Raw genomic sequence first — 66990 nt, 5'->3', positions numbered from 1 at the left:
GGAGCGTATCCTGTCCAAAAAGTTGCGACCGACACAAACACACGCAAAGGCTAGTCAATTTTATCAGACACCAATTTTGTCACTGATGGGTCAAATTTGGAAATGTCTTCCCCGTGTTACTATATATAAGTCCAGAGAACCACATGATCAATGTCCAGTTTCCGAACGAATATTTGACCAGAGCCACGGTCACATACGGTTTTTCGTGGAAGGCGATTTGAGTTAGATGTACTGTGATACTCATTGTAAATATTGATATCGGTCTAGACGCACAAATGGCTTTTCCTCGGAGTCAGGAGTTTTACTCCATCTTTCAGTGAAATGATAATTTATTTTGAAGCGTCCGGAAAACAAAATAAATATCACGTGAAGAGGAAATCACTTTGATCGTATGGCTTTATCTTTGACTGAGGAAATGGAACCTGTTCTAGTCATTCGTTGTGTCTGAACACTTAAATATAAAATATGGCTGAAATATTGCCGATGCGATGTAAAATTTAACTCACTCACTCACTCACTCACTCACTCACGTCAAATATAAAACGTCAACGTCAATAACCTGACTCGGTGATATGCGAAACAGGTGAGCTGAGGTGAAATGGGGTTTAACGTCGCGTCCAAGATTATTGCACTTATGTTGCGATGTGCATGTACGTGTGTGTATTTGTGTGGCTGCGTGTACTAGTCCGGACTGATGCCGATTTATATTGCTAGCTCACAGAGATACCATGCCGCAGTTTAACATAAATACCCCACTCAGACACAGTATACTGACTCCGAGCCGACCAGTCCTTGTTTTAGCCCCTTAATGCAGAGCGCCAGACAGGGTAACAACAAGTACCATCTTTCAACGTATTTTGGTGTGACGCGGCCGGGGATCAAGCCCCGGACCTTCCGCTCTCCGGGCGGACGCTCTACCACTAGACCACGGAGGCGGTCGATCTGCGAAACAGATTCCATGGGCGTAAAAGAGCATAACAATTATATAACAATTTAACGCGAGATTGCGCGGGGAGAAGGCTGAAAGTGGGCTCGCCGCACCGTCTCCTCGTTACGCTGTAAAGTTCATTCAAGTGCCATGCCACGACGGCCATTGACATGCATTCCACACTCCTTGACATGGGCCATGTCGTGGTGCATGCTGGGTAATGAGGTTATCGCGCGAGCGTGTTCGGATGGAAAACAGACTCTATATATAGGGAACAAACATTGCATTTAGCGAGCCTGGGCGATCTGAACACATATTGTTTATCCTAAAACAGGATATATCACTTTCTGTGTCGCCCGAAGGGGCACGGGTGGCCCAGTCGTCTAAGGCGCCGCGATTCGCTGTGCAGAGATGCGTCCCTTGGGCACGCCAGAAACCTATGATTGTTGGTTCGAATCCCGGTTCGCCCCGATTATGTTTCTAGATTTGTCAGCACCATACCCGTGCTCGTGGGTTTCACTGAAGTGGTAAACGTCTGAGACCTGCATCACTTCGGGCTTTCCTCCCACATTAAGCTGACACGCCGTGATATGACTGGAATACTGTTAAAAGCGGCGTTAAACCCAACTCACTCACTCACACTGTGTCGCCTGATGGTCTCAAGAAGGAGGATATCATGAACCTAGGAGTACGTTTAACTATAGATTCCTTGAAAATAACCAAACAGAAGCAGTTTATAGAGAGAATTACACTACCCCTACTAATATTGTTATCATTCAAATGTTAAAGTATTTATTGAAAATAATAAAATTTAGTAGAAAGAAACACAAGAAACTCTTTAATAATTTCGCCAAATCATTCAATAAAGTATGCAGTGACACACATAGAACATTCTTTACACCAGTGGGGCGGTCGAGTAGCCGAGTGGTTAAAGCGTTCGCTCGTTATGATTCCCGGGTTCGATTCCCGACATGGGTACAATGTGTGAAGCCCATTTCTGGTGTCCCCGCCCTGATATTGCTGGAATATTGCTCAAAGCGGCGTAAAACCATACTCACTCACTCACTCTTTGCACCAGTGAAATATGTGTATAAAGGTATTATATCTATGGTACAATCCAATAACTCGTTTTCAGACGTTTTTTCCCATGCAACCGCGATGTGAGATAAGGCGAAAACGTTTCTCACGTACTTTTCTCGTGCTTCGGAATCAATCACCATCATTTGATATGTACATCTTTGGGGACCCGTGAAGATCCGGGGTCGAATAGGTCTCCAGCAACCCATGCTTGACGCATTTTCCCGAGGCAAGAGAGTTAACTGACTATAAAAGTCCAGTTTACAGTCAGTTGCCTCGGGAAGATGTGCTTGTCGTAAAAGGCGACTATGCTTATTGTAAGAGGCGACTAACAGGATTGGGTGGTCTGACTCGCTGACTTGGTTGATGCATGTCATCGATCCCAATTTCGTGGGTCGGTGCTCATGATATCAATCACTATATTGTCTGGTCCAAACTCGATTGTTTACAGACCGCTGTCATATAACTGGAATATTGCTAAGTGCCGCGTTAAACAACAAACCAACCAACCAACATCTTTTGGTGTTTTACAACGTGGTCGGTATTCTGTTCTGTAACATATGAACTGTCAGGCTACCCGTTGTTATCACCAGATCTTAGTTCCCGGCGTAATGGTCGCCTCGTTTGACTCGGATTCGCCTCAGTGGCAATACAATAAACAATCACTCACAGAATTATATCAATCTCATCAAAATCAGATCTTAGTTCTCGCTACCGCTAAACAAAGATCTGAGGAGATCCCATTACGGGACTCTTCAACTAACTCAGAAATTTACCTATAAACGCGTATCTTCACCGGTTCTGCAAAGAAAACGTTGAAACCTGGTGTTATTTATCAACATTGTATGTTGCACATGTTTTGTTCTTGGGTGCATGTGAAAACTAAAGCCGCTTGGCTTTCAGTTACATCTAAAACATTTCCAATCTCATTAAAATCAGATCTTAGTTCTCGCTACCGCTTAACAAAGCCACTGTGTTGAAACTAAAATCTTGAATTCTGTCAGCGGTTGTTCATAATATCAACCACTGTCTTCTTGTGGCCCAGATTCGAGTATTTTAGGCTGCGTTAAACAGCATTCACTGACAAACACACTCTCGGATAACGTTCGCCACTGTGCACCCCAACCGTGCCTTTGATTTTTTAAATAGGCAATTATCCAAATTTTAATAGCTGACACATGCCATGATGATTCTACAGGTTCAGATCAAGGAGGGCGAGCATAGGTTAACATATGGTGTACGCTCAGTGCACAGCCGGCGGCAAAGATAGAACTTGTTCAAATAAATATGTCACGTGACTGCAAACTATGTAACCGTGGACCACGTGGCATCACCATTTGTTTTATTTTATTTGAAGGATTTTACCTTGCTTCGTTGTAACAGTTTCAAACATACTAAAACGTATGATGAAAAGTGAGTGGGTATGGTTTTACGCCGCTTTTAGCAATATTTCAGGAATATCACGGCGGTGAACACCAGAAATGGGCTTCAGACACTGTACCCATGTGGAGAATCGAACCCGGGTCTTCGGCGTGACGATCGAACGCTTTAACCACAAGGCTACCCCACCGACCCTATAATGAAAAGAAAACACAGATTACATAATACACACTGTTGCAGGAATGAGTGATGATTACATAGACGTAATCACATTAAACATTGCCTCCCACCACGGTACATCAGCTTCCTGTCTCACAGTTTTTGACTTCTCCACAGGTAGTCAACACATTTTGTGTGGTATGTTTTGTTTTTGAATGAGTTTATACAAATCATCTCCCAGAAGGAAAGTTAAACGACACATTCTGTTGCTCCCAGCTTCCAACTTGATTGAGTCCAAGTATTTGGTTTCCGTGGCTTTCCTGTGAGGTCCCATTTTAACATGTTACGCTAAAGCCAGAATACATTGGCTTAAGTTCTCACCGCCCTCGACGCATGTGGTTCGTCTCGTCTGTTGGTGCCAAATTCCTTTCTTCGTCTCTTCAGGTTGGCTGACGACTGCACAGGTTTGTGAATGTCAGGGGTATGGACCACATGGCTCGTGGTTGCTTCTGGTAGAGAGGCATAGCGTAGCACTGGGGCACACCACTCAGGCGGCGAGTAGCGACCAGGTTCGGCAGGAGAACATTTTCCTTTTCAGGACACCAGGTGAGTAAAATAGAACTCCATAATTCCAGCCTAGTTTGGCAACTGGACTTTTATAGTCCGTTAACTCCCTAGCCGCAGGACGATGGGGGTAAGGTGCCCCATGTGCTACGTTTGCTTCTGGTAGAGAACCATAGGGACGCACCCCATCTCTTCAGGTAGGCCAGACGTCTCAGACGGTAGGCATCTACCAGTTACACCTTTTTCTTTTTTAGCGGTCAGATTATTTTGAATTTTTCATTGAAAATTGATGACGCTCATTTGAAAATTCAAATTTCAAGGTACGAGGGTGAAATTTCAAGCCCATACGGTGAACATTAAACGAATTACGTCAAATGTTTTAACATTGCTATTGCACGGCATCAGATCTTCGTATGAGCCTCTTGAAAATAAACTTGTATCTTGAATTTTCAAGAATAAAGGAATTAAATAGGTCTGATGGGCTTCCATAGGTTTTTGTTACAGGTATATTTCCACAACTAAGGCACCTACACAAGCCACCATTAATGGTAAGACTTCCGCCCTATTTAAATGATTTTGAAACTCTCAAATATAACAATACAAGGGTAGATAGTCATGCTTTTATTTTCCAATCATGTTTATCCCACATGTCAACAAGTAAATCAACTAAAAATAGCATCTACAATAATAAAACCAACAAACAAAAGATGAAGGAAAATGGTGCAAAATCTGTTGGGCGATGACCCTGTGGACAGTGACCACTGAAGGGTCAAGCCCCTCACCAATACAGAGCAAGGTATTACTGTGTAAGGACTCACATGAAGCCCCAACCCAAAACTTTCACGTAGCTGGGACTCCAAAAGGTCTGTATGGAACTTAACCTTGGTTGACAAGAACTGTACATGCCATTCTTTGCATTTTCATGCACAAGCTCAGATACAGTTTTTAGTAAAAAGTATTCATAATTCGGAAAAATTTGAATTTCTTTTGCCCCAAATTAGTCAGTTAATAGTTATATTTGACCAAATGACTTAGTAGTTTTATTGTAAGTGACCAACCATGAGATAAGGGACCTTATGGGTGAATATCCACATTTAGACTTTTCATATTTTAAAACAGTATCTTAGGAAGACAGGAAGTGCACACCTCCTGGGTCTGCATGTGGACTGGTGTAGAGCTCCAAGGGTACACACCAAGTCCACTTACAGATGATCACTTTACCACATATAGTATGTAATCAACAAAATCCAACTTCACAACTAAACACTGCAGAAGCAACACATGGCTTTAAGGCACTGTTTAATTGATGGTCTGTGATTGCAAAGCTCTTGAAATGTACTGTTTTTGTTCCACTGATGGCCCAACTACTTTCCCAAAGAAATGAAAGGTACAAGGACCTTCTTCAGAGATCTAACTGTAAAATTACTCATTATGCCAAAATATCAAAAAAGGATCCTATAACCATGGTAACAGTTGTATTAAGAGTACATCTGCTCTTTGCTGGCTTTTCAAAAGCGCCAGTTCTTATTCAAGACAACATAAAATATTCCTTGCATTATCACTCCAACCTTATTTCTACAAAAGCTTATTTGTGGTTTTACTCAATTGCTAAAGTAAATGTGTTCAATGTACCATGGATGAAGGTATTTCTTTGGAAGAAATCAAAAGTAAACTTCCTCCCACCTTTTAAGGAAAAGATGATTGAAAATCTAATGATTAACTTACACCTACCTCATACTCATACTCAGAATGAGTGAGTGAGTTGGGTTTAACAACGCTCTTAACCCATCCTGCATTGAGAATTGCAGCCCACTAGACAAATGGGTCCTGTCACATGAGGTATTTCGTTTACTCTTCATGACAACATTAAAAAGGAATCCTCACTAATTGCATATATAGCGATAAATATAAAATCCAAAGATATATTTTAGTTTGGGGCATTTATTACCAAAACGCAACTATTGGACAGGCACCTTTTGATTTGAAAACAGTAAAATTATTCCATGACCCTCAAGTCATGTTTGTTGGTATGGTTATTGGAGCAAAATAACTCTGGATTCATTTCAAACAAACAGAGGATGGCAAAAACATACCCAAATACTGTTGTTGTCATTGCCTATATATTAAAAGATATATTGAAGACTTACATAGTAAAATATTGCAGCTGGTGTAGTCATATCAGAAATGTTCAACAAAAAATAAGTTTCCACAATCAGGCTGTATGTTAATATTTGCAAATAAATATACATTCTATAGTTTCCTTCGGCCAGATTTTATTACTGAAACATTTGGTTTGAAGGTCGAAATAAAAAATAGTGTTTCAACAGGACATTTTTGGGGGGGGCGAGGGGAGGGTGGTTGAGAATTAAGTCACCCCTGTTCTGGTCTTTTTAATAATAACTTGGATTATCATGTGTTTTGAACTGTTTTGTTTTTCTTTTCAAGTATTAAACAAAAGATGTCTGCATTCAGGCAATTCCAAATGTTTGTCAATATCATCATTATTATTATTAGAACAATCTTCCTGTTATTATTAGGTGTAAGGCCTAAGGTTTTATTGTATCAATGCTACCTATATCAGGAGCAGTAGATTACAGTGCTATGGTGAGAGGTGATAATTGCACCTGCAAAATATGTGGGCTATAAACAATGCTTACACTGTAAAATGGAAATCCATGAAGTTGTTTTCACAAATTAAAGGAACAAAAGCTTACAAAGTACACATTGCTTCATCTGACTAGATCTGCTTTCTGCTACATAATGCTGTACTTTACTTATAGCTGTTATATAAATAGAATTAGTTGAAAATGGTTTTGTTATATGTTCTAATATTGTCAGCAAACCCAGTAAGTAGAGTGTATTATATGATCGATTGCAACTAAAACATAAACATGTATATAGATGTTTTCCCACAAAACAAATAGTAGATATTGGTACCCCTCTGTTGAAGAGAATATTTGACAAGTGTCACCATTCATTCCAACAGTCATACAAGAAAAATCCTTTTCTTTAGCATCATTTAAACTAGTAACCCATGGTCTACCTTTTCTCTCCTTTATTAATGGACAAATTACCTCATCTAGGTACAGAGTTTACGTCATCTATCAATGTTTTATGAAGAAATTAATAAACACAATACACATTTGTTCTTTGTAATAATTTCTTATTTAAGAATACTTTTCTGGAATGTGTAAGCAATCATTTCTTAAAAGCTGTCTTAAAGCAAGATTTATTTTACTATCAGGTATAATACAAATGAAAAATAGAAATTTGGGAAAGACATTTAAGAATATATTGTCTTGTTTTAACTCCCTAGAAAAAATGAATTAATTACATATCTAAAAAAAATATAAATACATTTGTCAGTAGAGTATATAAATAATTGGTTTCAGCTACACATCCCAATGAGCTTACGATTTTTAACACCCACCTATAAAATGGTCGGAAGGAAATAAATGAGTGGTTAAGACAAACCAGTGATTGATATTATGAACAACATCCCATGCAATCACCGTGGACCTGCGGCTGCCTCCTACAACAAGCACAGGCCTTGTTTGCCCACTATGTCAGTGACAACACAGTCACAAGGTCATTGATGTATCAGTGGTGAAACACATGAGAATGGTGCAAACCAAAGATTTTGTTTGTTTGTTGTTGTTTTATGCCGCACTCAGCAATATTCCAGCTACATGACAGCGGTAAAAAATAATCGAGTCTGGACCAGACAATCCAGTGACTGACATGAGCATCGATCCACGCATTTGGGAAACGATGGCATTCAACAACCACGTCAGCAAGTCTAACCACCTGTTAGTCGCCTCTTATGACAGCGACCCAAAGACCACAGTCAGGGAAATTTGGGATTGGAACCTCAATCACCACATCCTGGCATGGCTAAGGGATGCAACTCTACACAATTCATTGCAGTGACAAGTAGGATAATGGTGCCCAGCTACTTTATGAAAAACAACCCTTGCCAACATGAAGGATCCATGTAAATAGGAACAGGAAATATTTGAAATGGATATTTGATCCTGAAATAACTGAATTTCAAGACATCTTGGTTAGATGTAGCCTGGTTAATTACTTTGCCCTATGATGAAATGGATGGAAAATAACCTGGAACACAACATAAGCGAAGTAACTGACATTTTTGTAACACAAGCAGTGAAAATTACAAGATGAAATGTAGAGGCATGAAGTGAATACAATGAAAGTTTCAACAGTACAGCTCGACTGATGATGAATGCAACTTCCCCTCAGATAACAGATAATGTTTTGATATTTACAGATATATATGAATACACAAACCGCAGTCCCTGTGATATGTCAAAGAACCAGTGCGAGGTAAATTTTGATCACTGCCGACCGTGGTATAACCGATTGTGACCATATCTCCACGGCCTATGAACGTGACGGGCTAGGTCACATGAATAAACTATTTGACTGAAGTATTGACAATGAGAGGAACTTAATACATAAAGGCCATGAAGTATTGGTGAAGACCAAGAATCGGCTTCTATCTTTGTACCATGTACCATGTACCTCAAAACATGTACCCTTTCCAGTGAAATTTTTCCAAGTCCATGAAACCTCTTCTCCCGACAGACATGAACAAAAGTATGTACTAGGGTAGTATATGAGTACCTTATTTCAAAATAACCATGTCACCAGGTATTCTCTGCTTTTTTTCCTCAGAAAGCAAAAAAACAAATTCATTGGCAACCATGGCAGCATAGCTCTGGCACGGACAGATAACTCTTTAGTTAAAATCCAGACAATTAAGAAATTCATAGAACTACCATAAAAACCAATTTCTTACCAGTCAAAATAGAAATTCATTGATGAACCTCAACGGATTTGTTCGCACTGCATGTTTCAAATGACAAATACAATGATGAAAAACATTTGCAGTAATTGTCATTGCCTTTCCCAAAACGTAATCACAAGTGTCCCGACAGACAAGAGAAAATCTGCCTGTGTCCTTACCATCCTGTGTCCTTACAAAGCCACCAGGAACACTCACAGCATAATCTGACTACTATTTTGATGTATATGTTGACATGAATTAGTTATTTGTGACAATCTTCAGGAAATCCTTCTTGGGAACACAAAAAATATATTAGTGATATATACAACTTTGATATTGATATTGATATTGCTGTTATTCCATGATAAACCCATGTCAGTATGTACAGTGAATCCAAACAGTGTCTTTTGATATCAAACATATCAATTAAAGTAGAAAACTGACGATGCTTTCTCTCTTATTATCAAAATATCCTTTTATGTTGCACTTAACATTCTATTCTAAGGGGCGTGGTCGGCTAGCCTCGTGGTTAAAGCATTCGCTCGTCACACTAAAGACACGGGTTTGAATCCCGACATGGGTACAATGTGTGAAGCCCATTTCTGGTGTCTCCTGACGTGATATTCCTGGAATATTGCTAAAAGCGGCATAAAATCATACTCACTCACTCTATTCTAAGGTGAGTGAGATGGGTTTAGCTAAATGTGGAACAGTATTTTAGTTCAATCAGGGTGAGTTAGCTTGATGTGGGAGGAAAGCCCAAATTGATGCAGGTCTCAGATGTTTAGCTCTTAGATGAAACCCACCGGGCACTGGAAATATAGTCAGGTTGAATGTGAGATTCGAACCCACGATTAATATAGGTTTCTGGCATGCCTAAGGGACACCACTCTTCACAGCAAACTGTAGCGCTTTAGATGACTGGGCCACCAAGGCCCAACATTCTCAAAGACTAAGTTCATAAATTACATGACACATAAATTCAGTCAAATACTCACTGGCGACCAATGTGAATTAGTGAGTGAGATGGGTCAGATGCCAGTTTAACAGTATCACAGTAACATCACAGAGTGTCTGGTTAATGTGGTCGGAAGCCTAGCTTGATGAAGGTCATGGAGACAAACATACTGATAGCGTCACCCTCGTTCGGATTACCATGGAACTGTACCCTGGGTACAAAACTATACCCAGACTGTACCCAGATTTCTGCTGCCGTATAGCACCCAGGCCATATCTAAGTGTACCCCGATTCTTGTTCTCTTTCAGCAGCATGGGCAACATCAACCCACTTTATAGTATAAAGGCAGATAACTCTTTGCAGAGGGTAATGTTGACAGAAAGTGAAAGAGTATCACATATAATTTCTTATTTTTTAATTATCTATGTAAATAAATCTCATGGTCATATTTCCTGATAAAAAAACAAACTTAGAGCTAACTGAGTTATTTAATTTAATTTCATTGTTTTTGTCTCCAGATCCAAGTTCTTGAGAAATTCTGGTTGGAGCAGCGGCCATGTTGTTGAATGCCATAAACCGATCAGGAATTCATTTACGATATAGACGATCATAAGATTTCCAAAATCAGGGTACACTTAGGTATGGTCGTGGTACAAAACGATACGGCAAAAGAAATCAAGGTACAACTTGACAATATCGTTTTGTACCCAGGGTACATTTTGATGGCAAACCGATCGAGACTGACCCTATCAGGCATTCTGGTCCCACTACCCACCAAGCCAGTATATCATAAGGGAGAAGGATGAGGGCTATAAATAAGAAAGTAAACTCATTATGCTGAACAAAAACAACTAAAACCAAAAAATACTCAAGGTACATCTCTTACAAAGTCATGTCTGAAGGCCATATGAAAGCATTACGGAATAATTACAGAATAATCCATGATGACAAAACTCCAGCTGCAGCTCTGTTTAAGAAATAACCATCCTCTTTGTGCTGGAGATACCCACAGTGCATAGTTGTCATACATGTACATGGTTTTGATAAGGTTTATGTACAGTGTATCAAAATATTTATCAACAAAACTCAACAAGAATTTCCGTCATGATCAGCAGACGTATATTACACAACACGGACAAATTAACAACTACACGTTAATTAATCACTCCACCATCACAGAGCAATAATCACAGACATACAGATCAAGCAGATAGCTTATATGCACAATAGTCAAGTCACAAAGCAAGCAATGTTAAAGGATACTTCCAACATGGACTGGTTCTCGCTTTACACATCGTCAATACTTCACGGGTTTGTAAACACTACATTCCTCCATACTTGTGAAGTATTGGTGATTGTGCTTACATAGTAGTTGAAAGAAAATAGTATCATTTCTTCTTCAACCTGATTGGTCAGTTCAATATGATTTGCTCACCTGCATTGAGAAGCAAGCAAGAAGGAATTTATCATTAATATTCAGTCAGGGTGGCCTCTTGAAAATGTGGATTTGTAATTGTCCAAGAACCTTGTTTTTCACATACTTGGTCACGGAAAAGCACATTAAATAACTTTGTATGCCCTGTGTACTGAAGTCGCCGACCTGTGAGTGTTTTACGGATTCCTGGCTTCTGGAGTTTGTGTGTTACCAAAATTCAATAAATACAATTGCCATGAATATACACAAGTCGTTAAGTCTTTCTTAGGGTTGGCTTGCACTTCTGTGATAACACAAGTCATTGAAAACAGGTCTGAAATGCTGTAATTGAATTCACACGCAGAGTAGTGGAAACTGACTGAAAAGCCGCTTAAACAAGAGGTTCCCCGAAAGATCACAAATTTATAAATAATGCAGATTTCATTGTCAAGTTGTTTCTGTCTGAATTTTATATGCTTTAGTAAACATAGGATTTGGACCCAGTTCTTAATATTGTTATGTCCAAGTTGGTTCTAACCATGTTCTTCTGTAGCAAGAAAAAAAATATGCCCTGAAGTGAGCACTCAAGGGTTTTGTAGCAAGAGCAACATATTCATAAGTAGCCGAGCTACAAATTTAATGCTGAGTAAAGAAAGGTAAAGTTCATACTTCAGAGTAATACACAAAAATATCACAATAGCATTCAATTGGTTGTAACCATGGTAACAGAAACATACTAAAACAATCCATGACCACGTGCATTTTAAACAAAATCTTAATTTCACAGCACTGAAATTATTACACACAGAAAGTTGGATATAAATGGATTTCAATTTCACTTTTTGGGATATCACACTTGGAATATGTTTGGCCTTGGTGAATATTCATCTTCTAGCAATTGCAGGGATTTATAAAAGCTAGAGCTACGAATGAATCAGAACAAGGAACCAATGCTTGACTGACTACACAATGGCACCAGGTGTCTTTGATTGTTCGTGTTCTTGTACTCCCAGGACAATATTTATACATTCATGTCAACAGCGTGATAGTGACACACAGACAGGAAGCTGAAACCACAGCCATCATTGTCAGCACTTCACAAGTTAGTACACGCCATGTTCCTCCCGTCATCCGTCCATTTGCAGAGCAGTCGCTATTTTTAACCAACAAGTCAAGCATATCCTGGCTCCAGGGGAAAATGTGCTCAACCAATGAGTACTCAGCTTACATCCCACTGACTGTAATGTTCCTCGCATGACAACGTGTATACCATGTATCTGGAATTCCAACTCATGCTCACAGAATTCTGGCTTTCTCTGCACACCAACATTTTCAATGGCTTTGATGTCTTGGTCACCTTGTGCCCCACATGTTTTGAATTTGGAATGTAAATCTACATCGTTTGCTCAAATTCAACGATCACAAAGATGGGGTGGTACAATGAAAGAGTACCGTTTACCTGGTATCGCCCCAAGAAACAAGTTTTTAAATAAAAGAATCATTGCTATCGCTATGTCCTTCATACACATAGACATTTTTCTAACAGTTAAAATACAAGGGTCTGTTCCACAAAGCGATCTCAGTGCTAAGATGATCGTATCTCCTATAGTTTAGCATAGGCTTACGATAGTCCAAGCACTAAGATCACTTTGTGGAACGAGACCCAGATGAACAATGCTTCACTGTAGTCAGATTCACAAAATATTTCATCCCTGGTCTTCACTCAAGAAGACAGAAATAACGTTTGACAGGAAAAACACAATTGTCTGCTATGACATATGAAGATGCTGATGATGATGTTGATGCTGATGATGATGCTGTTGATTACTTTACAATTCAAGGTTTTTTTTCACCTTTTGTCCAGACCATGGCCAGCTGAATACATTAAGAAGTCAGGGTCGTTTCTGTACACGTCACTAGCTGTTCAGCTACAATGATGACAAAGGGACCAGGGTCAGTAATTGTTGTAATAGTTGCCTAGTTTGAAATTGTGTATCTAGGATAATCATCTAAGATTGATTTGAATAATAGAACTTGAATTATCAGACATGGAAAGTATCATTTGAATGACTTGTCTGGGGCTACCACGTGACCAAGCCACCACTGGGTTCATGAATTATTAAATAACTGTTAAAATCCAAGTCTCAGTTTCAAGCATGGCACAAATTAGAACATCAAAATTTGAATTTGCACAGAATGCATCCATTGCATCCTTCCCAGAAGTAAGCTTGCTACTAGCGTTACCCATCCTTTCACAGTAGCGTTACCCATCCTTTCATAGTAGCGTTACCCATCCTTTCACAGTAGCGTTACCCATCCTTTCACAGTAGCGGTACCCATCCTTTCACAGTAGCGGTACCCATCCTTTCACAGTAGCTGCAACACTTAAGCGCCACAACTGACAACAACAGATGTTACAAGACAAAACCAACATGCTTTCTGAACGTCATTAAATAAATAAATATATACACATATCTGTCACCTTGTTAAAAGCGTGGTTTGAACTCACCCCGTGATGACTCCAACACACTGCTACTCCCCATACATAACTGCTATGTACAAGCTTGTAACCCATATAAACGGACATCAAAAGATGATTTCAGGGCACAATGAAAGTAGCTAGGGATAATCTGTCACTCCTTACATTCACTCTCACACAATGTCACCCAAATTCAGAGCCGTTAAAATCTGCATCACTCCCATTTTGTGAATTTCAACAAATTTTAACAATGATGGTGTGATGATCACTGAAGTATATAGCTACATCACGCTATGAGATTCTGGGGTGCATCTGCGTCACCTACACGGAAACCCTGGCAACAGAAGCGGTGTCAGTTGGCACTGTGTGTGGTGATCTAAATGTCCACAACATCTGACTGTGTCTGGACAACGTCCGCGGCGTTGGATGTTGTCGCTGTTGTTGCTGCTAGGGTTGTGTTGGCTACGGTCTTCACGACCTCTCGTAGCTCATTGACTTCGGACTCGATGCTCCTGTAATGGAAATGAAAATCATACTAGTCAGAAACAAAGGTGAGGTGAAATGGGTTTTAATGCATTTAGGATTATTCGACTCATACTGCCTCGTACATGCAGCTGCTTGTACTAGTCTGGACCAAAGTTTTAAAGTGCTAGCTCACTGTGATACCTTGGGCCTGTTGAACATGAATTTTCCACACAGACCCATTATACTGACTGTGCCAACCAGTCCTTGTTTCAGCCCCTTGATGCTGAGCACCAGGCAAGGTAAAAACAAGTACCATCTCTCTCTCCAAGAAGATGTTCTCTCAACAAGATGGATACAACGATTTTCTAAACTTGTTGGTCCGTACATCTGATGGGAGTGTAACAACACATGGCATGTTTAGTGCGTCGCAACACTGTGACACAATATGAGTATCTTGTCATCATGTCATGTATCAATGCTGATAGACATGTTTCATTAACATCGTAAGTGTCAAGTTTTCATGTACGCAAGTCTGTGGCAAATACTTTTGAGTCTACTAGCCCACTCTTCGCTCTTAACATCATTTTCAGACTGGTGTATTTTATAGATAAAATCATGAAAATGTCTGAGGTTTTGAGATGATGGCGGTGAAATAGAGTTTAACGTTGCATCCAAGATTATTGCACTTACATAGTAACCTGCATGCACGTGTGTGTGTGTGTGTGTGTGTGTGTGTGTGTGTGTGGCTCATTGTACTTGTCCGGACTTCACAGTGCTATCCCACTGAGATACCATGCCGCATTTAAACATGAATACCCCACTCAGACACAGTATACTGACTCTGTGCCGGCCAGTCCTTGTTGAAGCCCCTTAATGCTGAGCACCAGAGAGGGTAATAAAAAGAATCATCTTTAAATGTTTTATGGCATGACACGGCCGGGGATAAAATCTCCGACCTTCCGCTTTGAACTAGTGACAGAAGTCCCAGACTGGTATGTTCTTGTGAATCATCAAGGTGTGCATCACATTTAGAACATTTAGAACAACGGACACCCTGCCCAGATCGATCCCCCACATACCTCCAGCTCTTGTTTGAGGTGTGGACCGTGGTGGTGTGGACGTCCATCTGCCTCTGCAGTCCGGAGATCTCTGACCTCAGCGAGCTCAGACAGGTCTGAAGGTTGTCCAGGGGTCTGTACAAGGGAGACAACTGGATACAGTCACATCATCACAGCAACTATAACTTATACCCAGTACTATTGTAACCATCAATACACAATATCTGCTATTAAAATGATAACTGAGCGAATATTTTAGCTACTGTTGGGTATCTTCTGGCTATATTATGACATACTACTACTAGAGTATATATATAGTCTTGGTCAAATGGTGGTCAGACTGTGAAGATTCTGGGTTAGAATAGGTCTTCAGCAATCGTAGGAGGCGACTAACGAGATTGGGTGGTCAGGCTCACTGACTTGGTTTATACATGTCATCGTATCCCAATTGTGTGGATTGATACTCATGGTACCAATTACTGGATTGTCTGGTCCAAACTTGATTATTTACAATGCAGCAGGCATGTCAACTATTACCACCACATCTCATTGTTCACCATGCTTATAGTTATAGGTGGCGCTGTACTACTTCTGTCATTATGAGAGGCTGACCTGCATCACTTCTTGTTCTCTATATAGTGTATCACACCTTAAGCTGACTATTCAAGCATCGCTGTTAACTTATTATCGATAACCGTGAAGACCCGGGGTAGAATAGGTCTTCAGCAACCCATGCTTGCTATATGAGGTGACTATGCTTGTCGTAAGAGGTGACTAATGGGATCGGGTGGTCAGGCTTGCTGACTTGGTTGATGCATGTCATCGTATCCCAATTGCCTGGATCGATATCATTACATCAATCACTAGATTGTCTGGTCCAGACTCCATTATTTACGGACCGCCATCATATAGCTGTAATATTGCTAAGTGCGGCGTTAAACAACAAACAAACAAACAAACCTTAGTATTGACAAAATTGTAGGTATCGATGCAATGTTACAGCCCTAGTATTGGAGTAAATTCTCTGATTGTAATGAGATTGTGCTGGAGTGGGCGTGACTCACTTGCTTTCCAGGGCCTTCACTGCCGTATCCTGCAGGAGTCTCTCCACAGCCTCCAGGTCAAAGGACGGCGCCGGGAGGGGGAGGGGGGTGTCAAAGTTTACCTGCGTCCCTTTGTCCTCGCCGCTGGATGTAACTAGCCCATCACCTGCCCCCATCTGCAGCTCTTTTTTCTTCGAAATGATCTTCTTTGCAAGCTGCAGATATGTAGTGATCACAAGCATGAGTATCTAGGCTAGAAGTCTAACCTCTGTATATCAGAATATCAGCACAACTGACAACTTCAACTGATGAACGATAAAACATACATTTGATAAACAGAAACAGAAACTTGGAGTAGAATTATAAAACTAGAAACATATTATGAATAGTAAGAATTTATCAGAATTGCTGTCAGAAATTGATGGTGAAAAAGAATAATCTGAAGCTCCATCACAGCACTAGGTTTAGAACCATTGTTAACATGGCTGAGTTGGATTTACTTTTCACATTTTCAAAGCGCGGTCTTAATTTGAACTCTCCCTAACCTTATGGTGCTGCACAGATGACTTGAGGGCACTCCGGAGTTCCGTGACTCGGGTCTTCTGACTCAGCTTGTCCTTCCTAATGGCTGCCATCTCTGCCTTCAGGGTGTCGATCTCCTCCTGCTTTTCCTGCACAAGAGGACACACATGAGGCAGTGACATTTAACACCATCAGCAGCAATGCCACAGCTCCATTTTAACAAATCCAGTGTGTGCAACAATAAACGTCTCGGTAACACGGTGCATGATCACTAAGTTCCTTCTGAGCAGCCATTGTGACCATTTGATCCAAATTTTTGTTTCCTCTTACAAGGGTGTGTGAGTGAGTTGGGTTTAATGCCGCTTTTAACATTATTCCAGTTATATCACGGCGTGTCAGCTTAATGTGGAAGGAAAGCCTGAAGTGATGCAGGTCTAAGACGTTTATCACTTCGGTGAAACCCACGAGCACAGGTATGGTGCTGACAAACCTAGAAACATAATTGGGGCGATCCGGGATACGAACCCGCAATCATAGGTTTCTGGCGTGCCCAAGGGACGCAACTCTGCACAGCGAATCGCGGCGCCTTAGACAATTAGGCCACCTGTACCACCTCTTACAAGGGTATTGGGGGGTCGATTCTGATCCGAGTCTGACACCCGATCCATTACGTTACCTTGTACAACAAGCATAGGCTGCTGGGGACCAATTCTAACCTGGAATCACACTTGTACATGATTGAACATATGTCTAACCGATCCTGAATCAGAAATACTGGGATACAGGCAAGAAAGGGAGCAGGCCTCAAAGTTTAAATTTTTACCAAGTAGTCATATGGCTACAAGTATTTTTTTCCAGGTAGCCAGTGGTAAAATTAAAAAGTCAAGCCACTAGTGTAGGTAGCCAAAAGCATTTGAAATGATCTTTTATCAAATAACTATTATATGTACAAGTCACAGAATTAATGTTGGAATTGTATATTAGTGGAATCTGTACTTGAGTATTGTTATTTGTGACTCAAATGATGACGCAATTTATGCTTCTAGATTATATAGGTATATTATCTAATGAACTATCAACTAAAATAAACTACTAAATACATTAATATTTATGCAGTTTGGTTCATTGACTTTAGGAAGAATTATTTGCGAGTAAACTTAGTAGCAGACACGTTTATTTTTTTGTCTACAAAGGAGTAGCAATAAAAAATTTCAAGATAGTCATTTGGCTACCTCTGAAATTTTAGACAGTAGACAAACTGAAATTTAGGTCGCTTTGGCAACTGTTTTAGTCGCAACTTTAGTCAAAGTAGAGTGATGCTGCTGCCTGTACCCACCTGCAGGGTCTTCCGCATGCTGTCCAGCTCCGTGTGCTGCCGGAGCTCCGCCAGTCGCAGCTGTTCCTGCAGCTGGTCTACCTCCACCGCCTTCTGCTGCAGCTGCCACTGCAGGGACTGCAACACAACACGCATGTCACTGGTCAGGCAACATAGTCACCCTTTCACTTTCACCTACAAAACTTGGGGTCCAGGGGACCCCCAACAACTAACTTCAAGAGTCCTTGCAGGCAAAAAGAGGATTCTGTATAGTAATCGGACATGAGAACAACCAAACTGGTTTTGGGAGGAACATCGCCAATCTAGGTTTGGGGGGGGGGCATGTCCCCCCAAGAAAATTTTGAAAACAAGGATTGAAATAAGTGCATTTTACATCATTCTCAGTGAGTGAGTGAGTGAGTTTGGTTTTAAGCCGTTTTTAGCAATATTTCGGCAATATCACGGCAGGGGACACCAGAAATGGGCTTCACACACTGAACCCAAATTCGGGATTCGAACCAGGGTCTTCAGCGTGACGAGCGAACACTTTAACCACTAGGCTACCCGACCGCCCCCGACTTTCTCAGTTTATAATCAGTAAAAAGCAGATTCTTGCGTGAAAGAGTACACCCGACCAGCTGCAGTGGCTGAGATTAGTGATGTCATTTGATTGTGATGTTACATGTAAGACATACTGTAAGAAAACATCATAATAATATCTACATGTCAGTGTGCTATTTTTTTCGTAGCCCTATAGAAACATACATTCTTTCTGTCATATATAGTATGAGGCCACGCAATGACATAGCATCCTCGTTAAAAGAATGTACTGGCTGCTCCCATTCAGCTTTGCCATCATAAATGGGATTTCGACGTTAGTCTCAAGATTATCGGGGGCGGTCGGGTAGCCCAGTGGTTAAAGTGTTCACTCGTCACGCAGAAGACACGGTTTCAATTCCCGACATGGGTACGATGCGTGAAGCCCATTTCTGGTGTCCCCCGCTGTGATATTGCTGGAATATTGCTAAAAGCAGCGTAAAATCATACTCACTCACTCACTCAAGATTATGGGCATCCCTGCTTCACATTGTTGACAAAACACACCTTGAGCAACAGCCACTCTTCCTGCATCTCCTACCTGAATCTGCTCCATGATGAGCGGGTTGCGGGCGATGTTGTCCGCGAGATCCCGCCTCACCCTCTCCAGCTCCTGCTCCAGCCCCTTGTTGGTTGAGGCAAGGCTGGTCACCTGGGCCTGGTGGCTCAACGCCGTCTGTCTGCTGGAGTCCAGGTCAGCCTGCAGCTGGTTCAGCGTTGCATCTCGGGTCTGTACGTCCTGTCGCAACTGCTCCTGGTCCTGCTTTGAAGCTTCTGACTGTTTCTTCAGACGTTTGTTCTCGGATATCTTTGTCCCGATCTGTGGTACAGAACCATCTGTTAACTGCTGATTTTATTTAAGGAAAATGAACATGAAGAATTTATTAAGAACACATGTTAATTAACTTGCTGTTGGGGAGAAATAAGGAACAGAATGGTTACTTGCTTCCAGTGTGAAGCAACTCAGAAGATTCATACATTACTGGCAAATGACCAGGCAGGAAGGAACAAGACATTTGTGAAAGTAACTGAGACAATGTCAGTGTTCCTCTATCCACCTGCTTCTCAAGGTACCCCACTTCTACCCACCTGCTTCCCAAGGTCTCACACCTCTACCTACCTGCTACCTGAGGTCCCCCACTTCTACCCACCTGCTTCCCAAGGTCTCACACCTCTACCCACCTGTTTCCCGAGGTCCCACAGCTCTACCTACCTGCTTCCTGAGGTCCCCCACTTCTACCCACCTGCTTCCCGAGGTCCCCCACCTCTACCCACCTGTTTCCCGAGGTCCCACAGCTCTACCTACCTGCTTCCTGAGGTCCCCCACTTCTACCCACCTGCTTCCCGAGGTCCCCAACATCTACCTACCTGCTTCCTGAAGTCCCCAACTTCTACCTACCTGCTTCCTGAGGTCCCCACTTCTACCCACCTGCTTCCTGAGGTCCCCCACCACTACCCACCTGTTTCCCGAGGTCCCACAGCTCTACCTACCTGCTTCCTGAGGTCCCCACCTCTACCTACCTGCTTCCTGAGGTCCCCAACATCTACCCACCTGCTTCCTGAAGTCACCACTTCTACCTACCTGCTTCCTGAGGTCCCCCAATTCTACCCACTTGCCTCCCGAGGTCCCCCACCTCTACCCACCTGTTTCCAGAGGTCCCCCACATCTACCTACCTGCTTCCTGAGGTCCCCACTTCTACCCACCTGCTTCCTGAGGTCCCCCACCTCTACCCACCTGTTTCCCGAGGTCCCACAGCTCTACCTACCTGCTTCCCGAGGTCCCACACATCTACCAACCTGCTTCCTGAGATACTCCACTTCTACCCACTTGTTCCCCACTTCTACCCACCTGCTTCCTGAGGTCCCTCTGGCCATCCTTCTCCTTCTGAAGGAGGTCCTCCAGACCCTGGATACGGCGGAGGTAGTCCTGCTGGACGGTGTCCTGTCCAGCCATGGCGTCGCTCAGCTGGGCGTGGACCTCCACCAGGGATGACTCTCTCCGGGCCAGGGCCTCCTCCAGCTGAGACACATGCTGCTTCAAGGAACTGTTGTTCTGCACTAAACCTGCAACAAACACATCCGCTTACAAATACATGCAAATAGCTCGAAGACCTGGGACTGGGACAGTCTGTCTCCGTGATCTAGTGGTAGAGCCTCTGTCCGGAGAGCGGAAAGTCAGGGGTTTGATACCTAGCCACGCCATACCAAAAGACGTTAAGAAATGGTACTTGTTACCCTGCCTGGTGCTAGCCATTAAGGGGCTAAAACAAGGACTGGTTGGCTCTGTGTCAGTATACTGTGTTTGAGTCAGTTATTAATATTAAACCGCGGCATGGTATTTCAGTCGGCTCTCACTAGAAAATCCTTATTAGTCAAGAATAGTAAAAGCAGCATGCATGTCTCTATATATGTGCAATAATCTTGGACGCGATATTAAACCTCACCTTTTGCCTGGAACCTCTACTATTAAAGGCTTGAGTCCCTGGATACCCAAATTAAATAATTCAGTTAAATCCCTCAATAATCCCTATCTTTCAGAGCCTAATAATGAAAATAGAAAACAAATGAAAAACACATCCGCATAAGATAAGAGGAAGTAATTGTAAATGGATGTGATGGTCATGTGATAACCTGTATATCATCATCCCTCCACAAACCTGCCAATCTGCCTCGCTCCTTCTCCAGCTCCAGGGACAGCTGCTGGTTCAGTTCCTCAGTCTTCTCCCTCTCACTCTCTTCCTCCCTCTCCTGCTGGAGAGCAGCTTCAAGAGCAGACAACTCCTGCCTCAGTGTGGCCACTTCTGTCTCCTTAGCATGTTGTAGAGCTATGAGTTGACTGTGAAGTTCTTGCTGTGATAGGCGGGATGTTGCCAACTCACTGGCCAGACTCTGGTTTGAAAATTAATGTTCAAGTTCCACATGAGGCTACCACAAGTGAAGCAAACACAGCTGCAGCTGCCAGCTGCCAGTCTATGTCTCGAGATGTACATGTTGTTAGCATAAGGTAGATACTATATTTCCTGATCCCCCACAACCTGCTCCCTGAGATCGCCACCATCTGCTTCTTGAGATCCCTTTACCTGCTTCCTGAGATCCCCATTTACCTGCTTCCTGAGATCCCCACCACCTCCTCCCTGAGATCCCCCACCGGCTCCTTCCTGAGATCCCCACCACCTCCTCCCTGAGATCCCCCAGCACCTCCTCCCTGAGATCCCCCAGCACCTGCTCCCTGAGATCCCCAGCACCTGCTCCCTGAGATCCCCACCACCTCCTTCCTGGGATCCCCACCACCTCCTCCCTGAGATCCCCCACCACCTCCTTCCTGAGATCCCCACCACCTCCTTCCTGGGATCCCCACCACCTCCTCCCTGAGATCCCCCACCACCTCCTTCCTGAGATCCCCACCACCTCCTTCCTGAGATCCCCACCACCTCCTCCCTGAGATCCCCCAGCACCTGCTCCCTGAGATCCCCACCACCTCCTCCCTGAGATCCCCCACCACCTTCCTGAGATCCCCACCACCTCCTTCCTGAGATCCCCACCACCTCCTCCCTGAGATCCCCCAGCACCTGCTCCCTGAGATCCCCCACCACCTCCTTCCTGAGATCCCCAGCACCTCCTCCCTGAGATCCCCACCACCTCCTTCCTGAGATCCCCAGCACCTCCTTCCTGGGATCCCCAGCACCTCCTCCCTGAGATCCCCACCACCTCTTCCTTAGATCCCCACCACCTCCTTCCTGAGATCCCCACCACCTCCTCCCTGAGATCCCCACCACCTCTTCCTTAGATCCCCACCACCTCCTTCCTGGGATCCCCACCACCTCCTCCCTGAGATCCCCCACCACCTCCTTCCTGAGATCCCTACCACCTCCTTCCTGAGATCCCCACCACCTCCTTTTTGAGATCTCCACCACCTCCTCCCTGAGATCCTCCAGCACCTGCTCCTTGAGATCCCCCACCACCTCCTTCCTGAGATCCCCAGCACCTCCTCCCTGAGATCCCCAGCACCTCCTTCCTGAGATCCCCAGCACCTCCTTCCTGGGATCCCCAGCACCTCCTCCCTGAGATCCCCACCACCTCTTCCTTAGATCCCCACCACCTCCTTCTTGAGATCCCCACCACCTCCTCCCTGAGATCCCCACCACCTCTTCCTTAGATCCCCACCACCTCCTTCCTGGGATCCCCACCACCTCCTCCCTGAGATCCCCCACCACCTCCTCCCTGAGATCCCCCACCACCTCCTCCCTGAGATCCCCCACCACCTCCTTCCTGGGATCCCCACTACCTCCTTCCTGCAATCCCCAGCACCTCCTCCCTGAGATCCCCCAGCACCTGCTTCCTGAGATCCCCAGCACCTGCTTCAGGCAGCAGATAATGGTACAAGTAAGGATGCAACTCTGAACAGTACACTGCTATGCCACAGACATGTTCAAGAAGCGCTTCCTCTTATATCCATGCAGCATCACCTACCTGTAGCTCTGTCCTCATCTGGTCCTGCTGTTCAATGGAACTGATCTCAAACTTTCTCTGCATCATCTCCAGCTCTGTCTGCACCTTCTCCTTCTCGGCCATCACCTCACGCAGGCGGGAACTCAGCGTCTCAACATTTTCCTCAAACGCCTCCTGCCTTCTTGTCAACTCTTCCTTCAGAGAGGTGAGGTCGTTATTAAGCTGTTCACTGTTCTCTTTGTGCTTCTCTCTCTCAAGCTCTCGCCTCTGTTCTGATTCTGCTAATCTGTCATTGACAGCCTGGTTCTCCTTGGACATTTCCTCGTATCTCTCATCCGACACTACACTAGCACTACTCTGCTGCACACTGACACTGTCCACCTTCACTGTGCCTTGTTGATTTGCTGCCTCTAGCCTTTGTTTTGTTTCTGAAAGCTCCATAATCAATGCATTTCTCTCGGTCACACTCGTATCCTGAGTTGACAGAATCGCAGCTAACTGTTCCCTCAACATTTTCACATCACTCTCCAAAGAATTCTTGTGAATCTCTAACTGTTGCACCTGAGTTGACTTACCATTATAATCCTTATGCATTGACTCATAGCTACGGTTTTTTATATTGAGATCCTTCCTCATTGTCTCCAGCTCCCTCTGAAGTTGAGACTTGTCTGAGTTTACCTTCTCTAACTCAGCCAGTTTCATACTGAGTTCACTCTTCATCATCTTGAAGCTCTTCTCCACCTTGAACATATCCTTCTGAAGTTTCTCCAAGGCTTCATCCACCACCATCTTCTCCTCCTTCACAGCCTGGTACAAGATCTCTGCTGATGCCTTCTCCTCCCTCAGCTGAAGGATCTCCTTGTCCTTCCGTGTGATCTCTGCCTGGAAGGCCTTCAGTTGAGCCTCAACTTCAATCAGCTTCTGATTCACATCCTCAAGCTCCTTCTCCTTCTCCATCAGAGTTTCCTGGGATATTGTCATCTTCTTCATCAACTCCATCTGTTCATTCTCCATGGCAAATATCTGCCCATGCTTCTTCTTCAGGTCTTCCTGAGCCTTGTCCAGCCTGGCTTGCAGGTCATTGTTAATTTGCATGAGAAGAGTCAGTCTCGACCTTTCATCTTCAGCTGAGGTAATTTGTGTATTGAAAGTATCCTCAATCATTGCCCTCTCTCTCTGTATCTCCTGGAAAGCAGCCTCACGTTCCATCATGTCAGATTCAATTGTCTCAAGATGCTTGGCCAGCATCTCTTTCTGTTTCAGAGCTCTGTGCTGAGCATCAGTCAGCTGCACCCTTAGCCTAGCATTGTCTGTTTTCAACCTCTCAACAATTGTTCCCTGGCTGACACTCTGGGCTTGTAGTATAGTCAACTCCTTCTGGAGCTGTGACCTGACATCATGAGCTAACTGTAGCTGCTGCTGGTACCATTCCTTCGTCTTCAGAAGAGACACAAGATCACTTTTGGCAGATTTTGTCTCATTTTCAAACTCCACTTTAACCTGTAGTCCATTTTGCACTTCAACATACAGCTCAGCTACCTTGTTCTTCAGGGCCTGTACTGCTACTTCTTTAGACATGATATCATCTCTCAGATCTTTCATTCTGAGCTGCAGCTTGTCATGAGCCTCCTGAGTCATTTGAAGTTCTTCATGGGAGATTTTACTTTCTTCGATTTTCTCCTCTAGGAGCTTTTGAATCTCTCTTGCTGACTGTTCCAAGGTTTCTCGTGACTTCTTCAGCATATCAACCTCGTGCTTAAGGGACTCTTTTTCTGGATCATGCTCTCCCCCTTTGTGAGACAAAATCTTGAGTCTGAGAGAGGCCAGCTGGGCTTGTAACTCAGCTCTCTCCTGGAGTGTGGACTGAGCCTCATGTGTCAGCACCTCCAGCTGTCCTTCAAGCTTGGCCTTCTCTCTCAGGACCTCATCCAGCTGCTTCTTCATAGCTGGACTTGCATCACCATATTTGCTTGTCTTCACAGGACGCTGAAGCAGTGAGCTAGTATTGTACACAACCTGCTCCGTCTTTGGAAATAACGGGCCGATTTGAGGAACAAATATTTGCGGTTTGTTCACTGGAATTGCATAAGGTGTAGATGTAAGTGGATGTTGCAAAAGGGGACTAACATCCATGTCCACTCCCGAATCCGAGGATGTGACTTTGGCTTGTTGGGCAGGACTTGTTGCATTATGTACAGGTTTAAAAGAGGTTTCCTTCACAGGAGGCGAGTGTCTATGCTGCACAAACTGACTCATGTCCACCGATTTAACAGGAGGCAAAGATTTCAGGAAGGAGTCGGTTTCAGACTGGTTGTATTTCTCCAACTCCTGCTCGCTGGAGATACTGGACACACTCCTGGTGTCGTCCGTCCTGTCACTCACACTCCCGGAACCATTCACGGGCCCATCCTGTACACTGTCCTCAGACACCTTCCTCTGCTTATCGGACTTCTTCTTGTCACCCTTCGGCCCCGCCTTTGCTCCCTTGGAGTCCTTGCCCCCGAACCAGCCCGACTTCTCCTTGGTGGTGGTGCGAGTGAGAGATCCTGCAGGGATGAGGATCAGTTCCTTGGGCTCAGCAGTATCTGCACTCTGTGGAGTTTCCCTTCCAGTGTGGGCGGTGTCAGGAGTATCGTGTTTGATCACTTCAGCTGTTGGTGACTGAGGCGACAAAGTTGGACTTGGCACCTACAAAGAAAGGTAAAGTTTAAGTGAGTGAGTGAGTGAGTTTGGTTTTACGCCGCTTTTAGCAATATTCCAGCAATATCATGGCGGGGGACACCAGAAATGGGCTTCACACATTGTACCCATGTCGGGATTCGAACCCGGGTCTTCGGCGTGACGAGCAAACGCTTTAACCACTAGGCTACCCGACCGCCCCTGGTAAAGTTTGAAGAAACTTTATACTGAACATTGTATCTCAGCTGTTTGTATCAAAAAGGTTTCAGTGCAATGGAAGCTGTGCCAAATTTTTTACATCTACTAGCCCAAACAAATGTAGCACCCATTTCAGAAGATTAAAGGGGCTGACCATTTGATATTTGGGTTCTTAAAAACATGAAGACAGCATTATCATGATTATCACTACTCCCTGCCATGGAGCACATTAGAATCTTTAATTTCTAGAAACATTAACTATAAAAAAAGAGTTCTGTAAAGCCTTAAGAAGAGATAGGCACTAGGGTTGCCTTATCATTAAATGTGAAATTAATACACACAAACATGCACAAAAGGCCCTTTCTTTGTAAAAATAATGTATGACACCAATTCTCAAACTCAGTCTTGATAAGTACCTCTTAGATAAGTCAACTGCAGTCGTTTCTGAGAAAACTTGTCCCCATTGAAGACAAAATGCACTTTGTAAACTAACACTGACCAAGGGCCATAACTGTGTATGCTCAAAGTCTAAAAACATGTAGCATGGGAACTTTGGAAACAAATAATTTACCAGACCAATTTTCGAACACAGTCTTGACAAGTATCTCATAGATAAGCATGCAAAGTTTCATTTATGTAACTTTAGTAGTTTCTGAGAAAAGATCTCCCAATTGCACTATGCACTAAGTTGAAAAGCATGGAGCAAGGGCCATAACTCTGTAAACAAATAATTTTACAGCACCATTTAAGATCATGAACAGTAATATCAGATTGCAAAATTTCATTTCTCTAAATGAAATAGTTTGGGAGAAAATTTGTTCACTTTGAAAAGCAGATGGACGGAAAGAAGTAAGGACGGACGGACGAATAATTTTGTTCAAAATTGGGATTTTTATATGTTCTTATTTTCTTAAATTCAGAGAACTTTTAACATGGTATTTTAATATTACATTTGATGCAATAAAATACAACTAAACATGAAAGCCTATTTTGTATTGGCTGTTTTACCAGTTACATACAAGTCACTTCAAAGCCATCATGTTAGTTACAACTATACAGAGAATGTAGAAACATCAATTTGGAATGTCTTCATTCTTACTTTGGGATTTTTTCCTGATAACTGTTGCAGACTTGCGGCTGCATAACAGTCTCTGAGCAGGTCTAAATAAATCACTGTTTACTCTGAGAAATAATGTAGTGTGGGTCTCCCCTTTTGCTGCCCCTTTCAGAGAAACACTTTGTGTCTTAAAGGGCCGACTGCAAAATATTCTGTCTCAAACTCACATTCTGGCCCTTCTGCCCCAGAAAATGACATGGCAGGTCCTCAAAACCAATATACTACTAGGGTCAATAAGAAGTGAACGAGTTGGGTTTAACGTCGCTTTGAACAGAATTCCTGTTATATCACGGTGCGTAAGTTTAATGTGGTAGGAAAGCCCGAGGTGATGCAGGTCTGAGACGTTTACCACTTCGGTGAAAGCCATGAGCATGGTTATGGTGCTGACAGACCTAGAAACATAATTGGGGCGAATCAGAGGCGGGTTCAGGAGGGCGAGCGACCGGGCGAGAGTACAGTGAGGCAATATCACGCCTTTCTGAATGGGAGGCGCGTACTCCCTCTCTTGGCACAGCATCCAAAATGGCGTCGCTGGGGATCAAAACAGCCCTGTCGACAAGTGTCATAGGTTCACACATTTAATTTCATCACAAGTTTGATGGGTTCATACGTTGATGTTCATGATAACAAAGTGTTTATTTTTATTATTAGTTACATGTCCCTGTGCTGGACCAGACAATCCAGCAATCGACATGAGCATAGGTCTGTGCAATGGGGATACGATGACATGCATCACCCAAGTTAGCGAGTCTTATCACTCGATCCTAACATATGGGTTGCGGAACACCTAGTGTCTTCCCTGATCATCACGGGTCAATATATTGAAAATGCAAAAATAACTTTTTGATGGTAGATCTAGTCTAAAAGATTATTCTTTTGACATCAGTTCGTTTCTCGACAAAGGCAAACATTTGTTCATTGTGCGACGCCATCTTGAATTACGAGACGAACTACCTCTCGGGCTCGATCTCGAGTACACGCGTGCGCTCGCTTGGTTAGCCGTGTTCAGCAGCGAGCGCCCGCCCTCCTGAACACGCCTCAGGATTCAAATCCATCATCTTAGGATTCTGGCATACACAAGGAAAGCAACTCTGTGCACAGCGAATTGCTGCACCCAAGACGACTGGGGCACCCCTGCCCCCATCAATAAGGAAGCGGAAATAAGCTACATGGGATCTCTTATTAACTCAATTTCAGAAAATTTATTTAGGTTTGTTCCTTTTCAGGATAGAATATGGCTATTTTATATGACAAATGTAGAAATTATATTCTAAGTGTCCAGCACAGCCTAATTATTTTTCTACAAAATCTCTTGTCACCATGGTGACAGACCCATCAGAAAGTTAACATGCAAAAGTCATCACCTGTGAATGATTGTGTGTAGCACCAGGATTTGGAAGATTTGTGTTTGTTGCTTCAGGCACAACAGGAGTTGTTCCCCTTGGAGTTGGTGTGGTAGGAGTTGTTCCCCTTGGAGTTGGTGTGGTAGGAGTTGTTCCCCTTGGAGTTGGTGTGGTAGGAGTTGTCACTCCTGGTAAAATAGGAGTTGTCCCCCTTGATGAGTCTAGCACAGGAGTTGTGGTCCCTGATCCATCAGCAGCTTTGAGTTTCTTCTCTGCCTCAGCAACAATTTGAGCAACAACATCTGGGGATGCTGGAGTGATGTCTTTGTTACCTGAGTAGTTTGGAGACAATAGTGAAATTTCATTCTAACTGACGCCAGGAGTAATGCTCACCTTCCGTCTTAACTTTCTACAATCAACGCGGTTTGAAGCAGTAAATAAAAGCTACAATACCATTTCCATATTCAAAGCAGTAAGAAACCATTCATGTTCAAAGTTTTCTTCTTTATTAATATCAATGTAAATTATCGAGGCCATATTATCTAAATCATCAAGTTGTGTTAATGATAATTGCAGTTAAACGCAAGAGTTGGGTCGCAATGCCCCTTTAGAGAGTAATGATAAGATTTTTCAGCTTGATGTGGGATCATAGCCTAAAGTGATGCAGGTCTTTGGGGTAAAGTATTCCGGAGTGAGTGAGGGAATGAGTTGGTATAAACACCGCTTTGAGCAGTATTCCAGTTACATCACAGCGTGTCAGCTTATTGTAGGAGGCAAGCCTGAACTGATGCAGGTCTCAAACATTTACACCTTTGGTGATGCCCATGAGCACAGGTATGGTCATGACAAACCTAACAATGAAACAATAGGTTTCTGGAGTGCCAAGGGACGGAACTATGCACAGTGAATTGTGGCGCCTTAGATGACTGGGTTGGTTGGTTGGTTTGTTGTTTAACGCCGCACTCAGCAATATTCCAGCTATATGACGGTGGTCAGTAAATAATCGAGTCTGGACCAGACAATCCAGTGATTAACATCATGAGCATCGTTCCACGCAATTGGGATCGATGAGATACATCAACCAAGTCAGCATTACAACAAGCATAGTCGCCTTTTACGGCCAGCATGGGTTGCTGAAGACCTATTCTATCCCGGAATCTTCACGGGTCTAGATGACTGGGCCACCTGTGCCCTGTAAGCACTTCTGGAGAAGCTCACTAGATCATGCATGGTGCTGACAAGCCAAGGATCACTATTGGCACAACTCTATAGGCCTAAATTGCTTATCCCTTATGCTGTGATACTTTCGACTTACCTATAACAGACCACTGTAATCGCAGAGCTTCTGCAACGGTCTCGAAGGAACTGTTCTCCTCCCCCTCAGGAGCAGCTGGTTTGTTCGGGGGCGATGATGTGGTCTCGGATGGCATGGTGGTGACAGCAGTGGATGTAGAGTTGATCACTGTGGTCCTCCCCACAAACTTCCTCTTCTTCTTGGAGATGTGCTGCCTGACAGCTGCAGTATTGGCAGTTACCTACAGCAGGGCAGAGGAGTAACATATATTCTCTTGTAAGGTCCTATTTCACATAATAGTTATTGAGAGTGTTGGAGTGAGTGGTGGTGTTGGGATGTAAAATGGGGAGACTATCACAAATTCAATACATTAAAGTTTGACATAACAACTGTATGCTTGTTTGATTGTAGGCTTGTCTTACGAGGCGACTATGGATTGAGTGGTCAAACAAACATCACAATGTCAGTTATCACATGTATGGGACAGGAATGTTATGTCTGCTGCTGCGTGAGGCACAGTTATCACATACCTGGGACAGGAATGCTATGTCTGCTGCTGTGTGAGGTTATCACATGTATGGGACAGGAATGTTATGTCTGCTGCTGCTGTGTGAGGTTATCACATGTATGGGACAGGAATGCTATGTCTGCTGCTGTGTGAGGCACAGTTATCACATACCTGGGACAGGAATGCTATGTCTGCTGCTGCTGTGTGAGGCACAGTTATCACATACCTGGGACAGGAATGTTATGTCTGCTGCTGCTGTGTGAGGCACAGTTATCACATACCTGGGACAGGAATGCTATGTCTGCTGTTGTGTGAGGCACAGTTATCACATACCTGGGACAGGAATGCTATGTCTGCTGCTGTGTGAGGCACAGTTATCACATACCTGGGACAGGAATGCTATGTCTGCTGCTGTGTGAGGCACAGTAATCACATACCTGGGACAGGAATGCTATGTCTGCTGCTGCTGTGTGAGGCACAGTTATCACATACCTGGGACAGGAATGCTATGTCTGCTGCTGCGTGAGGCAAAGTTATCACATACCTGGAAGAGGAATGCTATGTATGCAGCTGTGTGAGGCACAGTTATCACATACCTGGGACAGGAATGCTATGTACGCAGCTGTGTGAGGCACAGTAATCACATACCTGGAAGAGGAATGCTATGTATGCAGCTGTGTGAGGCACAGTTATCACATACCTGGGACAGGAATGCTATGTCTGCTGCTGCGTGAGGCAAAGTTATCACATACCTGGGACAGGAATGCTATGTCTGCTGCTGCGTGAGGCACAGTTATCACATACATGGGACAGGAATGTTATGTCTGCTGCTGCGTGAGGCAAAGTTATCACATACCTGGGACAGGAATGCTATGTATGCTGCTGTGTGAGGCACAGTTATCACATACCTGGGACAGGAATGCTATGTCTGCTGCTGTGTGAGGCACAGTTATCACATACCTGGGACAGGAATGTTATGTCTGCTGCTGTGTGAGGCACAGTTATCACATACCTGGGACAGGAATGCTATGTCTGCTGCTGTGTGAGGCAAAGTTATCACATACCTGGAACAGGAATGTTATGTCTGCTGCTGTGTGAGGCACAGTTATCACATACCTGGGACAGGAATGATATGTATGCAGCTGTGTGAGGCACAGTTATCACATACCTGGGACAGGAATGTTATGTCTGCGGCTGCTGTGTGAGGCACAGTTATCACATACCTGGGACAGGAATGTTATGTATGCTGCTGTGTGAGGCACAGTTATCACATACCTGGGACAGGAATGCTATGTCTGCTGCTGTGTGAGGCACAGTTATCACATACCTGGGACAGGAATGCTATGTACGCAGCTGTGTGAGGCACAGTAATCACATACCTGGAAGAGGATTGCTATGTATGCAGCTGTGTGAGGCACAGTTATCACATATCTGGGACAGGAATGCTATGTCTGCTGCTGCGTGAGGCAAAGTTATCACATACATGGGACAGGAATGCTATGTCTGCTGCTGCGTGAGGCAAAGTTATCACATACCTGGGACAGGAATGCTATGTCTGCTGCTGCGTGAGGCAAAGTTATCACATACATGGGACAGGAATGTAATGTCTGCTGCTGCGTGAGGCAAAGTTATCACATACCTGGGACAGGAATGCTATGTATGCAGCTGTGTGAGGCACAGTTATCACATACCTGGGACAGGAATGCTATGTCTGCGGCTGCTGTGTGAGGCACAGTTATCACATACCTGGGACAGGAATGCTATGTCTGCTGCTGTGTGAGGCACAGTTATCACATACCTGGGACAGGAATGCTATGTCTGCTGCTGCTGTGTGAGGCACAGTTATCACATACCTGGGACAGGAATGCTATGTCTGCAGCTGTGTGAGGCACAGTTATCACATACCTGAGACAGGAATGCTATGTCTGCTGCTGTGTGAGGCACAGTTATCACATACCTGGGACAGGAATGTTGTCTGCAGCTGTGTGAGGCACAGTTATCACATACCTGGGACAGGAATGCTATGTCCGCCGCTGCTGTGCGAGGCACACAGTGCCCATTCTGTGGGTCAGTGAGTTTGATGTAGCTGTCGTCGGGGTTGACGAGGTATCTCTGGTGTGGTGGACTGCCCGAACAGTCGGACCACACCGGGTCAATCTGGTATGCAACAGGCTGGGGTGTGTGAGTCTGGTAGTAGCTCGCTGAAACACAAGCTACGACAATAAGAGATCATTGTTATGCATTAATAAGGAGCTTCACTGGCTACCACCCACATATAGGACAGGGGTAGGTCTACACCATTGGTCACATCTCACTATTACATATTTCATTTGGACGAGGAGCTATTGTAACTCAACAACTAGTCCTTCGTACTTTTCACTTGTCTCGGGCTAACAGACAAGTGTCTGTGTCTATCCCGGTATAAAACATCCTGTTCAATATTCTGACTCATGGACTGACGCCCACTTACATCAAGGATCTCATAAAAGTACACATTCCATTCCAATCTCTAAAATCAGATAGCCAGCATCTTTTGCACCAGCACTTTTGAGGATAGGTCTTTCACCAAGGCTGGACCCGTACTTTGAAACAATCGTCCGAAGGGGCATGACCATAGGTGAGGTGAGGTGAAATTGGGTGTAACGTCGCATCCAAGATTATTGCACTTATATAGCGACGTGCATGTAAGTGTGTGTGTTTATGTGGCTGCTTGTACTAGTCTGGACTGATGCCGATTTATAGTGCCAGCCCACTGAGATACCATGCCGCAGTTTAACATGAATACCCCACTCAGACACAGTATACTGACTCCGAGCCGACCAGTCCTTGTTTTAGCCCCTTAATGCTGAGGGCCAGACAGGGTAACAACAAGTACCATCTTTTAACGTCTTTTGGTATGATGTGGCCGGGGATCAAACCCCAGACCTTCCGCTCTCCGGGCGGAGACTCTACCACTAGACCACGGAGGTGGTCAGGCATGACCATAACACTAGTAACAGTTGCAAGACCACTCTGCAATTCTCTGTGGGTCAACACGGTCAATGGGTCAACACGGTCAATGTGTCAACACGGTCAATGGGTCAACATGGTCAATGGGTCAACATGGTCAATGGGTCAACACGGTCAATGTGTCAACACGGTCAATGGGTCAACATGGTCAATGGGTCAACACGGTCAATGGGTCAACACGGTCAATGGGTCAACACGGTCAATGGGTCAACACGGTCAATGGGTCAACACGGTCAATGTGTCAACATGGTCAATGGGTCAACATGGTCAATGGGTCAACATGGTCAATGGGTCAACATGGTCAATGTGTCAACACGGTCAATGGGTCAACATGGTCAATGTGTCAACACGGTCAATGGGTCAACACGGTCAATGGGTCAACACGGTCAATGGGTCAACATGGTCAACGTGTCAACACGGTCCATGGGTCAACATGGTCAATGGGTCAACATGGTCAATCGGTCAACATGGGAAATGGTTCAGAACTATATGTTTAGTCAATGAGGACTACCATCGTGAGGATTTTACCAGCACAATTTGGATGTCTTGTGCTAGCGGACCACTGTGAATGTCAAAGGCTGATCCACCTACACCATCATTGCTTTTGTTTGTTGTTTAACGCAGCAGTATATGACAGCAGTCGGTAAATAATTGAGTCTGGACCAGACAATCCAGTGACTGACACCATGAGCATCGATCTACGCAATTAGGATACGATGGCATGCATCAACCAAGTCAGCGAGCCTGACCACCTGATCCCGTAAGTCAGCTCTTACCTGAGACCTGCATCACTTCAGGCTTTCCTCCCACATTAAGCTGACTTGCCATGATATAATTGGAATACTGTTTAAAGCGGTGGTAAACCCAACTCACTCACTCACTAGTCAGCTCTTACAACATACACAGTTGCCTCACACGGGTTACTGAAGACCTATTCTAATCCAGATCTTCATGGGTCTCTAACATTGCTTAATATGGCCAGACTAGTTATCTATGTGACACTATACACAAGATCATGTGCCACCACATACACACTATATATATTCTGCTATTATACTGTCATGTTGGCAATATGTCAAAACGTATTTAGTTTTTAAATGTAAATTCCTCTCATATCACATTTTGACAAAGTGATCAATATTTCCATGACTACTATCTATTCCATTATTACCAGTGATATTTTTTCCATGACAATGAAATGCTCCAACTGAATCCCTCCAGGTAGTGACCTGACACAACAAACCAAACCCACTTCGGCAAAAATATGCAGTGTATAACAGATATATTCAGCAGTTGATATCTGTTACCATAATCTTGACAATTCAAACACAATGAGACTACTCGTTGATGGCTTAGACACTGCATAACATGAATACATGTTTTGAATTATCAATCAGACAGTGTGAATATTAATGCATGTGACAATACAATCTGCAGCCTTAGGGCTTTCACTGGCTGTGGATGATCCACAATGATGATGATAGCTTCCAGTTTCTAGAACACTGACAGAAGCTAACAAATAGCCAGATGGGGCAGCACTAATGGCACGTACACAATATCATCAGATTCATATCATGGTTATATTCAAACAGATCCCAAATTACACAATCCCAAATTAATGTTTACTTGCATGCGAACAAATATGCATGAAAATTTCAAAAAAACCTAATAGCATAACATCACTCTGCATGCTTACTCTGTTTCCTTGTCAACTAACATACCTGTATTTCTTTACAAATCTTTACTTATTAATCACGTGCAGGCATCACAATTGTACCGTAAATCGCTGTCTATAAAGCGACCCCGCCTATAAGTGCACCCGCTGTTAAAGCCTTCAAAATAGATGCTAATTTAAATACCCTGTCTATAATGTGATCCGGAATGAAGCACATCACCAGCGCATGCACAATCCCTACATTTGCATATTGAAATATGTTGTCTGTTGTTGCTTGCATATGATGCTTATAAAACATTACATCGTATTCCTTCTGTGAATTCAAATAAATGAACAGGTGATACAAATTTGGTCAATACAAATTTGAGGTAAAACATCACCAAACATAATCATGATAATGATTTACCGTACATATTGTATTTCCTGATTTGCTTGGCATTGCTTTATATGCAGAGAACAAGATTATGGTGTGTATATTTACATAAACTAAGCCGGAAACAGCAATCAGCTGTACACACATTTTCACATCTACAGGCGATTCGGTTAAAAATTAACCAATGATATAGCCTTAAAGAATATTGATGCATTAATGGGGAGAATTGTTTCTGAAACTATCATTTTTCCAGGAATCATATATTCAAATATTGTGTTATTTTACGTGCAGCTTTACCAAGTTTACTATATAGAGAATCTCACCCGAGTGTCTTTTGATATCAAATATATCAACACGAGTTGATAAAAGTGGAAAAATTCTGAGGCTTGCTGAATGATATTGGATGATAAATAGAATCTCACCCATGTCTTTTGATATGAAATATACAGTAAACCATGGTTATAACGAACTCAAAGGGACTGCTAATTTTAGTTCATTATAACTGTGGTTCGTTATAAGCATATACACAGCATATATATAGCAAAGGACAGGACCCAAAACCAGTTAGTTATCAGTTGGTTATATCTGTCAGTTAGTTATAACAGTGTTTGGTACAACTGTAGTTTAAAGTACCAACACTTCAAAACACAAAAAATGAATTGAAATTTGAGGCTATTAGCATGATTAGTATTTTCATTATTTGTTTTTTTGGTTTTGTTTTGTTTGTTGCAATATTCCAACTGTATGATGGCGGTCGGTAAATAATCGAGTCTGGAGCAGTCAATCCAGTGATTGACATCATGCGCATCGATCCACACAACTGGGATACGATGACATGCATCAACCAAGTCAGCGAGCCTGACCATCCCGTTATCTCCTCTTACGACAAGCATAGTCACTTTTTACTGCAAGCATGGGTTGCTGAAGACCTATTCTATCCTGGATCTTCACGGGTCTTGCATTATTTGGGTTAGTCCAGCTGTTGCAATAGGTAGTGGTGTAACAAGATGGCTATACAGTATTGTATAACATTACAAGGCCTACGATACAATACATATCGATTTACGATACATATCATACATTTCATTACAAGTTATACTGGTGTAAAAACATGTGAATAATTAAAGAAATTGTTCAACCACCAGCTAATGCCGATTCTCTAATATTTCAGGCTTGGACATAATAGGCACAGTGCCCTCAACCAATATGTTTCTGCAATACAATATCCCATCTTTGATCTTTGAAATTTCATAACATATGATTCAGAGCTGTGATTCACTTGCAAAAGGAAAAAATATCCGTGAAATAAAAGTACTGTATCAGGATACAAATTGTATCGTACCCATAGTATCGGGATACGTTTCATATCGTATTGCAACCCCACCGTATTGTTACACCTGTAGCAATAGGCATAATAAAAATGCAATAGCTAAGAAATCGTTACAAACGATATACTGTACCATAGTCTGTCTCACAGCCACTGAACCATATCATTTTCCCTTGCATCCAGCCCTCACTGTAATACTCTAGCACTAAATGAAGCAAGTCTAGATTTTCCAGGGATTATCATGATATTCTCCCTTCTCACTGGGAATCCTTTTCAATTTAATTCGAGTTCTTTGTTTCTATAAAAAATATTATTTTCGGAGACTAAGTGTTAGTCTATCCAGTATCTTTACCTCCCTTATAATGAAGACTTCCTGCATTTGTTCAGTGATACACAACTCAACATGTCAACCAGTTGCTAGATTACGCAGACTGCCCAGTATCCTCAGTGACTCAGGCGGGTCCCACAGATAAGAGTTTGCTATAATTAAAGTTAACATGGTTAACATGTCTGGTGTCTCCGGTGATTTCTTATCTGTCAGTCATCATGGCCATATGTTCATGCAGCACAAAAAAATACCATCCATGCCGGTCAGTTTCCTTGTGACCAATGGCAATGTAGCAGTAAAATAGGGTATTTTCCCATGATGCCCTGATGACTTAAAGAAAGAACGTAAAAAAAAAAAGCATGATAAGCAGATCAACAGCTTATAAAGCAGGGCAAAACATCAGTACTGATGAGGTGAGGTGAAATAGGGTTTAATTTCGCGTCCAAGATTATTGCACTCATATAGCTATGTGCAGGCATGTGGCTGCTCATACTTGTCCGGACTAATGCCGATTTTTATAGTGCTAGCTCACTGAGATACCATGTCACAGAATACCCCACTTCTGACTCTGAGACGCCCCGTCCATGTTTTAGCCCCTTAATGCTGAGCTCCAGGCAGGGTAGCAACAAGTACCATCTTTTAACTTCTTTTGGTATGACCAGGGTTAGAAATTAACACCAAGCCTGCTAGCCTGAGGCTAGTAGAAATTCCTGTGGGCTAGTACAAATTTCTCAATTTCCCCATTGTTGTAAGTTGTAACATATGGACATTTTAGTAAAGCTTTTGAATTTAGTTATAACCCTGATCACGCGGACAGGGACCGGACCCTGGACCTTCCACTGTACCACTAGACCATGGAGGCGGTCCTTGTGAGCATGAGTGAGAGAATGTTGTTTTAAGCCCCAGTCAGCAATATTAAGGTTATATCACAAGGCCAGTAAACAATCCAGTCTGAACAAATTACAACATCAGGGCACAATGCCACACAAATAGTCAAGTCAGAGAGTTTGATCACCTGATTCCTTATTGTTGCCTCTCATGACAACATGGACAAGAGGTTGCTGGGGACCATTTCTAATACCTGGGCATGTTGATGGCTGTTTCCAGCTGTGATTAAAACATTTGGGTTGCAAGTGAAACAATGGGTTGGTCATGTAACCTGAAACACAAGTACTTTTTTCAGGCTATAGCCTTCCTCACGTTCATGTTTATGAGTGGGCATGTGTGGATTGTTGAACACCTCCATCTGTTACAGGCATCGCTGACATTAACAGATGTTGCGGAACAATATGCAAAATAGATAATAGCAAATAAATGAGAAATGCATACACCTCTGACTCAGATATGAAATATGAGAGATAGAGGTTTTTGTATCTTTGTTTCCCGTGTTTAGTGGGTCGATTTTCAATAAAGAAAGCCTCTAAAATGATTGTGAGGTGAGGTGAGGTGAGGTGAGGTGAGGTGAAATGTGGTTTAACGTTGCGTCCAAGATTATTGCGCACATATAGCGACGTGTGTGTGTGTGTGTGTGTGTGTGTGTGTGTGTGTGTGTGTGTGTGTGTGTGTGTGTGTGTGTGTGTGTGTGTGTGTGTGTGTGTGTGTGTGTGTGTGTGTGTGTGTGTGGCTGCTTGCACTAGTCCGGACTGATGCCGATTTATAGTGCTAGCTCACGCAGTTCAACATGAATACCCCACTCAGACACAGTATACTGACTCCCGAGCCGCGAGTCCTTGTTTTAGCCCCTTAATGCCCAACACCCGACAGGGTAACAGCAAGTACCATCTTTTAATGTCTTTTGTAAGGGTGCAACTATACACCGATATTCCAATGCATCCCGATACTTGACCCACGATACGATATACGATAAACGTAGGCCCATTTATCGATACGCCACAATACGGAACGCAAATCTCAAGTACAGCGTTTCCTCGCTATTGTGCCTTTCAATAAATTGCTAACTTGGTTATAGCGCGCGGTAACACATGGCTCCCAAAAACGTACTCACATTTTTAATAAGCTCAGGTTTTACACCGAAAGATGTTTTCCCCCCATCTCATAAAACATTATCAGCTGATCCCCGCAAGCACATAACAATGGAAATACCTGTCAGCAAATCCTAATGGAAAGCACGCAATTCAATACCATTATCATACTATCTTGTTATTAAAACGTGTTCATTGTATATCTGGACTTGTGTTTGTAATATATTTTAATAGTTTTTTTTCAAAATTTCATTTAATATTGTTTTCATTAAGTTATGTGAAATCGTGTGTGAAGAGATGTACAGCAACCACCGTCAGATTATCGCTTTTGACGCATTGAAACGAACTTCAGTTGCTATAGAATGGATACATATATTAAAAATGCCATACTTTGACTCGTTAATAGTCATATTTGTGGCAATTTGGCTAAAATTTGTCAACATAACGTTTTCGCAATCGAAATACATGTAGCACGGGAAGTCCCTAGGGTGACTGGTCAAATTGTTCCATGCGTAAAAATATCCTGCAACAGCAATCACCAGTACCAAAATGCTACACTTGTGGTTCTTATAATTTTAAATATATATATATAATAAAAGCTGCAACTAAGGTAACACGCTATTGGAATATATTATTCCTGATAAAACAATAATTTCAGATACAATTTCTTCGACCATTGCATCAAAATTCTTTGACGTTGTATCACTGGTGGAGCAAATTAATTATTTTCTGGTGTTTGAACTTTGAATTGTTTTTAAGGAAAGTTAGAGAAAGTTCCACTTTGAAGCTGAACAACTTCAGTAGTCTTGTTATTATAATTTTTTTTTGACTATTCCAAAATCATGAAAGGTGCAATCTTGACATGCTTTAAGTCTTGTTTTTTTATCATTACCTAACGAGATACGTATCGTATCATGACCAGAATATCAAGATGCGTATCGTATCGTGACCTTCCTGTATCGTTCAGCCCTAGTCTTTTGGTATGACGCCGGGGAATGAAATCCGGACCTTCCGCTCTCCGGGCGGACACTCTACCACTAGACCACGGAGGCGGTCTAAAATGATTGTGGATCACAAACATATACATGATGGATCCCCACTTTTTGAAACCCCCATCAGGCTAAATTGTCCTAAGAGTTATCAACGTGCTAAAATTCAGGTAAAATACAGAGTTGAGTCATGTTGGTTGTTAGTTTCTTATCACCATGATCACGGCGACCAAAAAACAATATTTTTGTTTGATGTTTTGTTTGTTTAATGCTGCACTAAGCAATATTCAGGTACATGACAGCGGCCTGAAAATTCTCATGAAAGCTGCTATCAGAACTCACAAACTTTAGAAGCTGCAGGGCCTGACTAAACTCTTCAGGCCCTCATTTCAGAAATTGCAGCTTCTTGTGATAAATAAATCGACATGAAAATTTACTCAGGCCAAAAGGACCCATACAAGTTTGAAACTATGGGCCTGAGACTAGATCTACCTGCCTGGGCCAACGCTGTCTGGACAGGCAATCCAGCGATTGATATTGTGAGCATCGCTATGACATGCAATCAACCAAGTCAACGAGCCTGACCATCCAATCCATTAACATGATTAATTCGTCTCGTACGACAAGCACAGGTTGTTAAGAACTAAATCCTAACATGGCATCCCCATGTATATCACTCCCAGGAAGATCCAGTCATGAGACTAGCTCCAGATATAACCAGCCTTTGAAATTCACCTAGACCAAGACTGCTAACTTGTGCTGAGGAAAAGTACAATTCTAATAATGGTAGACCTCATTTATTAGCAGAATTTAAAGGGCTATCATTCTTAACCAGTTCCTCAAAGCTTCAACTTCGCTACAAGTTGGAACTGACAGAAAAAGTAAACATAGAAACCTCTGTCTCCTTCAAGCAGGACGAGCTACAAACCTAGCACTCATGAAAAAGGTCTGCACAAGTCCTTTGAACTGTCCTACAAATTGATTGGTTGTTTGCAACATGTTCAAGGAATTGCTAAATCCAAGAACCTCTTTTTATCGTTTTAACCATTAAAAAAAAGAAGATTCCTTAACATGATAAATCAAACGATAAACATGATAAATAAAAATACTTGATGGATGGAGCACTGATGTTTACCTTGCTCAGGTGTAATTAATATCAATGTCTACAGATCAAAGGAAGGTCGAGAATATTTCTTAATTCTACAATGGCTACATGAAATACTCAAATATGACTGGACAATCAATAAAATTAGACAGGATCAATTTGGATTGAAATGGTGTCTGATTTTATTACCATTTCGCTGCGCACTTACACAAAGCTGTCGCACTACTTCCATTTAAGATCCAACATGGCTGATATCAACACAACAGACATGATGGATTTCAGGATTTTTCAAATCAAATTTTTTTCCAATGCATATGGTGTGGGCTTTGCTTAATTCAGTGATGATGAGTTTAACTTTATCCCCGCCAAGGTAAACAGTTCAGGTGAATTTAGCCCAGAAACGCCACTTTTAGCAATATACCAGCAATATCACGGTGGGGGACACCAGCAATGAGTTTCACACATTGTACCCATGTGGGGAATTGAACTCGGGTCTTTGTTGTGACGAGCAAACGCTTTAACCACTAGGCTACCCGACCGCCCCTGAAGCACCAGAAGGGAGGTAATTCTATACCAACTGCGTTGATAAAAGTGAGTGAGTGAGTTGGGTTTAACGTCGCTTTTAACAGAATTCCAGTTATATCGCGGCGTGTAAGCTTAATGTGGGAGGAAAGCTCGAAGTGATGCAGGTCTCAGACGTTTATTACTTCAGTGAAACCCACGAGCATGGGTATGGTGCTGACAAACCTAGAAACATAATTGGGGCGAACCAGGATTCGAACCCACAATCATAGGTTTCTGGCGGGCCCAAGGGACGCAACTCTGCACAGCGAATCACGATCGAGATATGAATCAGTGATTGTTGTTTAGTGTTCGTTGTTGATCACCACACTCAGAACCATTCGAGTCAAATGACAGCAGTAAAGAATCAAGTCTGGACCAGACAATCCAGTCGTTGACCATGTTGACATATGCATCAATCCACACAGTTTGGATATGATGCTATGCGATCAAACAAGTCACAGAGCCTGACCACCCAATCCAAATAGTGGCCTCTTTGGACAAGCATGGGATGCCAGATACCAATATTCTTATCCGGAACTCCCACGGTTATCATGGTTATACACATTTATTTGCGACAGAGTGTATCCTTAAATTCCTACTGTATGGAACAGGGTGCCGAGGCACAAAACAACCTTAGCTCTACGACTGCTTTAGTCTACGTTAAGGTATGGGAGTTATGATCACCTTAGCGCTAAGCATGCTAAGATCACTTTGTACAACGGCACCCAGGCCTCCAATTAATGTTTTGAGGCATTTACTCACAAGTTTTCAGCACAGTGGGCATTGATATTTCTAATCCCTTGGATGCAGCCTATTGGGTACATTTACACAAGGAGTAGACAGTTTTGGAAAATAATTTTACTTAAAATGCTGTATCAGGTGGCTTATAATTTGGATCTGTTCGTGTCCTGCTCCAGTGAGTATGGTTTTAAACAGCTTTTAGCAATATTCCAGCAATATCAAATCGGGGGACTCCAGAAATGAGCTTCACACATTGTACCCATGTTGGGATTTGATCCCGGGTTTTCGGCATCACGAGTGAACGCTTGTACCACTAGGCTACCCGACCACCCCATGTCCTGCTCCAATTGTGTAACACATTGGATAAACTCACAACAGCGGTATACATGTATAGTTAACAACTTGCAAGACATAAAGCCCTCAATGTGAATTATTCACTGCAGACGTACTGTTGATGTATGTGTGATGGCTGTATTCAACATGTTCAATCAGTAAAGAAAGAAAGAAAAACATGCACAGAAGTTGAAAAGGAAACATGGGCAAATACGTATCATATTATCGGGGTCGTAAAATATTTCATGCTTATTTGTACACAAGCAACTCAAGTTCATTTGGGTAACGGTGATACATTTAGCGTATTTTACTTAAATACGCAGCTCTGATGTACGCACCTTGTGTTCCTGGGTGCAGCAGAGGTGATGCAGTAGTTGTGCTCGATGTTGTGCTGGTCTCTACTGCTGCAGCAGGTGGGGAATTGGCTGAGAAACAGGAGTCGTAGTTGATGACAGCGTCGAATGAGTCGAGCTGGGGTGCGTACTCAAACTGATCCTGGTCAAATGTTATCTGCTGGAGTGTCAGTTTAAACGGCTCCATAGAGATGTGCTACATGCCATCATCACCTCTCACCACAGGCTGAAACAGGAGGAGTAGAGAGTGAGTGGGGTTTACATGGGTGTGTGTGATGATACTCAAACCATCACCTCTCACCACAGGCTGAAACAGGAGGAGTAGAGAGTGAGTGGGGTTTACATGGGTGTGTGTGATGATACTCAAACCATCACCTCTCACCACAGGCTGAAACAGGAGGAGCAGGGAGTGAGTGGGGTTTTACATAGGGGTGTGTGTGATGATACTCAAACCATCACCTCTCACCACAGGCTGAAACAGGAGGAGCAAGGAGCGAGTGGGGTTTACATGGGTGTGTGTGATGATACTCAAACCATCACCTCTCACCACAGGCTGAAACAGGAGGAGCAAGGAGCGAGTGGGGTTTACATAGGGGTGTGCGGTCAAGGTGCATCCAATATGCATAAAAATAACAAAGTGCAAATAATATCCATTGACAAATTCCATTCAAAAGAAACTGGACCTTGAAATTATTGAATCATGTACAGTAAGCACAGTAAGATACTGCAAACACATGGACATTTTCTATACAATTTCTGTTCCGATAAGAACTCTGTCCTAGCAGATTTTCTTCACTCAATTTTGATTAAAATATGTAATTCTCTATCAAATTACCTACATGTACAAATATGAATGAGTGAGTGAGTTGGGTTTAACGCTGCATTTAACATGTTTAACAGTATTCCAGTTATATCACGCCGTGTCAGCTTAATGTGGGAGGAAAGCCCGAAGTGATGCAGGTCTCAGACGTTTACCACTTCGGTGAAACCCACTAGCACGGGGAGGGTGCTGACAAACCTAGAAACATAATCGGGGGGAACTGGGATTCGAACCCACAATCATAGGTTTCTGACATGTCCAAGGGATGCAACTCTGCACAGCGAATTGCGGCGCCCCACAAATAGGCATGAAGAAATCTTATAACATAATAGAATGACACTGTGACTCATTACCCATGAAGAGTGTTTATATTGCCTATACGTATCTCTTTACGGGTCATTTCTTACTGAATGGATGCAGGTATCATGTATACATGAACATTACTACAGTGGATAATGCACAGATGTGCAACATGTATCACTGTAATGATTTTATGCGACAAGTAACTCACTGAGTCAGAGTAACACATGCTAATTAGAAGTTAGCTGAACATAATAGAAGTAGAATTATGTTAAAAACAGTCTACTCATTGTTTTACAAAACCCACTGAACTGGAATGAAGTATAATATATTCAATATGTAAAGAAAACTATCAATACCCAATGTGAATGATCACATCATTGCACACACCAGAAACCAATAATAGTGGGTTCAAATCCGAGTTCGCCCCGATTATGTTTTTAGGTTTGTCAGCACCATTCCCGAGCTCGTAGGTTTCACTGAAGTGGTAAACGTCTGAGACCTGCATCACTTCGGGCTTTCCTCCCACATTAAGCTGACACGCCGTGATATAACTGGAATACTGTTAAAAGAGGCGTTAAACTCAACTGAGTCACTATGATTATCATAAGAAGCTCAACTGGGGCTCATTATCATGATTATGACTAACTAGCTGTAATACAGGGAGTCATCATGGTCATATGTCTTTCGAAGGGGCACATTTTAAGAAAACACAAACTGATGTTAGATTTCTAATGAATTTAGTTTTTGATTTAAAACATATCATCATGTTTGTAATCAAGCTGTTTAAATCATGTTGTAAGTACTTATCTACTCTCTACACAGTTGCAAATCAATGTAATTTGTAATGGCAAATATTTGTTTTTATATTTGCAGATAACAGATTGACATAGACTGAAAAAGGAACTGCTATATAAGATTATAATTCCTTACATGAGTGTGGCATAACCTATTCTTGAAAGTGACTGACAGGAAATACAACCACTCCACTAGGCAACTATTGAAACTTCACTCTGATTGGCTGCAACTGAGAGTTTGCCAGCATGGCCAGTAGGGCTGTTCCATTTTCAGAAATCAAATTTTCCAACAATAGACAAAGCTGCTATCGGTCGTATTTTATTGTCAAGGGATATGTCCGTTTCAAATTTTAATAATCCAACAGTATAGTGCAATTAACTGATTTTGAGAGTCAGAATGATCTGCGTAATGATTGATCATGCTGATGAAATGGAGATTGATATTTCTCCTTAGATTGCATTAACTACGCAGGTTTTCTGCGTTAGGCAAACCATGGGCAAGCATATGGCCCATAAATAAGGACAAGAAATAGTTAACAAATGATAACTACAAGTACAAGTACAACCATGACAACTGAACGAGGCATTGTTTCACAGAACCGCATATGCTCAGACTGTGGATTTCACCATGTTTGTATGTATCATATGTATACATGCTCCACCAGATACAGACTTGTCAAATCTATTCCTGTCTAGGTTAGCATGGAGGAAGTTCCCATGAATCATGTGGATGATATATGCCAAAATAAAAGAAATCAGCTGAAAATTATGCCAAAGCAGAGATTTTTGTAAATATTATAGATCTACATCTGTAAACATTTTAGTAAAACAACCATATTATTCTGCCCACATGAGTCACACTTGTTGCAGTTGAACACTTCCGGTAATATCCAATATTGCACTAAAAATGAATAAAACATGAGTCTGCATCTACTACCAGATGATAACTATATTTATTACCCACGTGGTGAAGATACAGGTGGTAAGATACTAAATCCGTACGTCACACGTGTGTCGTACAAGGTTGACCTTGTTTTATTCGTTTTGATTGGATAACCGTGACCTCTGTCACACCGGGACTACTTTTTTCATTCATAAAAAATCGCGAGACGTCATTCATTTTGCGATTACAAGGCAGAACTGAAGAAATTCATGAGAACGAGAGATATTTACAAACACTTTATTAAACCAAACAAGATAGTCACACGCATCAAATTCGGTTTGCATTCAATATAAGTTATGCATAGAGCTCCTACAGACGTATAATCGAGCTAGATCTATAAATCGATTTACAATGTACGACTGCCGATCGAGCGCGTCCCTTGAGCGTGACGCACCCGACCATTTTCGCAACTTTCAATTTGATTTAACGTAAAAGGATAAGCGTGGTGAAATGAAGTCTGTTTAAACTATCTGGACAGATATCTAGACTTACTTGGGATGATCTGGTTGTGCCATCGGTGTCCCCTTTGAAGCGTATTTTGTGGCGCTGTTTCGGTAGGTGTTGTTCATGAATGAACGAACACGACAGCACGACCAGATCACTTACAGTTCACAGTTCCGATACAAATCACTGGAAAACTCCGTGGAAGTGTGCCTGACTTCTGATTTTGTGGCCCCAAACATCCCAAATGTGAACAGTAACATTCCCTATCTCTAGCGTAAAACGCTGTGAGTGGATCGCGGTTGTCTTTTCTTATTCCGGTGGCGACCTTGCCCTTCGATCGTTCGAAGCTGTCACTGACATGCAAGCAGATTTGAGTTTGTTGATTTTCACGTCTTCAGTATATAGTGTGGTACAGTTAACATGAATGTCTTTGGCGAACAGTCTGATTTCCCTCTTCCAAAATGGTACGGACATGATATAAATTCAGCTGATAGATCAAGGAAACCGAACCATTTTGAATGCACAGACGGGACACCGGCAGTGTGATGCGTGTGACTGTTGATCCGATATTCAAAGCGCGGCGCTAATGTTACATTTCAAATTTTCTTTTCGGTGTCCTGCGTTCTAACAACATGGCGCTTGAATTACCATAAGTTGAAGACTTTCTTCCAAAAGGACCTCGAGCGTCGGTGCTGGTTTGTTTGCAAACAGAACAGCAGGCGCATGTTGTTAATGCGTATGCATAAACATGTCAACAATGCCCATATTTGGTCATATATCAATATTCATGCGCAACCAGATTTTGAAACCGGTTTCAGTTTGGTCTGTCAATGAACGAAAGTTGTTATGTATTTACACTTAAATATATATTTAACGTGGGTAATAAATAAAATACCACACTCATTCTCGTTAGATACCATTTTTACGAAACTCGTGAACTTTCTATGGTATCTGACCTCGCTTTCGCTCGGTCAGATACCATAGAAAGTCCACTCGTTTCGTAAAAATGGTATCTAACGAGAATGAGTGTAGTATTCTCTATATATACAACTCGTCATCTATTAGGCCTATATTCATCTCTCCTGAGTCTACTCATCAGTTTATGGTTGTCATTATAAATATCTTCATTAAATCAATCATCAATACTATGTTTTACTCCGTTGAGCATCACTTAAAAACTGATATGACATGTGACCCGAACAGAAAGGCAACAATTAGGCTATAGAGACAAAACCGATGTCTACATATACGTATATATATGTCTATATCTGCCTTAGTTAATCACTGGTATGTAAAAAGACTCTGTATATTTGATATGTTTGACAATAGGCTAGGCTAGGCTAGACAACTATAACGCATTCAACTAAATCCGCACAAAATCGTGACTGTTATGCGTCTACCAGGAAACAACATGTGCAAACCACATTCCGTCAACATTCACGAAATCAGAACAATTCTCACTTCCACATTTCGGCTGTCAGTCGAAATCGCGTCTGCTACACTTTCTAAGTATCCAAATATGGCTCATACAAAACACCAGCTGTGGATCACTACGTCTCATACTCACCACGCCCCGTATACAAATCTCTTCGAAGCACAGTGCATCTATTATTTGGGTTGATGCCCCACAATACTCGCCGGGCTTGCAAACAAATCTAAACTTCTCGCGACCTCTCGCGATATCTACGTGGCACGGCAAACCTGACGAGAGTGACCTCCCTTACACTTACGTTTCTTTGATTAAACGATTAAACATTAATTAAATCAAAGTATTTAACGATTTCAAATGTGTGCTTTACTTCGGATAATGGTGCTTGTGTACTGCAAGCTTTTCATTGCCACATGCAACTTTCTCGTTAGATTTTTCTTTCTACCTGTATACATAAACAACTTCAGACACTTTACATTCTTTTAGAAAGATTATAAACATTGAAATATATCTTTGTAGATCTAAACTTAGATCGTAAAGACGTGTTATGTTATGTATGTACACTTCTGGCACATTCCATCATTTAAGCTTTTTGAGTTAATTGTTCAAACAACATTTTAACTTAATCGGACCATCATATGCTTTATATATATTTGTTATTGGTTGAGAGGTCGCCTAGCCCATTAATTCTATTTTTTTTATTGCCCCAGAGATGATACAGCTTGAATACTGTTAAAAGAAGATTAAACCTACTCACAAGTGAGGTGAGGTGGGGTTTGACGTCGCGTTCAAAATTATTGCATTTATATAGCGACACGTACGCATGTACGTATGCGTGCACGCGCCTGTTTGCTTGTACTTGTCCTGACCACTGGCGGTTTTGTAGTTTCTATAACCCATTGAGATACCATGCCGCAGTGCAACATGGGAAATACCCCACTCAGACACATTATACAGACTCCGAGCCGACCAGTCCTCGATCTCATAAAAATCATATCTAAGTTCTTGTTTCCCCTAAGATCTGATTCTAATGAGATTGTCCATTTCTTGTTTTATCACGTTAATGCCAAGCGTCATACAGGGAAACAACAAGTACCATCTTTTACACGAGGATCGAACCACCGACCTTCCGCGCTCCCGGCAGACGCTCTATCCACTAGACAACGGTCTCATAATGTGCAACGCGTCCTCCTAGGGTGAGTGCGTTAGGATGCAGTAGGGGTCGCGGGTAGCCAAGTGGAATAAAGTGTCCGCTAGCCATGTGTTCGAACCAATGAGTCAAGCCGATTATTATCCTTGGACTGTCATTACAGTGGTAGACGTCCACTATCTTTGCTAGTTCAGGCTTTCTGTCTACATTACACAACATGCATGCTCACCATGATTTAACTGAATAGCTGATCAAGTTAAGCGGAGATAACACCACGTTACCCGAGGCATGGGCGTTATCTATAGTCAGTTAACGCCCTTGCCTCGGGAAGATGCATCTCGCTCAAATTATAGTAGGGGCCCGGTGTCACAGACTCACGGTGACACACACACACACACACACACACACACACAGTAAAATAAGAGTGATTCGTTCATGTTCCGCTATCACATCATGGGGAGTTCATTAGGGGCGGACCATTTGATATTGAGGGGATTTGGGTTAGGTTGTGCCATGTTTTGTTTTCTTAATCTTTTGGAGCTGATATTTCTTTCCTTCTTAAAAGAGAGCTGAAATTTTTTATGGCACATTTCAAATTCAACCTATGGAAAGAAAGTTAAAATGTTCTCACTGTTTACTAAAACATAATAACTGTACAGGCGTACGTGATTTTAAAAAAAAACCACAATGAAAATAGCACTATAATAAAGCATTTGTATTTCATAATAGGCCATACGTAAGATCCGACTACGTAAGGAGGAGTTAATTAACATTTATAGATAGCGCTGGGGATTAAGGGTCCAGCCCGGAGGGGGTTTATGATAAGAGGGGTTTTAAATATGACGCCCCGGGTTTTTATCCCAATGATAGGGGTTTCAAATATCATAAAACCCTCGGACGTGTTTTATCATATACACGAATACTGTGGACTTCGTTAGCTTCGTTTCGTCACTTTCTCCACCCCTCTTTCACTAATTTAGCCCTGAGGACGAGGTGAGGTGAACTGGGGTTTAACGTCGCGTCCAAGATTATTGCACTTATATAGCTACGTGTGTGCATGTGTGCGTGTGTACGTGCATGTGTGTGTGTGTGTGTGTGTGTGTGTGTGTTTTCTAGTCCGGACTGATGCGGATTTATAGTGCTAGCTCACTGAGCTACCAGGCGGCAGTTTACCATGAATACCCCACTCAGACACAGTATACTGACTCCGAGCCGACCAGTCCTTGTTTTAGCCCCTCAATGCCGATCGCCAGACAGGGTAACAACAAGTACCATCTTTTAACGTCTTTTGGTATGTCGCGGCCGGGGATCGAACCACAGAGGCGGTCCTGAGGACGAGGAAGGATAGGGGGCATTTTTAGTATACTGGAAAAGACATATTTTATATCAAAGGAAAACTTTGAAATGTAGGCATAAAAATCACCCGGCATATTCAGATAGCTAAAAGGGGCAGACTTTCCAAACATAAGACAATCTATTTATGAGCAAGTCTGTGACCCAAGATAATTATTTTCACATTACTGTATCCACATGTTCCATGAAAAGCCCAAAACATGAATATATTGACATTGCTAAACGTTTTGATAATTCATTATATTATGAAAAAAGCGTCCCAAAACGACTATTGTCATTTTTCTCGTTCATGAGAAAATTGTTTATTTGACCGACAGTTAAGCGGCTTGTCATTCGAATCAGGCTCATAACGACGGTATGGTAGCACAAATGGGTCCAGGATATTTGTCACAATATTATATATGGAGATATAACAAACCGATATTGGTGGATGTCCTTTATTAAACAGTGACGATTATACACTGTGGGTAGACGTGGAGAGAACTACGAATTCGGAGTGATGCTATTTATATTTTACGCACGCTTCGTTTTATTACACGTTTTGTGACGTGACCAACTTCAATTAAACCCGCCTTCTGTACGGGTTTAATTGGACATAGCAACGGTTGTGGCACTGTTGCTGGTTACCCGTTTTGCAATCCACATTCCGACACACAGGTAGATCGGTGCCGAATACCCGTTTCACCATCCACATTCGGACCCCAGAAGTAGATTTATTTCCCCTTTGTGTATTAGATCGTAAAACAGTTGTTTCGGAAGTCAAACATATCTAATTTACAATGCACTGACTTGATTCGCCAGTTGACGTTGATTTATTAAATGATACATGTGTGTGTGTGTGTGTGTGTGTGTGTGTGTGTGTGTGTGTGTGTGTGTGTGTGTACATATATATATAGTTGTGATGGTATAACTGCCCTCATTGCCGTATGGGTACTTTACTGTGGAGTGTCAACACGTACGTATGATTTTACGACGCTTATTTTAATACTGAAAACACGCTTATAAAGAACTGTGGATATAACGAACTACAGTTAATGGGACCCGTGAAGATCCGGGGTAGAATAGGTCTTCAGCAACCCAAGGCGACTGTGCTTGTCGTAAGAGGCGACTCACGGGATCGGGTGGTCAGCCTCGCTGACTTGGTTGGTGCATGTCATCGTATCCCAATTGCCTGAATCGATGTTCATGATGTCGATCACTGGACTGTCTGGTCCAGACTCGATTATTTATAGATCGCCGTCATATAGCTGGAATATTGCTGAGTGCGGCGTTTAACAACAAACAAACAAACAACAACTAATGCCCCCTTTGAGTTCGTTATAACCGTAATTTAATATACTTCAGCCATATGACCGGGGACACCAATAATCGGATTAAAACATTGAGCTTTTGTAGCGAATCGAACCCAGTCTTCGATACTATAATCACTACCCCATTGTCCCAGGCCCGCCAAACAAGGGAACAGAACACTCAAGTTGTCAACCGATCTCGAGGGGCGTATGATGTGATGTACCCTGTGTGGGAGCCTATGTACATAGGCTCACACACAGGCTAGGCTACATTACACCATATCGATAGGGATCGATTGACGACGAATTTATGTCACCGACATTCATTCACAGTCCCTGAATACATGTCCAAAGTTTCACTGAGTAAAACGCTTTGTTTTAGCCATTTTGGCAGCTAGCAGACGACACGAACCGAGTTACTTCCCTTAACCCAATGAATGGGATAAACATCGGTTCGATCCGTAGAGAATAGGTCGAGGTGACTAACGGGATCGAGTGGCCAGGCTTGCTGATTTGGTTGATGCATGTCATCGTGTCCCAATTGCGAAGATCGATGCTTATGATGTCAGTCACTCGATTGTCTGGTCCAGACTCGATTATTTACAGACCGCCGTGATATACCTGGAATATTGCTGAGTGCGGCGTTAAACAACAAACAAAGAACAATACAAATGATTTACAACAGGAAATATTGGTATTAGTTTATTAAAGTTGATTGTAAACTCCCCTTTCCCCGGTGGCCCTCTCTTAAAAAATTAAATATTCCCTAATATATTAACATTAATCCTGATATCATGTATTTTGACAACATAATCCACAAACAAACAAAACGTTTTAGCTCAGCGATACTTATGCGAGGTAAACAAGTTACGCAAGGTGTGTTGTGATTGATTTCTCAGAGGGGTACATGGAAAATATTTACCCGCTCCTTAACCTATCAGAAGCTAGTATTTCAATGTACGGTGAGAAAACCGTCGTTATACACCCCTTACAGTGAGCGAGTATTTGTGAGTGTGTAATGTTATAGACGAAAATATTCCAGCCATGTGACGGCGCTGTGCAAATAATCGACACTGGACCAGACAAACCGGTGGTTGATATTATGAGCAATGTTCCCCGCTGTCAGGCACGATGGCAAGCAATCGACTAAATCGTCGAGTTTGGCCACCCGATCCTTTTAGTCAAGAATTGCTTCCCGGGAACCTATTCTTCCCCGGAATCCATTATGTGCTATGGCTGAAGTGGACAGCTGGTGGAGCGTTTAAAATTGATAACAAATTCTTTCCATGAGAGAGACTGAATGTTGTGTAACGCTAAAGTCAGCAACACTCCAGCTATATCACGACTACCCGTAAACCCGCGCCTGGACCAGGCAAACCAGTGACTAAAAGTATGAGCTAGAATCCTATCCTCAGCAGTCACAGAGACTCACCATCGGCCTCTTAACCGACCCTTACAAGCAATGGGAACGAATAGCACCAGGAATCACCAAATAAATCGAGTATTTTCACCAGGATCGAAATTGTGTGAAAGTTGTTTACACCACCCTCGTTTAGCAATATTTCAGCTCTATCGGAGCATGTTGGCCTGTAAATGACCCGGCAAACTAGAGTTACATAGCTTGAGCAACGGTCCACGCCGTCGGGTACACAAAACACAAAATGAACCAGCACACACCCTTTAACTCGATCCTTGTCTTAGACTACTCTTAGACTAGCAACCGACTCCGTGGTCGAGTGGACAGAGCGTCTGCCCGGATAGCGGAAGTTGGATGGTTCGACCCCAGAGAGCGTCGTACCAAAAGAATTTAAAAAATGGTACTTGTTACACTACCTGGCGCTCGGATTAAGGGGGTGACGCAAGGGTTGGTCGGCTCGGGTCAGAGTACTGTTCCTGAGTGGGGTATCCATGTTGAACTGCGGCATGATGTCTCAGTGGGCTATTACAAGTACACATACACGCACGCAAACCGCGATATAAGAGTTATCATCTTGAACGCGACGTTAAGTGTCATTTCACGTCACCTATTATGAAAATAATTGGTTGTTGGTGACAAAACTGACGCGGAATTCTTTGGAGTGCAAGACCAAGCATTCTGTAGCCAAGTGAATTAATTTGATAATTCATTAGTCATCACAGCGTTTGTAGATAAATTAGTTTATTTTACCATTTTTCACATTTTCAATTTGTTACACGGTCATACATTGATCACAATGTCAAACTGGATTTACAGAACAGATATAAGCATGACACGAGAATAAATTCCAGTTTTCTATTTATTCTATTTGATGTGGGGGGCACGGGTGGCCCAGTCGTTTAAGGCGCCGCGATTCGCTGTGCAGAGTTGCGTCCCTTGGGCATGGCAGAAACCTATGATTGTGAGTTCGAATCCCGGTTCGCCCCAATGATGTTTCTAGGTTTGTCAGCACCCTACCCGTGCTCGTGGGTTTCACCAAAGTGGTAAACGTCTGAGACCTGCATCACTTCGGGCTTTCCTCCCACATTAAGCTGACACGCCGCGATATAACTATAATACTGTTAAAAGCGGCGTTAAACCCAACTCACTCTGTTTGTTTAACGCTCACCAATATATCAGCTCTATGGCGGCGAACTGTAATTAATTGAGTCTTGACCAGCCAGACCAGTGATCGATATTGTGAGCAACGATCCACTCCATCGCGGTACCATGACACGCAATCAAAGTCACCCTGCCTGACTACCTCCAATCGATTCAGTGGTCTCTTGAATATATAACGACCAGCATAGGTTGCTGGGGACCTGTTATAACCCGGATACCCTGCAGAGATTCGATTCAAAATATAATACAATGGAATGGAAACTGTATATGAGTAAAAAGTATCACATTTCTGAATACCTGAGTGTGAATGAATAAGGTTTATGCTTTCCGCTATATCCCAACAATATCACGACGGGGACACCGGAGATGGGCCTCACGCATTGTTCCCACGTCAGGAATCGAACCCAGGCCTCCCGCTTTTTGGTTTGAATATATTGAGGAGTCACGATGCATCGCCTTCTCCCGATAATGCATTTGCAGGTGTGGCCATTAGTTCCGGATAAATGTTGTGCAATCTTTGGTCGTGACGTCACGCAACTTCCGGTCTGAACAAGCTTGTCACGTGACTAGCACAAAACGTCATCTGTCTCCGTGTACAGGAGGTCCCATCTCAATCTGACCGGTCGCCCTGACTACAAACAAGAGACAAATCTTAACATTGTGACTGGATCATTCAGTCTGATGCTATATACGGAGGCCTGAACTGTCATGGTCACAGTTGCAAACACAGGGTTGAAGTGTTACCGGGAGGGCGCGTTTTCCCCATGTTTTTAGGTCATTGCTTAGATTAATATTAAAATTATGAATGCTGGACATGTTACGCATGTGTTTAAGCCAAACACACACCGTAGATGGTGACATGGACCGATCATTTGATATATTAGACGAAATGGTGGTTTGGCTTTCATTTGGATAAATACTTGGATCCTGAAAATATTGAAAAAGGCTTGTGAAAATAAATTGGTCGGCTCCCATTTTCAGAGTAAATATTGTAGGTTTTGAAGTAGTGACTGAAGAATATATCCTGCTTCAAGCGAATATCCCACAGGCTTCCACGTTTTCAAGACGTAGGGGACATTCAGTTACTGGAGACCAGGTCATAGTGGGTCGCTAATCCATCAGAGCAAGTTGTGCAAGTAATAACGACATTGTGGTTCATCGCATCACTTGAAGGGAGACGCTTAAACAAATACAATTACGAAACTCGTTAATAGTGAGTGAGTGAGTGAGTTGGGTTTAACGCAGCTTTTAACAGTATTCCAGTTACATCACGGCGTGTCAGCTTAATGTGGGAGGAAAGCCCGAAGTGATGTAGGTTTCAGACGTTTACCACTTCAGTGAAACCCACGAGCACGGGTATGGTGCTGACAAACCTAGAAACATAATCGGGGCGAACCGTGATTCGAACCCACAATCATAGGTTTCTGGCGTCCCTTGGACACACCAGAAACCTATGATTGTGGGTTCGAATCACGGTTCGCCTCAATTAGGGGGCACCATACCCGTGCTCATGGGTTTCACTAAAGGGATAAACGTCTGACCTGCATCACTTCGGGCTTTTCTCCCACATTAAGCCGTGATATAACTGGAATAATGTTAAAAGCGGCGTTAAACCCAACTCACTCACTCACTAAAACACGGACAAAAATCCTCGCCATCGTTGCCTTGTTATGCTATACAGTAGTATTGTGAGGCAATATTTTTTTCACCATTGCAGAAATATGGAATCTGCCAGAGTTAAAAATATATTTACAGCGTCGTTCCTTCGTTATGCTTTAATGAAATCTTTCCAGCGAACGCGAAGATTATTGTGAGGGAGCGCTACATATACATACATGTATATATAGTTTTACCATCTTGAATGACATAGGAGCTTCATCGCGGCACGCAGACATGTAAAATAATCAGAACAATTCCCTATAAATGACTGACGTCCTTAGACGTACTGTCCTCGTATCTAGGCTAGCCTATTACAAGGTTAGGCTTGGACTCCTAATTCAGTACAGACTTGGAGCAAGACCAGCAGACAAGCAATCAGCCAAGTCACATGCCTGAACATCCGATCCATTTAAGATGGACGAGAATAGCTAACTGGGGACCTATTCCACTCCGGAATCCTTCGGGGTTGGCCGGAAGATCACAAATGTAATGTGATGGTTATTTCCGGTCAGAAACGACTCATTGCTAACACATTATACAGATTCTTTAATTTAATCCTTCCCTGGGGCCCGTCCCACTAAGCGACCCCGTAATTATTGTTTATATCGAATTTTAACGTCTATGGCGACAGCTGCACATACTAGCCGCCTGGAGACTATAATTACAATTGATTATTATACGGCACAGCACCTTCTGCATCAGGTATTAAATGCATGTCCATGTTTCAATCTGATGCAGTGACATGTAACACACATCTATGACACATTTGAAATATTTCACAATTTACAGATTTGTGATAAAATGTCTGTCGGGGTAGAGTAGTGAAAGTGATTTTTTACCCGCTTTATCAATGTTTCAATAAAATCAGATTAAACAGTGTCAGATTAAGAAGCACATCAATGGACGTTTCGGTGAAACCTTAAGCAAGGGTATGTGATGACAGATCAGAGGTCGGTACGTATATGGGATTCAAACCCACGACTATAGAATCTAGGCAAGGCAAATGTCAGGGTCCCCTCATACAACAGACGAGCTGGGTTTGCTTGTACCAACCTGTGAGGATGACCTCTTTGGACCGGGGTTAGAATTAGTCCCCAGCAACCTATTGCTCGTAAAGGGCAACTACTTAGATACGGTGGTCAGGCTGGATGACTTGGTTGATTGCAAGTCATCATGACCCGGCTGCGTGGGACGTTACTCATAATATCAACCACCGGTTTGTCTGTCCCAAATTCGATGATAACAGGTCAGCGTGATGAAGCTGTTGTGTTACTGACTGTGGCGTAGACCAATCAACACGATCTGTGGTGTGGTGGGTTAAGTGGGGGATTGTATGCCATGTCAAGTCTGTGCTAATGTGTAGCATCGAACCGGGTCCTTGGCGTGACGAATGAACGCTTTTACAACTAGGCTACCCAACTGTCGACTTCACTGTCAATAACATCACACATAACCTGTAGGGCCAAAAAAAGAATACACTTTAAAATTGGATTTGACAAAACCTTACAAACGTTATCAAAGCGTTATTTTCCTGAAAACAGTCGCCGAAACACGTAAGGTCCAAAACGCAAGTTTAGTGCCCGTATCAAAAACAGTTTTGTTTGTTTTATTCTAAGCCACCATCACACGTGGGTGTATACCTTCTTTTGTCCGACAGTGTACTTTCAAATCAATATTGAGAGAGCGTGTGGATATAGTCCTTGGTAGGTGTGTTCTGCGACACTGAACATAATTATCTCGTGAATACTGAACAAAATGTACGTTTTATCATGGCACAGGCACATTCGTTACCGAATCCCCTTCTGACGGATGTTAAGAAATAACGTTGATTTTATTGGGCCACAGAAATTGATTTTTAGATTTTTAGCATAATACTCGTGTTTGGTGGGGAAAGAGAAATCTAAGGATTGATTTAGTATGGCGTTATACGCTGTCACAGTGTTATTTTCTGATAAATGGATGCCGTGCATTTGTGTTCCGTTTTGGTCACGTGACACACCGGGTTTGATTCCCGACATGGGTACAATGTGTGAAATCTATTAATTAGATATTTTCCGTCCGTTTGTGTGATTTTCCGTTAGTCTGCAAAGTCGATCAAAGACTCGAACACGGGTCTTGTAAGACTCGAACATGGGCCTTGTAAGACTCGAACACGGACCTTGTAAGACTCGAACATGTGCCTTGTAAGACTCGAACATGGGCCTTGTAAGACTCGAACATGTGCCTTGTAAGACTCGAACATGGGCCTTGTAAGACTCGAACATGGGCCTTGTAAGACTCGAACACGGGCCTTGTAAGACTCGAACACGGGCCTTGTGAGAACTCCAACACGGGCTTTGTAAGACTCGACCACGGGCCTTGTAAGACTCGAACACAGGCCTTCGGTTTGACGAAGGAACGCTTTAACCACTGGCAAGGCAACACGCCCCGGCAACTTAATGACATATGAAACTACAAGCTGTCACTGTCACACATTGACCACTCAAGGTGCTGACAAACAAAATGCGTCATGGAGTGGAAGCCAAACAAATTCTATAGCATGTGTTCGTGTATATTTTTAAGCAACTCTAGAGGCAACATAATACATTGTGCATATTTATCAAATATAATGCATTGAGTTGTGACGATCACTACTTGTAGTGGGTAATCAACAATACACATTACGTCATCAAAAACAATCAAAGAGATGTATAGTTTATTATATACCGAACAACCGTTATTCTCACGTGCCACTTGTCTTTGATTGAGTTCATAAGCCTGGTCATGCTTGTGTAGGTAAAAAACTGCTATTCCATTTGCCACATGAAAGACGGTGGTTCGTGTACATTGCATCATGCAGAGCGGACACACACGTGAACACACAGGACACAGTAGTCATGCAAACAAACTTGGTCGTGTCACGTGTCACCATGGTCACAACACACCCATCAGGAAACAGAAGATCAGTGCGCATGCGTGTATGAGAAACATGATCAGAAGGAAGTGTTTCTTGATTATTACCAAAGATCGCTCCAGGAACTCGCCAACTGATTCTGCTTCAAAGTCACAATCTGGAGCATAAAACGGAAAAAATTATGCTGACACCGATTTTCAGTGATCAATTCATATAATTTTCATCCCTATTTTACGCCCAATAAAACCAGTTTCTGCAGAAATCCAGACTTATTATTCTCTGGCGTTTAGGTTGCATATTTAAGCTTAAAAGAATCTTAAATCTAAACAGTTCTGATCATTTTAGAACATAGCTTTAAAAAAATAATTGGGAAAAAAATCCAGTAAAAGTACCAGAGTTAGTTCGGAGGCATCGAACAATATCCAGTGAAATAGGGGCGTTGGGGTAGCCTAGTGATTAAAGCGTTCGCTCACCACACCGAAGGCCTGGGTTCGATTCCACACATGGTACATTGTATTAAGCCCATCTCTGGCGTAAAACCTTTCTCACTCATACACTCATGCATACACTCACGCACCCACCCAACCATATACTGCACATAGTATGTTATGCCTGTTTCCTAATACCTATAATAGTTAACCAAAATTTACATAAGAGATAAAAATAATGGGTTTTTTTATCAATGTTACCGATGTGGTGTTCTTGTGTATTGGGTGGCTGTGTCCTGTTGACTTCTTCCACCGATGGCCGAGGATGGTCTTGTACTCGTTCGGACACAATGGCGGAATGTTCTGATGACTTATCTGATACCTCCTGATGGTGAAGGCAACATAAGAATATTTACCAGGCTTTATAACATCGTTTCTTCGATGAAAGTGATGACCAGGTATGTATACGAATATTTGAAACTTTGAAACAATGCTACCTACCCGTGCGTCGTGCACGTGCTACCATGGCAGTGAACCAGCTTTGACCAGGCTCAGAGCTCATACGACATTAGGACAAGGCTCAGCTGCTTAACCGAAGTTTCGTTATTCCAACACTATTACTCAAATTATATTTGAACACACAATGCCATTTAGAAAGTGGTCAAACGTAACAAATATTACATTAAATATACCTTTTTGGGGTTGAGTCCCGTCCGGATTTCGAACCAACACCGCCTGAGTGAGGCACCTAATCGCCAGCACACAAGTCACGTCAGTACACCCGGATTGGACTCAACCCCAAAAAAGTACGATATTCTGTACTTTACCAAGAAAGTGTCATCCAAATATAACATTTGTTACAAATTATATTTGTATGTATTATGAATAATTAAAACAGCACTTGCCCCAGGGCATACACAAACCACACAACAACTTGAGCAAGCAACTGACGCAGAAAGCCTAACATACAACACCCGACACAGAGCAGGTAGCTAACACACAACACCCGACACAGAGCAGGAAGCTAACACACAACACCCGACACAGAGCAGGAAGCTAACACACAACACCCGACACAGAGCAGGTAGCTAACACACAACACCCGACACAGAGCAGGAAGCTAACACACAACACCCGACACAGAGCAGGAAGCTAACACACAACACCCGACACAGAGCAGGTAGCTAACACACAACACCCGACACAGAGCAGGTAGCTAACACACAACACCCGACACAGAGCAGGAAGCTAACACACAACACCCGACACAGAGCAGGAAGCTAACACACAACACCCGACACAGAGCAGGTAGCTAACACACAACACCCGACACAGAGCAGGTAGCTAACACACAACACCCGACACAGAGAAGGTAGCTAACACACAACACCCGACACAGAGAAGGTAGCTAACACACAACACCCGACACAGAGCAGGTAGCTAACACACAACACCCGACACAGAGCAGGTAGCTAACACACAACACCCGACACAGAGTAGGTAGCTAACACACAACACCCGACACAGAGCAGGTAGCTAACACACAACACCCGACACAGAGCAGGTAGTTAGCACACAACACCCGACACAGAGCAGGTAGTTAGCACACAACACCCGACACAGAGCAGGTAGTTAGCACACAACACCCGACACAGAGCAGGTAGCTAACACACAACACACGACACAGAGCAGGAAGTTAACACACAACACCCGACACAGAGAGGGTAGCTAACACACAACACCCGACACAGAGCAGGTAGCTAACACACAACACCCGACACAGAGAAGGTAGCTAACACACAACACCCGACACAGAGCAGGTAGCTAACACACAACACCCGACACAGAGAAGGTAGCTAACACACAACACCCGACACAGAGCAGGTAGCTAACACACAACACCCGACACAGAGCAGGTAGCTAATAGACAACACCCGACACAGAGCAGGTAGCTAACACACAACACACGACACAGAGCAGGAAGTTAACACACAACACCCGACACAGAGAAGGTAGCTAACACACAACACCCGACACAGTGCAGGTAGCTAACACACAACACCCGACACAGAGAAGGTAGCTAACACACAACACCCGACACAGAGCAGGTAGCTAACACACAACACCCGACACAGAGCAGGAAGTTAACACACAACACCCGACACAAACATCTTCACATGAGACCGCACCTTTCGCATTCCTCCTGCATTAATACTGGACTGGTCAAGGGCGGTCAGCAGAGACTGAAGCTTCGTGTCCACTGTCGACAGGAAGGATGTGAGGTGCTGGACAAAAAATAGAATGATTACACTTATATGAACATAAACATCATATAGAGATGTGAGTCATATCGATATATTGGGAAATGTCAAAACATAGATTAAAACAAGAATACAACTGCAAATCAGATATGTGAATTTCTCTTTATAGCACTAGGGACTATGGATGGTGAATAAGAATTTACAACAGCCTGAATCTGAGTGAATGTTGTTTTACGCTATAGTAAGCAAATACAGCCATGGCGCCCTGTGAGCAATCGAGTATAGACCACACAAACCAGTGGTTGACAGAATGAGCATCGACCCACACCACCGGGGCACGATGATAAACAATTAGCTTGGTCGCATAGTGTGACCACCCGATTCCCCTCGTATTCTACCCTTTTAAACATGAGTTTTGACAAAGTAATACCTACATCAAATTCAACCTTCGATGGTTTCTCTGTTGTTTCAGCAGCAGCAACCGCTCCACCACGTGACTGTGACGTCAAATCTTGCATTTCGTACTGACGTATTTCCGCTATTCTTTCCTGCGCCTTCCGGTGACTATTGACGATGTTCTGCAGGTGGTGGTTCACCTTGTCGCCGTCACTGGGGACGAAACGACGGCGACATTGGGGACATGCGTAAGGATTCCTGTACGTCTCCCGAGCCCCCAGAATCGACTGCTGAAGACACTGTCGACAGAACGAGTGGAAACAGTTATAGAGTGTCACTGGTTGGTTCAGGAGTTCCAGACATATTGGGCAGTTGAGATCCTCTGTCAGGGGGTCCTCCTCTTGGGGCGATGCCATGGCCATTGCCACTTGTGTATTGCTTGGTCGACTGGTATCCTGTCTACAGTTGCCGATAAGGTCCTGATCAGTTCTACAGTGTTGTATTACTGCCGATCATGACGCATCGTCAGTGACTGGTTCATACGTTAGAACTGTTTCCAGCCCCAGGACGACGTTGACTGCAAGTAAAAAACAACTTGACGACTTACGTGATTGCAATACTGATGTTAGGACTCGTTAAAAACGTATTTATTTTGTGGGTATTGTTTCACCAACACCAGAGTTGTTGAAAGAAAACTCGAAACATGATTTTTAATTTACATGTAAGTACTAAAAAAATTAACACCCACCCCACCCCACCCCCACCCCCCCACCCCCCTCACACACACACACACACCGACACACACACACACACAATCCGGTCCTTGTTCACCTTCTCCTCGATCAGTGTATTATATCTTAATCTTATTATTAATACCCTTGAACTAAATGCCTGATTTGAATAACACGACGCAAAAAGACCTATCAAATTAATGAAACTGTGTTGATTATAGGCAGGATAGATATATTAAAACATGGTATTTGCTTTGCATAAATATTGTGTTCAATATAATTGCATGTCATTTACTTAGCAGAGTTGCGTCCCTTGGGCGTAAAAGAAACCACTGATCGTGGGTTAGAATCTCAGGTTCATTCAGGTTATATTACAAAGTTTGTCAGCACATTGCCCTTGTTCGTGGGTAAACCTGCATCACCCCGCCCTTTCGTCCCACAAATACTAGTACTTCAATGCTTCACAATGTGTATATAACGTCAATACTTCACAATGTGTATATAACGTCAATGCTTCACAATGTGTATATAACGTCAATGCTTCACAATGTGTATATAACGTCAATGCTTCACAATGTGTATATAACGTCAATGCTTCACAATGTGTATAACGTCAATGCTTCACAATGTGTATATAACGTCAATGCTTCACAATGTGTATATAACGTCAATGCTTCACAATGTGTATATAACGTCAATGCTTCACAATGTGTATATAACGTCAATGCTTCACAATGTGTATATAACGTTAATACTTCATTATGTGTATATAACGTTATGCTTCACGCTGTGTATATAACGTTAGTACTTCACGATGTGTATATAACGTCAATATTTCACAATGTGTTAGGGGCGGTCGGGTAGCCTAGTGGTTAAAGCGTTCGCTCGTCACGCCGAAGACCCGGGTTCGATTCCCGACATGGGTACAACGTGTGAAGCCCATTTCTGGTGACCCCCGCCGTGATATTGCTGGAATATTGCTAAAAGCGGCGTAAAACCATACTCACTCACAATGTGTTAAAACGTCATTACTTCACAATATGTGTATATAACGTCAATACTTCACCATGTTCATGTTGTGTATATGACGTCAATACTTCACCATGTTCATGTTGTGTATATGACGTCAATACTTCACGATGTTCATAACGCCATTACTTCACGATGTGTATACAGTGTCAACACTTCACGATGCGCATATTATGTCAATACTTTAAGTTGTGCATATAACGTCAATACTTCACAATGTGTATATAACGTCAGTACTTCACAATGTGTTAAAACGTCATTACTTCACAATATGTGTATATAACGTCAATACTTCACCATGTTCATGTTGTGCATATGGCGTTAATACTTCAAGATGTGTATATAACGTCAATACTTCTCAATGTGTTTAAACGTCAATGCTTCACAATATTTAAGAATTGACCTTCACTTTGTGTGAGTTCATATTGGAGTATGAACCTTCATAGAGTGAGGGCCAAACTGTATGAACGTCGGAGCTGGGCCCTCACTCTATGAAGGTTCATACTCCAATGAACTCACACAAAGTGAAAGTCAATTCTTTTAATTTTTTCATCACAATTTCTTACCTCAAAGGATGTAGGCCAAGATCTAAACACAATTTCATTTACATACGTGTGACTTCATGTTTACACTGACAGCCATACAACAACCAGCTATATCGCGGAGTAAAATAGTTCCTCAAAAAGAGAGGTGACATGGGCGTATGGATGCACAACTTGCTCTCCAGAAACATCTTACGCAGAGCATATGTTCAAATCATTTCTCATTAGATGAGAAAGGTCTGTAAAGAACTACCTCAGTAAGTCAGTCACAATGACAGCGCGTCGTAATACATTTACATCAAGTACAAGACGTCAAAATGGCCGACACAATAAACGTGACGGGAGAGATTTCCGAAGTTGTTAATGAACGTGTGGCGGTTACATGTGTACGTCATCATTGATCAACTGGCCGATCATTGAAAGGTGAATAAAGATGCGTCAAACAGACACTAAAGTAAATTCATAGATTGATGGAGACGGTCAGTATCAGCCTTGGCACGGATCGAGTCAATACTACGATAGTTTAGATGTGCATTTCATCGTTTGTTCATTAGGATAGGCCGCAGCGAGGATATTCGTGAACAATCATGCAGTCACGCTCTCTGACATTTCTCAATGTATACTGAAACGCTGAGACCAAGAATAAAGGTTCTAAATGATCAGAAAGAACGTTTATGTGTGTTTTCGTGCTAGGGAATTCCCCAGGAATGTGGAAGTAGTCCGTCAGTGTTAACGTCATTTGAAGAACACGGTCTCGTGAAAAACGTATGAACGTCAAATTGTGTCGTTCATACACTTATGAACGTCAATTTCACGGTCACGTGACCGATCTCTCGTCCAATGGAAAAGCCGTATATCGTGTAAACTTCAAATTAATAAATTATGTGTATATAACGTCAATACTTCACCATGTTCTGTATATGACGTCAATACTTCACGATGTGTATATAACGTCATACTTAACAACGTATATAACGTCATTACTTCACGACGTGTATGCTCCAATACTTCATGCTGTGTACATAAGGTCAATACTTCACGCTGTGTATTTATCACCCATGCAGACTTAAAATGTAATAAATGGTCAAGGGAAATCCAACAAAGGTACAACATATAAATATTAGAGGAATGTTTGTAAATAACGATTAGGGCACCGTAACCTTTATACCATCTTTTCAGATATGAAACCAGACACAGTGAGACAAATATACCTGAGGCAGGTGCAATTAATCACGTGACACCTTAGTTAATATTGTCCTGTCGTTGCACGAGGTCCGCCACTCAAGCTCTATCTTATTAATAATATTGATCCGCCTGAACATACACATCAATAAACCCTTTTTCTTTCTTTTATCGACAACAAAAACATTTTTTCACATTCCCTTACAAACCCAGGTGACGAGGTGATTAAAGAGTGAGTGAGTGAGTTGGGTTTAGCGCCGCTTTTAACAGTATTCCAGTCATATCGCGGCGTGTCAGCTTAATGTGGGAGGAAAGCCCGAAGTGATGCAGGCCTCAGACGTTTACCACTTTGGTGAAACCCACGAGCACGGATATGGTGCTGACAAACCTAGAAACATCATTGGGGCGAACCGGGATTCGAACCCGCAATCATAGGTTTCTGGCGTGCCCAAGGGACGCAACTCTGCACAGCGAATCGCGGCGCCTTAGACGACTGGGCCACCCGTGCCCCCAGGTGATGGAAGAGAGGAGAAGAGAAGAGGAGAGAGACATGTAGATATACATAATTTCTAAATATGTTAACTTGATAATTTTTATATAAAAAGTTACTATTGACTTCAATTTCTGCATTTATCCCGGTAAGATTCCTGGTCTTCCCCATATATCTTATTTTGTATGGTGTGGTAGTGTATTATCAAAAGATTTCCGAATTCTAAATGAGAGTGAGTGTATTTATGTCTTTATATGCGTTATATATGATATCTACTTTAACACGTCTTCATGCCATTTTTTAAACCAATCTATGATTTCTTTTACCTCATATGCATATAAAAAAATATTTCAGATATTCGCATTCACCAGTGTATAATGTACATATAAACTTAATATGATATCACTTATCACTTAGAGGACCGCCTCAGTGGTCTAGTGGTAGAGATTCCCTCGGAGAGCGGAAGGTCGTTGGTTCAATCCCAGGCCGCGTCATCCCGAAAGGCGTTAAAAAATGGAACTTGTTGTTACCCTGACTGGCGCTTGGCATTAAGGGGTTAAACAAAGACGAGTCGGCTTATAGTCAGTATACTGTGTCTGAGTGGGGTAATCATGTTAAACTGCGGCATGGTATCTCAGTGGGCTAGCACTATAAAACGGCATCAGTCCGCATCCAGTACATACAAACAGACAAATTATGACATGTAAGTACACACATAATAGGAACACGAAACGTGGCGTTAGGGTTTGCACACGATATCACTAATCAAATAAATAAATAGTATGGATCACTGAAAATCAGTAATGAAACCAGTTGTTCGCGAATAACGTAAACATGTCCCGCTCTACCGGTAGCACCCGCCACAATTTGCAGGAAATGAATTGAGGTACACGATAGGAAATATGGGCGACTGTTATTATTGGATCAGAGTAAAAAGTCGTTCATTTGGAATGTAGTACACGAAGAATCCAAATATATAACATTAAATGTGTAATGTAATACGGGCAATATTGATCATTTGTCCGCTAAAACATTTTCCCGGCACAACATACGGCTCATATTGAACCGGTATATACACGTTCAGATTGTCCCATAGATGTCACAGTTGAGATTCAAGTCTGTTGTTTAAAGCCGCACTC

General features: G+C 42.6%; 2 protein-coding genes across 3 annotated transcripts; both read right to left on the bottom strand.

The window, feature by feature from the left end:
- Nucleotides 1–13963: 13963 nt before the first annotated feature.
- LOC139456343 (golgin subfamily A member 3-like) lies at nt 13964–48090 on the bottom strand. Of its 2 annotated transcripts, none has more exons than XM_071237988.1 (14): nt 48009–48090; nt 43123–43363; nt 32366–32559; nt 29872–30091; nt 28578–28888; nt 23241–25907; nt 21428–21659; nt 20620–20834; nt 19311–19589; nt 18194–18310; nt 16881–17006; nt 16357–16550; nt 15314–15427; nt 13964–14281 (listed from the first exon to the last, which is right to left on the bottom strand). In XM_071237988.1, exons 2-14 carry the CDS (start codon nt 43322–43324, stop codon nt 14146–14148), a joined length of 5007 nt encoding a protein of 1668 aa, XP_071094089.1. In that variant the 5' UTR covers nt 43325–43363; nt 48009–48090; the 3' UTR covers nt 13964–14145. The 2 variants fall into 2 exon arrangements, with proteins under 2 accessions (XP_071094089.1, XP_071094090.1); XM_071237989.1 differs by lacking the exon at nt 48009–48090 and adding an exon at nt 47903–47978.
- A 10434-nt stretch (nt 48091–58524) lies between these two features.
- Nucleotides 58525–62445, bottom strand: LOC139455611 (tripartite motif-containing 13-like). The gene is made up of 4 exons (XM_071237165.1): nt 61916–62445; nt 61410–61505; nt 59482–59605; nt 58525–58949 (listed from the first exon to the last, which is right to left on the bottom strand). Exons 1-4 carry the CDS (start codon nt 62297–62299, stop codon nt 58813–58815), a joined length of 741 nt encoding a protein of 246 aa, XP_071093266.1. The 5' UTR covers nt 62300–62445; the 3' UTR covers nt 58525–58812.
- Between the last annotated feature and the right edge of the window lie 4545 nt (nt 62446–66990).

Source organism: Haliotis cracherodii, unplaced genomic scaffold (assembly GCF_022045235.1).
Source record: "Haliotis cracherodii isolate W230 unplaced genomic scaffold, xgHalCrac1.p SCAF_11, whole genome shotgun sequence".
In the NCBI taxonomy this organism is placed as follows: domain Eukaryota; kingdom Metazoa; phylum Mollusca; class Gastropoda; order Lepetellida; family Haliotidae; genus Haliotis; species Haliotis cracherodii.
This window is presented reverse-complemented; position numbering and strand designations above follow the sequence as displayed.

What these genes read in the sequence shown, in the direction of transcription:
- LOC139456343 (XM_071237988.1), bottom strand. Translation starts at nt 43,324, where the DNA reads ATGGAGCCGTTTAAACTGACACTCCAGCAGATAACATTTGACCAGGAT. An exon ending in CATCTGTGCAGCACCATAAG is followed by an intron (nt 16,551 to 16,880) that starts GTTAGGGAGAGT and finishes ACATATCTGCAG; the next exon opens with CTTGCAAAGAAGATCATTTC. An exon ending in ACCTCAAACAAGAGCTGGAG is followed by an intron (nt 14,282 to 15,313) that starts GTATGTGGGGGA and finishes TTTCCATTACAG; the next exon opens with GAGCATCGAGTCCGAAGTCA.
- LOC139455611 (XM_071237165.1), bottom strand. Translation starts at nt 62,299, where the DNA reads ATGGCCATGGCATCGCCCCAAGAGGAGGACCCCCTGACAGAGGATCTC. An exon ending in CATCGAAGGTTGAATTTGAT is followed by an intron (nt 61,506 to 61,915) that starts GTAGGTATTACT and finishes TTTTTTGTCCAG; the next exon opens with CACCTCACATCCTTCCTGTC. An exon ending in TACACAAGAACACCACATCG is followed by an intron (nt 58,950 to 59,481) that starts GTAACATTGATA and finishes TTTATGCTCCAG; the next exon opens with ATTGTGACTTTGAAGCAGAA.